Raw genomic sequence first — 72,089 nt, forward strand, 5'->3', positions numbered from 1 at the left:
CATTGTATATGTTGTTTTAATTTTTTTTATTTCACCTTTATTTAACCAGGTAAGCCAGTTGAGAACAAGTTCTCATTTACAACTGCGACCTGGCCAAGATAAAGCAAATCAGTGTGATAAAAACAACAACACAGAGTTACATATGGGGTAAAAAAACACAAAGTCAAAAAATTCAACAGAAAATATATATACAGTGTGTGCAAATGTAGCAAGTTATGGAGGTAAGGCAATAAATAGGCTATAGTGCAAAATAATTACAATTAGTATTAACACTGGAATGCTAGATGTGCAAGAGATTATGTGCAAATACTGGGGTGCAAAAGAGCAAAATAAATAACAATATAGGGATGAGGTAGTTGGGTGGGCTAATTTCCGATGGGCTGTGTACAGGTGCAGTGATCGGTAAGGTGCTCTGACAACTGATGCTTAAAGTTAGTGAGGGAGATAAGAGTCTCCAGCTTCAGAGATTTTTGCAATTCGTTCCAGTCATTGGCAGCAGAGAACTGGAAGGAATGGCGGCCAAAGGAGGTGTTGGCTTTGGGGATGACCAGTGAGATATACCTGCTGGAGCGCAGACTACGGGTGGGTGCTGCTATGGTGACCAATGAGCTAAGATAAGGCGGGGATTTGCCTAGCAGTGATTTATAGATGGCCTGGAGCCAGTGGGTTTGACGACGAACATGTAGTGAGGACCAGCCAACAAGAGCGTACAGGTCACAGAGGTGGGTAGTGTATGGGGCTTTGGAGACAAAACGGATGGCACTGTGATAGACTACATCCAATTTGCTGAGTAGAGTGTTGGAGGCTATTTTGTAAATGACATCGCCGAAGTCAAGGATCGGTAGGATAGTCCGTTTTACGAGGGCATGTTTGGCAGCATGAGTGAAGGAGGCTTTGTTGCGAAATAGGAAACCGATTCTAGATTTAACTTTGGATTGGAGATTCTTAATGTGAGTCTGGAAGGAGAGTTTACAGTCTAACCAGACACCTAGGTATTTGTAGTTGTCCACATACTCTAGGTCAGACCCGTCGAGAGTAGTGATTCTAGTCGGGTGGGCGGGTGCCAGCAGCATTCGATTGAAGAGCATGCATTTAGTTTTACTAGTGTTTAAGAGCAGTTGGAGGCTACTGAAGGAGTGTTGTATGGCATTGAAGCTCGTTTGGAGGATTGTTAACACAGTGTCCAATGAAGGGCCAGATGTATACAAAATGGTGTCGTCTGCGTAGAGGTGGATCTGAGAGTCACCAGCAGCAAGAGCGATATCATTGATATACACAGAGAAAAGAGTTGGCCCAAGAATTGAACCCTGTGGCACCCCCATAGAGACTGCCATAGGTCCAGACAACAGGCCCTCCGATTTGACACATTGAACTCTATCTGAGAAGTAGTTGGTGAACCAGGCGAGGCAGTCATTTGAGAAACCAAGGCTATTTAGTCTGCCAATAAGAATGCGGTGGTTGACAGAGTCGAAAGCCTTGGCCAGGTCGATGAAGACGGCTGCACAGTACTGTCTATTGTCGATCGCGGTTATAATATCGTTTTCCTGAGAGGAATCGCGCATACTATTTCCTGAGTACTTTATATTTTGCATTTTGGGTTCGCCCTGTGCCTTTTGTTTATGAAGATATATTTTGAACACAACAGAGTTTGGGTTTCATCCCGCTTTGATCTTTGGTGCTTCAATAAATTCAGTAGTTCTAAACCTGCGACTGCCTCCTGCCTACTCCTCTCTACACTTGTGACACATTGGTGGTTGTTTTATTTTTCAAATCAAACTTCGTCCATGATTGGGCTACGAGAAGGTCATGCTTAGATTGGATACATCTTTTGTCAAATTGAGAAGTTGAAATTGTTTATGTTAGCTAACCTAATATAAAAATAAAAAGGTGGTTGTTCCACTGGCTATCATAAGTTGAATGCACCAATTTGTAAGTCGCTCTGGATAAGAGCGTCTGCTAAATGATGTAAATGTAGTAAAAATATTTGGTCAAACTTTATTTGGACAGTCCCATATAGATCTACAGATGGTCATACTATCAATAAAATATATATGTTGATAAGCATCTGCTTACTAAGGATACGGTTAGGGTAAGGATTAAGGTTGGGGTTAGTGGATAGTTGAAATGTTGTTGACAGTTATTGAACATCTTCTGAACATCTAAAAACCATCTACTTGGGACTATCCAAATAAATTGTTACAAAAAATTCCTCTGTTTGTTCTACACAATGATTGAGTTCCTGCCCAACTACATTGCAGATAAGTCCTATCTTACAATGCCTGGATAGGTATTTAACATATCAGCTAACCACATCATTTGATATAGCAATCTGGTGCCGGACTGCACAGTCGATCATGTGGCGACGTGGTACACAACCATTGGTTGATGGAATGCAATGTAGTTAGGCAGGAAATCGACCACTATACAGTATTTCAATCTGAACGTGCTACTGAATGCAGCCCTGATTTTGTTATTTGTCCAAACTCCTTTACTGTATAATAACCCTTTCTTTTTTCTCTCTTTCTGGGCAGCCCAACAACTACAATTGGCAAGGTTGCAGATAGTGGAAGATTTGATTGAGCCTAATATCATGTCTATATCAGACATTTTACTACACAGAAACGTGATCAATACATTTGAGAAGGACTCCATAACACAAAATACGCTTGTTGAGGCATTAAAGGCACGGAAACTTGTGGACAGGGTTACTTGCAAAGGTAACATAGCATCTAGGATCATGATAGAAGCACTGAAGCAAGTTGACCCACACCTCTACAATTAGAGAAACAATAACCCTGCCCTGGCCTATCACACTGGAGTCCAGGCTGGTTCTCAGGCTGTCCCGGATGCACCACCAAGTAAGGCCAAAGGAAGTTGGAAAAACTGTGAAACTATACAAAATGGTGTCCTTGTCATCCACAGTAGCGGTTAGCTATACCTATTTCTTTAGTTTAGTCTCATAAGCATCTCTGTAGATATTAACGTGGGCACCGCCATAATTTTAACCAGCCCACTCATTTATTAAGGCCATACCCAAGAGCCAATGTGTAATTGCAAACACTATTATGACTGAAATTTGAATGCATTCCACATTTTTCTTCCTACAGATTACGATGATGTGATATGAGAATGATTGAAGAGAAGGACCCCAGTAGCCACGATTTTGTGCTTGGACTCCAGACAACCAGATGATAATGGTGTTTCAGGAACTAACAGTATCTTGTTTATGGCTGGGCTTCTGTTGGGCTGAAACGTTGGTGGTTTACCCAATAAATTACTGGGAACTTACATATATAGCGAGAGTGTGCGACTCTCTTTATATTTATTTTTATAGCCTGAGGTTTATTCAGTGACAATAAAATGAGGGTTTGGTAAGACTTTAATGTAGATGTCCTTATGTATGCATTCATAAAGCATTTATAACATCTATATAATACATTATAACACTTGTCATAAGTAGTTTTAAATAGTTATGAGTAACAACATAAGATGTTATTAAACTAGTTGTAATGGGTGTTATAGATCAGTGGTTCCCGAACTGTGGGGTGGGACCCACTTGTAGGTCGCGGCAGGGGTCCAGGTGGGGTCACGAGATCACATTTTTGGTGCATTGCAACAACAACACATTTTTTATTTTATTTTTTATAATAGCCTATGATCTTTGAGAACTTACAATCACATAAATAAAAGCTAGATCAAGGGTGAAAGTAAGCCGTTAGAGTGGGGGTACTCCATACCGGTAAAATGTGAGCCTATCACAATAATTAATAGAAAATGCCAAGAAAACTATGTGAAAAACATAGTACAGACTTTCTGTGGACTGATGTAGACAGATGAACAGTTTGACTGCTATCTTTTAGCAGTGAGAATACATCATGCAGAATCTACAATGTGGAATGTAAGACATTGGATATTGACATTGGATATTGACTGGGCAGCTTACAAGCTGTGAGGCTGTGCAGCCACTCACTGTGTTTCCCCTTTAAAGAAGCTGCTGGACTCTGGCTATCTCACACTATTACGTCAGCAAGCCAACGTCTAAGCATACAGAAACCTTCTGGCTGATACAACCAAGTGGAATAAGCTGTAGTCTGACTTCAGAAAGTGCCGTCAGAAATAAAATAGGCCTCTCTGTCAGTGTCATGTCTTCTCATCTCACACAGTGTTCTCAAATTTTAGCTCCATATACGCCCAGAGCTAACATGTGGGGTCAGCGTTTGGCTTTACATGAAGGTGTGTTTGGTTTTCACTTCCTGTATGTGCTAGTGTGTAAGTCTATGCCTTGTCCATTGCCCAATTCTTAAAGACACTTTGTGTGTTCTTCTTCTAGCACTATTTTCCCTCATATTATGCATTTTCATTGTGACTACAGTATAGGAAAATGAATATTTCGGAAGACAAGGCCCTTGCAGATAAATGGCAGATATGTGAGGGCAGAACTAATAAACGGGCTCTGCCCTCTCACTAAAATGGCCACCCCGACAAGAACTACAGATCACAAAATGTCCGACCGCCAAAAACGACAATCCCCAGAAGCAAGGGGAACACTCGCAAGGTGGGGCCGACTCACATATAAGGGGTAAAGACAAACCAGGAAGAGGGAGGGAGAGAGAGAGCAAGGGCCTGTGGATCTGTGGAAAAAGAGAAAAGTGACAATATATATCGGCTGGATTTATTGTGTATGACCTGGACTGTTTGGACTTACCTGCTGGCTGTTGGACCTGGACCTACTGAGAACCCAATTTGTGTACCGAACCCTGATATCCTCGACCACGCCTGTGTCCTGGGCAGACCAGGACGGAGAAACCAACCTACAGGTACTGTCCTGTTCGAAGAACTCTCTCTGGGGTGATTTTGGTGACGGTCTTCTGCTTAATTTGTGTACAAACTCTCCTAACCTTGAAGAGGATTGTCACACCCTCTTTGATTTTATAAGGACTGCAAGAGACCACAAATGCACATTGCCAATATTCAACCAGTTCCAGAGGAATTAAGCACTGGCAGAGTTTTTCACACAGACAAATGTTGACTATAACAGAAATGACAACGACTGCTCGTCTCTGATCGTAACTTGTTTAAAAAGTCCCACATTAGGAAAGACAAAGCATTTGTGCATTTGATATCGCAAAACCCTAAGACAGCCCTGACCTGGATATAATAATAGACGTGGGCGCTGAGGGCGTGTGTGTGGGATATCAGCTCACACACTTGTCAAGCACACACATGTGCAGTGGCTCTTCAGTTTTACAGCCATTTGCACAGTTGTGTACGGTCCAACACTAGTCACCCAGCCCAGCAGATAGATTATTCACTCCTTTGTGCTCTGTGACTCTAAGCTCCCAGTGCTTACACCCTCTCCTCTCTTCTCCTCTTATGGAGCTCTGATTGCTATCTAAAGCCTTGCCAGCTCGGCCTCTGTTCCTCTGTTTCCAGCAGTCAGCTGGGGGATCATTTTGTCCACAGAGCTTTGTGAATACGCAACCAAAGAAGCACACATGCAAAAACAACACAATGCAAAAAGTACAATCTATTCCATCTGATTGTAATTATATCAAGGTAAGACCTTTCCAGTACATTCACAGGTACCGTCTGTTCAACTGTATACCTCTGCTATTTCTACTTTAGTATTGTATTGTATCATGTGAACCATACCACTGATAAAATCCCCAGTGCATTTGCTCTGCTATGGATCAGCACATGCTGATTGGTGGTTTTGGAATGCGAAGAACTGGTCCTTTCATGAGCTTTCAGTCTAAATAAAAAAAACTTGAGCAACCCTCAGTGAGGAGATGTGATCCCTTCAAATTGGTCCCACATCGCCAAATATTTCCAAAGTGGCCAAGCCAAGCCGAGGTATCGAATAAATCTGTGTCCAGGAGGTTGGGGCTGCTGTTACCTGGGTGTTAAGGAGGAACAGATGATGGGACAGAGATATTTTGTGCCAAAAGGGTTCTGATTCACATATTTTCTCAGACAAGATGGTAAGAGGAGTGCAGATGTTTAGGCTTGTTCTGCTACCCTGAGGTCTCATATCCTTTTGTCAGGCATATTAACTGCTATTGATGTCTATTACGCAAGACAAGCCTTGCTGGACTGCTCTGACAGTCTATATCTCCAGGGATATCAAAGGTCTGGTCACTCAAGACCATGTAGAGTAGGGTTGTGGGCGGCTCAGTTAGATACTACAGCAAGAGAGACCCTGAATAACACAAGGAGGGGAAAAATGGCCTCAGAATCCCCAATCACATCCTCAGAGGCCTCTCTGGGAGCCTCTCTCTGGAGGAGACTGTGGAAAGGCATCCCTATAGATTCCTTATGAGTTGAGGAATGATTTCCATCACTTCTGCACAGTATAGAATAATATAATATAATGAAAGCAGTCAGTGAAGTCAAATGAGGGGAAAAGTTAGTCTGGCCTGTGCACAGAAACATGGTCTCATACATGCCTAGGAGCCAAACGCTACATAGCCTAGTACAGTATGAGTGAGTCTATTCCCCTGGACCCAGAAAACCTCCCTCCAACACTTAATTAGCCCACTGTGGACCAGCAGTACCAAAGTATTGTAGCAAATTGGGAATATTATTAGTGAGTTGCAGCTGTTTGCCCCCCCCCCCAAAAAAATACTTCATTGTCTAAGTCTAAATAATAGATGAGCTCCTACTGTGACAAAACAATAGAATTATGAAAGAAATCCCATTTGAGCATGTCCAGGAAATCATAAACATCCAAATAGTAGTCATTATCAACACTGTTAGATAATAATGGATGCATTATGTTTTACACTGGTTTCCCTGGTAACTGGTAGCTGTTGGCACTGATTATGATATAGTAGTAGTTGCTTGCCTGGTATCCAGAACTACGAAAAAGTGTTTATGGAAACAATCTTGGCCTGACTCTGTAAACTTGATAATCAAATAGTGATGTGTACCCATAGTGCAATGTGGGTTTCTCTGTATAATGTGGATTATCTCAATAGTAATCAACACAATTGAGCATTTTGCTATTGATTCAATACAATCAGTAGGATTTAAACACTCTGAATGGGGTTGCAAAGAAAACGGACAGACCTCTTTGGCATCACAAATAAATGATTTGATTCACATGCTGATTATGTGGATGAAGACATACTGCTGTTAGGCCTTGCTTTTCTCATAAAAAAAATAACACAACTGTGAATAGCAAAATTAGAGCTAAAAGGTGGTCAGATAATAACAACTTGTATACCATTTTCTTCAATTTGTTCAAGATTGCATCAAAGACGCACAATATATTTCTATCAGCATAGACAAACTGTTTTCTGGAGTTTGTCTATGCTTGGGGTTTAATGGTTTGGGTTATGGTTTTTAAGAAAGCCAAGGAGCAAAACAATGGTGACAGGTCATAGCCTAATTATAAACCTTATTCATGCCATTACTGACTCATGCAAATAGAGCAAGATTCCAAGGAAGATAGGAATAGCATGTCCTTATTGGTAGTGACACACTCTAGTGGCAATGACCAAAATATGCCGGGAATGAGCCCAAATCCCCAAAACAGAAACAAATAAACTATTCCTGAAACTGAGATGCAGAACTTTGCAAGGGAGTTACTTCTTCCAGCCTACATCAATACATAACCAGGAAGAGACAAGTCCCTGTCAATGTGCTCTTGAGAATCAGGTATAGACAGATACAACTATTTTAAACAGGATAGAAACACAGAGAATGGTGGCATTCATGCCACACTCTAACTGTGTGAGGAGAAGGAGGGAGGATAAAGAAGTCTAACATATCATTCTCTCTCTCAAAGACGGTTTGTTTTCCATCACATCAATAACTAGGAGCACCTGCCTAAGTATAAACAAGCCCTGATATATCTGGACTCATCTTCAGGCAATGCCTGATTTAAAATAGAACTGACAGGGATTCAATTGCGGCTCTTCAAATAAGCAGCGCTTTGCGTGATCCCGTACCTTGCACAGGAAGGGAGGAAGGAAGATGAAATGGAAAGAGACAGAGACCTGACTGTGCTCAGTAATGGAATGGGAAAACTAAACATTCAAGAATGGAATCCACTCTACAGTAAACAACAGGCATGAAAAATGTACGAACTCAGGGTTTATGATTCATTTGAGGGTTCTCTGTAAAACTTGAATATCAACTTTGTTATGTAAAAGTTCCACCAAATCAGGCCTGACCAACCACAGTCCCTCATCCTCCCTTATTGAAGACAAACAACAGCTGCCTTTTAGTTCATTAGAAACCAGTCTCGTTTCAGTCTGGCAAATAGTGTTAATCTCCAATATCATGGAGCGCTATTGAAAAACAAACTGTCACCATCTCAGACAGTGGCGCCATCCCTCCTCAACACTGTTGGTTTTATTACTCATACTTCAGACTTCCAAACCCAAGAGGAGGTCTGATAGATATAATATAACTTTAATAACTGTTGTTAAGAAACATTATAAAAGTGTCATGTGGAAGTCCTGGGACATGCATTTAAACCTCCTAAAAACAGTGCTTCTGTAAACACCTGTCCTGCTGGTAAGGCCCATTTCCTGCTGCGTTCAGTGGTGTCTTGAAGGAAACCATGTGATCTATGTGATGTACACCTCCCATGGCAACCCCAGGAAAATACTGTGATAAGTCTGTTTTCAAAGGGGACGATAAATCCCCACTCAAAAGAATGTGCTGCATTGTGCTTTTCCAACTGCATGGACCACCACGTTTGTTTGAACTAAATGCCTTTGAAACTGTTGTGATTTAAAAAAATATATATATATATATAAATTTTTATATATATATATATATATATATATATATATATATATATATATTTGATTTGCTGTCCTTCCCATATATAAGACAGTAGTACACATTTACGTTTTTATTTGTGTGCTAATAAAATTCTATTTAATTTGTTTCGCTAGTGATATTATTAAAATATACATGTACATTGTGCTTGTCTTCCTACTTTCTTCGGTGGACCATTTAAGGAAGAGGAGGAAGTGATCACATCTTCAGAGTTTACATGTGGTGGACTTGGCTGTGGCTGAGTCTCCTGTGGAATCCTGGGATATATGAAGGCTGACAAAGTCCAGCTGCTGAGTCAGTGACTCATTTTTATCTCAGAGGCCGGGGAGAAGGAGAGGGGAACTAACTCTTCCTTACACACTGAGCAGACACAGCAGCTTAACATGGACACTAGCCCAGTCAACACACATTTCTGAGTACTAAATACATTTGCAATGTTCTTTTTGCTTTTAACATCACATTTTTAGCAGATATTGCGGGTGTAGTGAAATGCTTGTGTTCCTAGCTCCAACAGTGCAGTAGTATCTACCAGGGATGTAGCTCAGTTGGTAGAGCATGGCGTTTGCAACGCCAGGGTTGTGGGTTCGATTCCCAAAAAATAAAATAATAATAATAATGTAAGTCGCTCTGGATAAGAGCGTCTGCTAAATGACTAAAATGTAAATGTAACAATACACACATCTAAAAGAATAGAAATATATCAGTATGAGCAATGTCGGAGTGGTGTTGACTAGAATACATATGGAGCATATTGAGATCCAATCAATTGTTACATTTTATAAGATTTATCCAATAATACTTTATGCAGTAAAAACTTTTGGGGGTATCATTAGTGTTAGAGAGCTTAAAAGTGTAAGTATACTGTCGTGCTGGAACTGTGTAGTGTGTGTCTTATACATTTACGTAGACGCTCGTATCCAGAGCGACTTACAGTTAGCGAGTGCATACATTTTTCATACTGGCCCCCCGTGGGAAACGAACCCACAACCCTGGGATTGCAAGCGCCATGCTCTACCAACTGAGCTACACGGGGCACAGGGGAATATAACAGCAGTTACTCAACATTAGTCTGCCTGCCTCACTGTGACCTGGTCTACAGCACAGGATCACAGGGCTGTATTTGAGTAACTGTGTGTCCTGGGCTCCTCCTAAAAATCAGCAGAAGGATGTGGATCTGTGTCACCTCGGGGCATGAGATCAAGGGGACTGCTGGGGACAGGAGCTGAACCCAACTGAACCCGAACACATGCCATGTCTGCCAATCAGATGTCTTTGACCGCACACAGACTCCCATCATGCCACAGACTGTAGGACCCCTTTGCTTTCAAAAGCAAAAATAAGTGTATTTTTTAATAATAGTGTATCTAAGCTTTTGGATCAAGGACGCATTTCACGGCTTTTGTTATTATTATTATGCGTTCCCCTGCCACTTGATTCCTTCCAGGTTTTAGATTTCATAGTCTTAATGTGTGCAACACGTCAAAATCCCTCCTGGGAGCTTGTGTCTGAGGAGAGGCCTTTGAAGACATCTCCAACAGATAACTGTCTCATGTCTCCCATGAGGCCTGTATGCTGCTGAGATCTCTCTGTGGAATAAGGCTTTCTCGTCAATGGCTATTGTTCCAAAACCTTTACTGTCACTTCTAAATCATCAAATGTAGGACTATGTTTAATTGAAGCCATTTTCATCTAAATTACAAATGTTGTTTTTCAATTATGAATATCTGTCAATGGACATTCAGGGCTCAATTTCAATAATATGTCAACACATAAGTATTCAGTGGTATTCATCCTAGGATAAATAATTTACTGTAGTGGTTCTCACATACTTTTCAACAGTGTAACAATCGGCAGTCAATCCCCCCCTCTGTCTCACACACATACCCTTACACAAACTCACACACTAACATAGAGTAGATGGGAAGGAGGAGGAGAGTGAGTCATTCTCCAGGTACATACCCTCTCTGCCCAGGGAGTGATATAGGAAAGTTAAATGAAATGCAGTGAGGATACAGTAGCCTTGCCCTTATATGGCAGCTCAGCCAGACTTCTATACTCCTGGTCCTCATCTGAGTGAGGTACCCAGAGCAGCCAGAGGCCTCAGTACAAAGTAAAGGGGGAGACATTAATAACATAACTAGCTTGGCCTGGAGAAATTTGCATGCTAAAGCTCTGGTTTGAACATTGAACCCAAGGATTTGGCAGGAGAGGCCACAGGAATGTCTGGTATGGCAAGAGTCATGTTCTCCAGACTTGTTGTGATATAGAAACAATCTGTGGACAAACAAACCACCATTGTTTTCCAAAGGGAGCTATTGTAAGCCCCACGTCAACATTCTAGACAGGGAGAGGCAGACATGGCTCACCATGGTGATGCCAGTCAGGATTTTAGATCACTTCAGAAACTATTGAAATTATTATTCTGTGTACAGAAATGTTAAGGTAAAATAACTTTCATAGCATTCAACCTCTCATGAGAACAAAGTTGGAGCTAGACAAATTGTGTTTTTCCACAAAACTCACTACCCCAGGCAGGAAAGTCTGTTTATGTCTTTGATTATCTGCTGAATAAAGTTACTGAAATAGACGTGAATCAGAGCTTATTTTAGATATATACGTTATTGCAGAAATTCTATTATTTAATAATTATTCAAGTCTTGGCAGTTGACATGGCACTCCCACTGTCAGCATCACTTCCCATTGAACAGTCAACTAATTTGTCATTTTATTGGTTCAACAACCGTACTCAAAATGAAGCAGCTTCTAAACAGTTGTCCTCTTGATAGCTGATTACAGCATGACAGCAGTCATTTATGGGGACAATCATCTGTTTATAGCTGCTTTGTATCAGTGAAAAGAATGCATGTTACAAAAGGAAAACGTTTGCTATGCCATGTGTCCAATTTGCTGACATCGTAAGTTGTGATCTGCTTGTACTAAGACGTATGCAGTAGAGAGCCCAGGACATATGTATCAGTAATATCTAGTGAGGGCTAGTTGGCCATAGGCAATCAATGTTGACGAATATGGAGATACACTGGTTGTGGCTATGTGTTGTGAGAACAACATAGGTAAAACCAATATGAGTAATAGGTAAATTCTAAATGACCTTGTAAATCCTTGTTTCTATTTTTTCTGATGTTCTTACGTAACTCGGCTGAAGGCTGTGCACGTTTGTTTTCCGGGAAACATCCCATTTGAGTATTGTTGCATGGAGCTGCTGGCTGGCTGGAATCTCCATCTAAATGATAACCTAAGGCTGATACTCATACTGCTATTTCAATACACAAAATGGTCTGCTGGGACCAAAAGCCTGTTGCCCCACAGTACTGTAATTGGGAGCCAATCCAAAGATTATATACACTGAGTGTACAAAACATTAGGAACACCTTCCTAATATTAAGTTGCCCCCCTTTTGCCCTCAGAACAGCCTCAATCCGTCGAGGCATGGACTCTACAAGGTGTCAAAAGCGTTCCACAGGGATGCTGGCCCATGTTGACTCCAATGCTTCCCACAGTTGAGTCAAGTTGGCTGGTAGTGGATCTCTAATCCGAATAGCTCGTTCTGTCTCGTCCCACAGACGCTCAATTGGATTGAGTTCTGGTGACTGGGCAGGCCACTGCAATAAGCTGAATTCACTGTCATGTTTGTGGAACCATTCCTTGACAATCCTAGCCTTGTGGCATGGGGCATTATCCTGCTGTAAAAATCAATTCGCAGATGGATACACTGCTGCCATGAAGGGATGCACCTGATTGGCAATGACGTTCAGATATCCTATGGCATTCAAACGTTGCTCCACTTTTATCAAGGGACGCAATGTGTGCCATGAAAACACACCCCATACCATCACACCACCACCACTAGCCTGCAATGTTGACACGCAGCATGATGGATGCATATACTCGTGGTTTTCTTCATACCCTAGTCCTACCATCATTGTGAAACAGCAGGAACTGGGATTCATCAGACCAGGCAATGTTTTTCCAATTTTCCAGTGTTTTTGTTCCTTAGCCCACTGCAACACCTGTTTCTTGTTTTTTTGCTGAAAGAAGTGGAACTCTGTAAGGTCGTCGGCTGCCATACCCCATTCGTGTCAAGGTACGACGAGTTGTGCATTTTTTTGTGTGTCTCAGGGCCAGGGACGGCCTGTTCAATAGGGCGATATGGGCGACGCACTGCCAAACGGGAAAAGGAAGGGATTTTTTTTCTAATCAATTATATCACGGCAACAGTAGTTATCAGTGTTCACGTCTGATCTGCCAGCCACTAAATGTCAAATCAGGCTAAAGTCGTGCTTCAAATGGCCCCGCCCGTTTTTGGGGCGATTTCAGTCAAGTTGAAAATCGCCCAGAAGTCTCTCATAGCCTGTCATGTAAAATCTATTTTTTTCAAATTTCAAAGCTTTCAATACATTCTCTATGGGTGTCTGTGGGCTTGCACTTACGCGCTTTCGTCATACGTGACGTAACCATGAACGTAACTAAGACAATAGCGGCTAGCAGCGTCTCTGTTGCGACCTGCAGTGTGGCGTTATTTTATGTTTTTAATTTGTAGACTTAGTTTACAAACATTCTGCCAACCATGGATTTCCAGTGGTTGGTTTTGGACTGATCTTGTTGATCGTGTACATACCCGCTACGAACGGACTAAATAATGAAAACGCTGCTGGCAGCGGAATCCCAATACAGCTGGGAGACTTGGCTGGATGACAGAGTCCCGGACAGAGAAGTGGAGCCGGCCGGCTTCACCCTGGTCAGAGCGGACCGCGATCCTGGTAAGAGAGCGACTCTGTACCCCGACATTGAACTGCTTTCTGTGTCATTGCGACCTTACTATCTGCCCGTGAGTTCCCCCAATTGTTTGTTACCGTTGTGTACTGTTGATAATCACAAGTTTACTGGAGAACTGAGACCAAGTAGAGACTTTGGACAGGGTGGATATGGTATAATAAAGGCAGTTTATTCAGAGGTAAAGATATCTGGAATCGCGTGCACGGACTCGTTCGTCAAACTCTTAGGGAGAAGAGAGCCCTGAAAACATTGTGTGCAGACATTTTATACAATAAATGATGTAGGTTGAATCTAGTAGTTCTGATCTTCTGATTGGTCCTGATGAGTTGGGCGAGGTCCCCTCCACTGTTGCATTGGCTCTGAGTCGGGTTCTCTGTCTTCAAATGTTCAGCCTAAAGAGAGGGGATTTTTGTGTGTGTGTGTGTGTGTGTTTAACAGTGATGATGTGTGTGTGTGTGTGTGTGTGTGTTATCAGTGATGATGTGTGTGTGTGTGTGTGTGTGTGTCCTCAGAGCAAGAACTCGTGAGTTGGAAGAACTGAGAGACCTATGGCGTGGGTGTTGTCCTTGGCCACCTGCTGACAAGGCTGACAAGATAGGACTCTTTTGTCCATTGTTATAGAATAGGAACAGCATTGATTGAAAACAAACGCCCAACACAAAATGGGTCATGCACAAGATTTTAGTCAGACCAAGCTATAACATTATATATTTACTACGACAGTACATTCAACCAAAAGCTAATATAACAAAGGCATCAGAGATTATTTATAATCTGTCACAGAAACTGGAATCCATCTCCCCAGATCAGTCAATAAATGCTTCTGGTATTGACTTATATGCTGCCCCTGTCTTCATGTTGTTGCTGGACATATCTTTTTTTAAATGTGTGTAGGTCACCTAAATCATCAGAAAAATTGCCCCTCCTGAGAATTTTTTCAGGAGCCGCCACTGCTCAGGGCACCTATGTTGTACTGGACTATCAGTTGACTAACTGTAGCCCGTCTGTTGGTCTGCACAATTTGTCAGCCTCCTTTGTCCTCTTTCATCAGTGACCCGCTTTCGACCACTGGCCTGCCGTTGGCTGGATGTCCTTTGGGTGGTGGACCATTCCTGATACACACAGGAAACTGTAGAGCGTGAAGAACCCAGCAGCATTGCAGTTCTTGACACACTCAACCAGTGCGCCTGGCACCTACTACCAAACCCTGTTCAAAGGCACTAAAATATTTTGTCTTGCCCATTCACCCTCTGAATTTCACACATACACAATCCATGTCTCAATTGTCTCAATGCTAAAAAATCCTTCTTTAACCTCTCCTCCCCTTCATCTACACTAATTTTAAGTGGATTTAACAGGTGGTATCAATAAGGGATCATAGCTTTCACCTGGATTCACCTGGTCAGTCTATGTCATGGAAAGAGCAGGTGTTCCTAATGTTTTGTACACTCAGTGTATGTCCAACTGTATGAACTAATTATGGCCGCTGACTTGTCATCTCTGATTTGTCTCTGTTTGTTTGTGTTTTTCGACCCATGGAAACCCAAGGTCGTAAAGGACAATGAACTGTGGGACTACTGTGACCTCTTCATCTATTTCATAGCCAGAGAGGAGAAATCCATTATTCTCATGTCATTCGAGAGGTGAGTTTAAAAGCATAACAGCTATGACAGCAGACACTTTTAACATTTAGGAAAGTGGACTCGTGAAAAAACAGCATCAATGGAATTTTAATAGCACTGTTACTGGAATGCTTCTACTTTGCTACCAACTCAACGCTTTGTCCGTCAACAAACTTCTCAATAATATTATTGTGTTTTTTACCTCTTGAATGTCAAGTAACAACCCCTACAAATTAATCTGAATCAAAGAACGTTTTGTTCACATGCTCCATCTGTATCAGTTATGGAAAATAGTTGTATTTTCCTGTATCCAATGACACAGCACTTTCCCAACAGTTCCAGTCTGTGAATACATGTTTAACCATTACAAGATAAGCCATTCTGATGGAATTTGTCAAGACAAGTTTGGCAATGGGGGAGAGTGCAGGGCGTCTTTTGTCATACTTTTAGTCATTACTGGAACTCCACCAGCCAGTTGCGTACAATCCTGTATGATCACTGAAGGGTCCCCATTATATTTATATGTAATACTGATACATTTTTACAGCTCTGAAGACTGAGATGTGGCCACTGTAGACATAAACATTTAAAAAATGTTCTGTTCTATTAAATATCCAAGGACAAGATAAATACATCCAACCTTTTCTTTCTTCTATCCTTTTTGGGTGGAGGAGGGCTGATACCATTACCGCAGTGTTAATGGTTTAAACTCATTCAAATTGGGAAATTGCTTAACCTTGAAATATAAATGTAACAGTGCAACAGCCAGTCAACCCAGCAGACTTAGTCTAGAAGAAAGAAGAGCATTATTCTCCTCTCCAGCTGTGTGCTGGACATGCTGGCGACACGTGTGGCCTTGAGAAGATTTGCCACAATCTGCAAAGCCTCTCCTGCAGCAGTTGAACTCTTAACAAATGACCATGATAAATAATCCCAAAATATTCCACAACTACAGTAACTTACTCCCTCAAATTGTGATATATATGAATTAATTTAGAGTATTTTCCCAGAAAAATATGTATGGTGTGGACCATCACGTCTTCAGAGATGTTGAAAAAATGAATGGTTAGAAACATAGGTTATAGCATGATGCAATCCCACAGTGTGTTACATGTCCTTACATGTCACATATTACTTTCCAGACAGAGAAACGGCAGGCTATTTTTCTGTGAATCAGCGGGGTGTTAGAGGTAATGTATACCTATTACCCAATGAAACGTGAGGGAGAATAACAGAACATTGAGACTAGTGATCCTGTAAGCGGACTGCGACAAAAATGTCTTAATATATACTAAACCTGTCTTGTTTAAAACTGAAGTGGGCTGAATTAAGTCTGAAAGATTTGTTTAGTTTGAGTCTCACTCTCTCGCTGTTCTCATAGCTGTGGATAACCACAGGGCGGCAGGTAGCTTAGTGGTTAAGAGCGTTGTGCCAGTAACCAAAAGGTCGCTGGTTCTAATCCCCGAGCCGACTAGGTGAAAAATCTGTAGATGTGCCCTTGAGCAAGGCGCTTAACCGTAATTGCTCCTGTAAGTCGCTCTGGATAAGAGCGTCTGCTAAATGACCTATTTATTCCTGATGCAATTATGTGTCCAGTTATACAGCAATGCAACAAATCCAATATCAGACAGAAAGAACAAACAGGCAATTATTCAATTTGTGCAGATGAGTTTAGCATTCAGAGACCCTAAGACAGTAGACGATGATGGTATGTTCCAGTTCATCTGAATAAAGGGAAAAAGGCCGTTCTTGAACATGAGTGAGACAATCTTACTAATTTGCTAGAGAACCAGTTCGGATTTAAGTATGACTGAAGCTTTTAGTGATAAGTCTAATGCTTTAATATTTAATAATTTCTGTCCTCCGAATTCATATTCATTATATAAATAGGCCCGTTTAAATTTGTCTGGCTTGCCATTCCAAATAAAATGGAATATTTTTGTTCTCATATTATTAAAAAAACTGTTCGCTAGGCGTAGGCAAGACCATAAGCAAATACTGTAGGTAAACTAGGATAATACTAAAGAGTTAATCAGGGTGATTTTTCCACAAATAAACAGGTATTTACCTTTCCATGGTAGCAAGATCTTATCTATTTTTGCTATCTTTCTATTAAAATGTATTGGAGTGAGATCATTTATTTAATTTGGGATATGTATTCCGAGTAAATCCACATCACCATCAGACCATTTTATTGGTAAACTACATGGTAATGTAAAAATTGTATTTTGTAATGATCCAATATGTAATATAGTACATGTATCATTATTTGGTTCTAATCCCTTGATATTATTGTTGGATCAGATTTTAATACCTAACATTTCGATGGCCATAATAAATATATATGCCGATAGTGGACAACCTTGTTTTACTCCTCTTGACAGTTTAAAACTTTCAGAGAAATAGCCATTATTTACTATTTTACACCTAGGGTTACTATACATGATTTTAACCCATTTTCTAAGAGATTGTCCAAAATTGAAATGCTCCAGGCATTTATATATATAAACTCCAGTCGTACTTTATTAAAATGCCTTTTCAAAGTCTGCTATGAATAGCAGGCCTGGTTTCCCTGATTTCCCATAGTGTTCTATTGTTTCCAGTACTTGCCTTATATTATCTCCAATGTATCGTCCATGTAAAAAACCTGTCTGATTAGAATGAATAATGTCCGACAATACCTTTTTAATTCTATGCGCTATACATTATGCTAGAATTTTTGCATCACGACACTGAAGTGTAAGGGGCCTCCAATTTTTTAAATGAACTGGATCTTTATTTTTCCCACTTGTATCCTGTTTCAGTAATAATGAAATCAGACCTTCTTCTTGAGTGTCTGATAATCTACCATGTACATAGGAGTTGTTAAAACATGCTAATAACGGTCCTCTGAGTATATCAAAAAAGGTTTGGTGTACCTCGACTGGTATGCTATCCAACCGGACTTAAAGTCTTTAATTGCATCCAGAAGTCCCTCTGTAATTTCACCTTCACATGAGTCTTTCTGTGTGGCTGTTAATTTTACATTATCAATAGAAAAAAAATCCCTACAATTAGCTTCAGTTAGAGGAGATGGAGGTGACTGAAACTAAAACATATGCTTAAAGTACTTTGCTTCCTCCTTCAAAATATAATTTGGTGAATCGTGGGTGGCTCCGTCATTTGTAACCAGTTTCAGTAAATTCTTTTTGGTAGCATTTCTATGTTGAAGATTAAAAAATAATTTGGTGCATTTTTCCCCATATTCCATCCAGTTTGCTTTATTTTTATAATATATTACACTTTATCTTTCTTGAATAGGTTTCTCCATTTCTTTTTGTTTTTCCTGTAATTTATTATGAGCCTCTGTTACAGTTTTTATTGCTATCTATTTGTTCTGTTAGACGTTCTATTTCCTTTGTTAGTATGGACTCTTTTGACCTAAATTGCTTTTGTTTTCGAGATGAGTACTGAATTACATGGCCTCTAAAGGCACATTTAAAAGTGTCCCATACAATAAGGGGATTTGCTGTACCCATGTTATGTCGGATAAAATCTGTTATAAATTCCTCTGTCCTAGTTAAAAATAAGTTTTCATCCAATAGGCTTTGATTACATTTCCAATATTATCAATTAATATGCGTAATAATGTTGGCAGTTCATGCGAAGGATTGTTACCTATGACCCGGATTGCCATTGTATTACATTACATTTTTGTCAAGCAATTATTATTTTAGCAAACAATTATTGTGGTTCATCCTATATTCTCCCTAACATCCTTACCCCCTTGCAACAGATGTGGGATACACACACACACACACGCACATACTCTAACACACTCAACCCCTTTCCTCCACAATCAACCATAAGCTCAGATGCTCAACGGTTGTTACATCCCAGAGCCCTTCTCAAGAAAGGACCTGATTTACGAATGCATATACAGTTACAGCTGTTTGAGAAAGCATGCAAGATTGAGCAAAAATTGACAAAAGTTTTAGATTTGATTAACCTATGTCAAGTCCTAGGTGATGGAGATCAGATCCACCCTCTTCCCCTGAGACACAAATTCTCTGGTCCCCCGTTGTAACCATTTTCCCCAAGCAACTCCGTGCAGTCAGACCTTTGATTATTTTGTGTCACCAGGGCCACAATAATATGCACCCTCTCTGATTGTCAGAGTGTGACCCCCTCCCCATGGATTACTGCAGCCAGTGTTGCCAGCACTGCCACTACCTGGGTGGGGGTACCCCACCAGAATCCCCACCGGCTAGGTACAAGGTTGTCAAGGTTCTCATTAGCAGCTTTGAGAATTTCCTTGTATTTTATGCTCTCCCATCAGGGGGCTCTGGCTTTGTAGGACCAACCCTGCCAGGCAGGCTCAGAATCTTGAGGGGGCAGTGCTGCTCTAGTGGTCTCTGACCGCATTTATCTTTCTGTTTTGGCTGCATTTAGGCAACTTACAGCAGGGCCATAAAACAGATGGGGACTTCTCTTTGGTGTATGGGTCGCTCAGGTGGGTGTCTAGAATATAGGGTTTGGGATGCGCAGTTGTTAGATTAGATGAGATATTTCTTTATTTTCTGATTTTCACAGATATTTGCTTTACGTACAAGAAAATACACTGTGATAGAGTGAGAGACATGGCATAGGCCAGACATAACATCAAACATACACATTCAGGAAAAACAAAACCTAAATTAAAGCTTAAGGACTCTTACCCCCCCTTCCCCATAACATAACTGTATCGATCACATTTTTACTAATACTGTAGAACTTTGTTCTAAAGCTGTATCCGTACCCATTGGATGCGGTGATCACAGTGGCTATATCCAGGGAAGCCAAAGTTCCAAAAGCTGGGCCCAAAATAGTGTATAAGAGATCATACTTATGTGGATGATGTTCAAAATATTGGTTGGTCTGATGTGATTAATAAGGAGCATCCAGACGCTGCACTTGATCAATTTATGAAATTGCTTCTTCCAATTATTGATAAACATGCACCTGTTAAGAAACTGACTGTTAGACCTGTTAAGGCTCCATGGATTGATGAGGAATTGAAAAACTGTATGGTTGAAAGAGATGGGGCAAAAGGAGTGGCTAATAAGTCTGGCTGCACATCTGACTGGCTGACTTACTGCAAATTGAGAAATTATGTGACTAAACTCAACAAAAAGAAGAAGAAACTATATTATGAAGCCAAGATCAATGATAGAAAGTGATGGGAAAATACTTTGGAGTACTTTAAATGAAATTATGGGCAGAAAGACAAATGTAATTGAATCAGATGACTTATTCATCACAAAACCATTTGATGTTGCCAATTATTTGAATGATTACCTCATTGGCAAAGTGGGCAAATGAACAGTGAGCCATCGTATTCATGCATAAAAAAAACACATTATGAAAGAAAAGCATTGTAAGTTTGAATTTTGTAAAGTTACTTTGGGAGGTGGGAAAATGATTGTTATCGATCAATAATGACAAACCTCCTGGCATTGACAACTTAGATGGAAAGCTACTGAGGATTGTAGCTGACTCTATAGCCACTCCTATCTGTCATATCTTTAATCTGAGCCTAGAGGAAAGTCTTTGTCCTCAGGCCTGGAGGGAAGCCAAAGTAATTCCACTACCCAAGAGTGCCAGCTCTTAGCAAATTGTTGGAAAGAATTGTGTTTGACCAAAAATTAACAACATACTCTCAGCATGCTTATAGAGAAGGGCACTCAACCTGTACTGCACTGACACAAATGACTGATGATTGGTTGAAATAAATTGATAATAATACAATTGTTGAAGCTGTACTGTTACATTTCAATGCAGCCTTGTTGAAAAAACGTATGTGTTATGGCTTTTCAACCTCTGCCATATCGAGGATTCAGAGGGTTTTCTTTAATGGAAGCTTCTCTAATGTCAAACATGTGGTTTACCACAGGGCAGATCTCTAGGCCTTGTACGCTTTTCTATTTTTACCAATGACCTGCCACTGGCATTAAACAAAGCATGTGTGTCCATGTATGCTGATGATTCAACCATGTAAGCATCAGCAACCACAGCTAATGAAGTCACTGAAACCCTTAACAAAGAGTTGCAGTCTGTTTTGGAATGGGTGGCCAGTAATAAACTGGTCCTGAACATCTCTAAAACTAAGAGCATTGTATTTGGTACAAATAATTCCCTAAGTTCTAGACCTCAGCTGAATCTGGTAATGAATGGTGTGGCTGTTGAACAAGTTGAGGAGACTAAATTACTTGGTGTTACCTTAGGTTGTAAATTGTCATGGTCAAAACATACAGATTCAATGATTGTAAAGATGGGGATAGGTCTGTCCGTAATAAAGAGATACTCTGCTTTTTTGACACCACACTCCAAAAAGCAAGTCCTGCAGGCTCTAGTTTTGTCTTATCTTGATTATTGTCTAGTTGTGTGGTCGAGTGTTGCAAGGAAAGACCTAGTTAAGCTGCAGCTGGCCCAGAACAGTGACATGTCTTGCTCTTCATTGTAATCAGAAGGTCTATATAAATACTATGCATGCAAGTCTCTATTGGCTAAGAGTTGAGGAGAGACTGACTGCATCACTTCTTCTTTTTATAAGAAACATTATCCCAAATTGTTTGCATGGTCAACACACACAGCTCTGACACACACACTTACCCCACTAGACATGCCACCAGGGGTCTTTTCACAGTCCCCAAACCAGAACAAATTCGAGAAAGCGTACAGTATTATATACAGTGAGGGAAAAAAGTATTTGATCCCCTGCTGATTTTGTACGTTTGCCCACTGACAAAGAAATGATCAGAGTATAATTTTAATGGTAGATGTATTTGAACAGTGAGAGACAGAATAACAACAAAGAAATCCTGAAAAACGCATGTAAAAAATGTTATAAATTGATTTGCATTTTAATGAGGGAAATAAGTATTTGACCCCCTCTAAATCAGAAAGATTTCTGGCTCCCAGGTGTCTTTTATACAGGTAACGAACAGAGATTAGGCGCACACTCTTAAAGGGAGAGCTCCTAATCTCAGTTTGTTACCTGTATAAAAGATACCTGTCCACAGAAGCAATCAATCATTCAGATTCCAAACTCTCCACCATGGCCAAGACCAAAGAGCTCTCCAAGGATGTCAGGGACAAGATTGTAGATCTACACAAGGCTGGAATGGGCTACAAGACCATTGCCAAGCAGCTTGGTGAGAAGGTGACAACAGTTGGTGCGATTATTCGCAAATGGAAGAAACACAAAAGAACTGTCAATCTCCCTCGGCCTGGGGCTCCATGCAAGATCTCACTCGTGGACTTACAATGATCATGAGAATGGTGAGGAATCAGCCCAGAACTACACGGGAGGAACTTGTCAATGATCTCAAGGCAGCTGGGACCATAGTCACCAAGAAAACAATTGGTAACACACTACGCAGTGAAGGACTGAAATCCTGCAGCGCCCGCAAGGTCCCCCTGCTCAAGAAAGCACATATACAGGCCCGTCTGAAGTTTGCCAATGAACATCTGAATGATTCAGAGGAGAACTGGGTGAAAGTGTTGTGGTCAGATGAGACCAAAATCGAGCTCTTTGGCATCAACTCAACTCGCCGTGTTTGGAGGAGGAGGAATGCTGCCTATGACCCCAAGAACACCATCCCCACCATCAAACATGGAGGTGGAAACATTATGCTTTGGGGGTGTTTTTCTGCTAAGGGGACAGGACAACTTCACCGCATCAAAGGGACGATGGAAGGGGCCATGTACCGTCAAATCTTGGGTGAGAACCTCTTTCCCTCAGCCAGGGCATTGAAAATGGGTCGTGGATGGGTATTCCAGCATGACAATGACCCAAAACACACGGCCAAGGCAACAAAGGAGTGGCTCAAGAAGAAGCACATTAAGGTCCTGGAGTGGCCTAGCCAGTCTCCAGACCTTAATCCCATAGAAAATCTATGGCGGGAGCTGAAGGTTCGAGTTGCCAAACGTCAGCCTCAAAACCTTAATGACTTGGAGAAGATCTGCAAAGAGGAGTGGAACAAATCCCTCCTGAGATGTGTGCAAACCTGGTGGCCAACTACAAGAAATGTCTGACCTCTGTGATTGCCAACAAGGGTTTTGCCACCAAGTACTAAGTCATGTTTTGCAGAGGGGTCAAATACTTATTTCCTTCATTAAAATGCAAATCAATTTATAACATTTTTGACATGCGTTTTTCTGGATTTTTTTGTTGTTATTCTGTCTCTCACTGTTCAAATAAACCTACCATTAAAATTATAGACTGATCATGTCTTTGTCAGTGGGCAAACATACAAAATCAGCATGGGATCAAATACTTTTTTCCCTCACTGTACTGCTTTGCTTTATCTAGGCCAGGTCGCAGTTGTAAATGAGAACTTTTTCTTAACTAGTTTACCTGGTTAAATAAAGGTTAAATAAAATATATAGAGACATTATTGCGTGGAACTCCCTTCCATCTCATATTGCTCAATTGAACAGGAAATCTGTTTTCAAAAAACAGATTAAGCAACACCTCACGGCACAATGCCTCTCCCCGATTTGACCTAGACAGTTTGTGTGTATGTATTTATATGTAGGCTACGTGTGCCTTTTTAAAAATTGATTTAGTTCTGTCCTTGAGCTGTTCTTGTCTGTTCATGTTCTGTATTATGTCATGTTTCATGTTTTGTGTGGACCCCAGGAAGAGTAGCTGCTGCCTTTGAAACAGCTAATGGGGATCCTAATAAAATACCAAATACCAAACCCTTTTATTTTACACAGTTAGTTACATCTCACTTTTCAATATTGCACCATCCCGAATGAGTGAGTCGATCCCCATGCCCTTAATGTCCTCCTTATTTATTCATAAGGATCGGTACATGTGGCACAAATGAGTTTTGTCCTGACCAGTTTACACTGGGGGAGTCTGTAGCATTTCCTGGACAGTAGGAGCACAAACTCTGAGTTGAGCACATGGGATGGGTCCTCTGCTGTTTTGGAGTTTGGAGTTAGAGTCATTGTCTCCCAAAATCGCAGTGCTGAATTTATGGTTCCTGTTGGCAGTGGTGTAAAGTACTTCAGTAAAAATACTTTAAAGTACTACTTAAGTAGTTTTTTGGGGTACCTGTACTTTACTTTACTATTTATATGTTTAACTACTTTTACTTTTACTTCACTACATTCCTAAAGAAAATAATGTACTTTTTACTCCATACATTTTCCTTGGCACCCAAAAGTACTTGTTACATTTTGAATGCTTAGCAGGACAGGAACATTGTAAAATTAACACACTTATCAAGAGAACATCCCTGGTCTGCCCTACTGCCTCTGATCTGGCGGACTCACTAAACACACCTTTTGTTTGTAAATTATGTCTGAGGGTTGGAGTGTGCCCCTGGCTATCCGTAAATTAATAAAAAACAAAACAATTGTGCCATCTGATTTGCTTAACATAAGACTTTTTATACTTAAGTAGCTTTTTGCATTTACATTTACTGTTGATACTTAAGTATATTTTAAACCAAATACTTTTAGACTTTTACTCAAGTAGTATTTTACTGGGTGACTTTCACTTTCACTTGAGTCATTTTCTATGAAGGTATCTTTACTTTTACTCAAGTATGACAATTGAGTACTTTTTCCACCACTGCCTGTTGGTACTCAAAGCGGTACAGGGGACACAGAGGCAAGTGAGCTAATCAAATTCACTGGCACTGCTTGGATAAAAGCCAGAGGGATGTGTAAATCAAAGCAAACTGTAGGAGAGTCTCATCATGTGAAATTAGCATCAAATTAGTAGTGTTTCTATCTTACTGATGGAACATTTGATTGTGTTGTTTTCTTCACAGTATGATCCTAATCAACAAACCATAGAACGTATGTCAGTATTGTAGAGTTAGACCTATACTCTGCAATCAACAGCAAGATAAAAAATGATTGAATGCATGTAGGCCTACTGTGGGAGGTCTACTTTAAGTATGGAGATGTGTTACCCGTGGATGCTGTGTTGTTGTTTCCTGTTTCTATGCCTGTGGATTCCATGTGTGCCTTGTTGAGAAGGAGACTGCCAGCAAAATCAAACTGCTGCAACTTCTCATGAGTTGGCCTATAACCGCGAGACTGGATTCCAGCTAGTTATAGTGTTCAATCAGTGTCTTGTGGACTGAACCAGGATCTTGGCAATTGAATTTCTAAATCGCCTTAAGTCAAATGTATGGAGAGACTATTGAAGTGTGATCATGTAAATCACTGTAATAACTTTGCTTTGGAACTCACCATGTTCAAGATAAGACTGTGAATCGTGATGGCATTGGCTGAAATCCCAGAGTTATGGCAAAGCAACCCAGAACCTCCACCAGGGATTCATCAGTAGAGAAATCAAAGCCAGTTAGCCTGAACATGTCAATTCCAGGAGAGGTGAGGTGATCTGTTTATCCCACTAGGTATTCCTGTGAATTTAAATGTCCAGACTTGTTTTATGAGAGAGTGGCACGAAAGTCATATTTTTTTCAACAGGGGGCTAAGTGTGTCTCATACATTCATTTATTACAACCTTTTTTTTTTTTTTTTTTTTTTTTTTTTTTCGGGGGGATGGATCAGCTTAATATTGCAGATAGATTGTATCTTCTATCAATGTAATTGTCTGCATCACTTCCAATCCCCCATGTTTTTTTTTTTTTTTTTATATATATATATTCCCCTTTATTACTTTTCAACCCCACCATCCTTTCCCTACTTGGAGTAAATTAGTGAACAACAACGCCCAGGCCTCTACTTCCGGTCCATACTTACTATCTACACCTTATGGACAGAGTCAATCTTACAATAATTCTATATCTATATATATATACACATACACACACATATACATATACATATATATATACATATATATATATATATATATATATATATATACATACATATATACATATATATATATATATATATATATATATATATATATATATATATATATATATATATATATATATATATACATACATATACATATCTATTTATTTTTTTGCTCCTGAACTTCTTCTACTCTCAACCTCTCCGATCATCTCCATGATGTCCATCCGGCTTGCCCCCAAATGCCATATCTTTCTAACTGTGCTCTTTCCCAAAAGCTCCCAACATACAACCTATATACTTATTATGGACACAGTATGCTTACATTATTAGCTATCTTTGTTATTATTTGTTGTTATTTGTTATTAGTCCCATCCTTCAACTCTATTCAATACCTCCCATCTATCTCTTAACACCATCCATATAGGATTTCTATTTGCCATATATATTTCAACCATACTGTGATGTTTTACAAAAGTTCTGAACCTTTCTATTCTCATTGCTTCTACAGATTGTGAATTAAAAATAAACATTTTTGCTAAAAGTATTATTATATTATTGATTGATTGACTATGACTTTTCAGATCACCCAGTAATGCTATCTGCAAGGTTAGTTCCAGGTAAATATTGCAATCCTTTAGCCATTCCTGGACCTGTGTCCAAAAACAAGCTACAAATGGACAGAACCAAAACAAATGATCTAATGATTCTATCTCTTCACAGCAAAATCTGCAGAGCTGGGAAGATTGTATCCCCCATATAAATAACATTCTATTGGTAGCAAGAATTTTATATAATAATTTAAATTGAAAGATTCTAATTTTTGAATCCGGTGTCGTTTTGCGTGTCAGTTCATAAACACTATGCCATGGGATCGGTACGTCAAAGATCTCTTCCCAACTATTTTGCAATCTATATGGGACTGCTGTCAATCCTTTGGTCCTTAAGTGAAACTGATATACTTTTTTATTTATCACAGTTTTCCTTAACCAATTATGTTCTTTAATGCAAGGCCGACAGACAAGTTCCTTACTTTCTCCCCCTTCAACTTTCCTCTTCCACTTTTGCGGTAAGGCTGCAATTATTTGGTTGTAATTTTGGGTAGAGCAGACATTTCCATATGTTTTTATTAGCTGCATGTGCGACATAACTCCACCAGTCCTACCGATGATATCATTTACGAAGATTATATCTTTTTTAAACATTCTGTCAATAAATATAGGTTTTTTGTCAATTAGTATATTTGAATTTAACCACAATATTTGTTGCATTATTTGTTCTGTCGTTTCTGGAGGATTAAATTGAAATTGCAACCAACTTTCTATGGCTTGTTTTAGAAATAGTGACATTTGGGAGATTATTTCCTTTTCAAATAACTGAAAGTGAGAGGTTGTAATCTGAATAAAGGGAAAAAGGCCTTTCTTGAACAGTGGGTGAGACAATCTTACTAATTTGCTTGAGAACCAGTTCGGATTTAAGTATAACTTTTGGATGACTGAAGATTTTAGTGATAGGTCTAATGCTTTAATATTTAATAATTTCTGTCCTCCGAATTCATATTCATTATATAAATATGCTCTTTTAATTTTGTCTGGCTTGCCGTTCCAAATAAAATTGAATATTTTTTTCTCATATAATTTAAAAAACTGTTTGCTAGGCGTAGGCAAGACCATAAGCAAATAGGTAAACTGGGATAATACTAAAGAGTTAATCAGGGTGATTTTTCCACAAATTGACAGGTATTTTCCTTTCCATGGTAGTAAGATCTTATCTATTTTTGCTAACTTTCTATTAAAATTTATTGAAGTGAGATCATTTATTTCCTTTGGGATATGTATTCCGAGTATATCCACATCACCATCAGACCATTTTATTGGTAAACTACATGGTCATGTAAAAATTGTATTTTTTAGTGATCCAATACGTAATATAGTACATTTGTCATAATTTGGTTTTAATCCAGAGAAGTTAGAAAATGTATCTAGATCCTCTATGAGGCTGTGGAGGGATTCTAGTTGTGGATCTAAAAGAAAACATGAATCATCTGCGTACAATGACACCTTTGTTTTTAAGCCCTGTATTTCTAATCCTCTGATATTATTATTGGATCTGATTTTAATAGCTAACATCTCGATGGCCACAATAAATAGATATGCCGATAGTGGACAACCTTGTTTCACTCCTCTTGACAGTTTGAAACTTTCTGAGAAATAGCCATTATTTACTATTTTACACCTAGGGTTACTATACATGATTTTGACCCATTTTATAAGAGATTCTCCAAAATTGAAATGCTCCAGGCATTTATATATGAATTCCAGTCGAACTTTATCAAATGCCTTTTCGAAGTCTGCTATGAATAGCAGGCCTGGTTTCCCATATTTTCCATAGTGTTCTATTGTTTCCAATACTTGCCTTATATTGTCTCCAATGTATCTTCCATGTAAAAAACCTGTCTGATTAGAATGAATAATATCCGACAATACCTTTTTAATTCTATGCGCTATACATTTTGCTAGGATTTTTGCATCACAACACTGAAGTGTAAGGGGCCTCCAATTTTGTAAATGGACTGGATCTTTATATTTTCCACTTGTATCCTGTTTCAGTAATAATGAGATCAGACCTTCTTCTTGAGTGTCAGATAATCTACCATTTACATAGGAGTGGTTAAAACATGCTAATAACGGTCCTCTTAGTATTTCAAAAAAGGTTTGGTATACCTCGATTGGTATGCCATCCAACCCTGGAGTTTTCCCGGACTTAAAGTCTTTAATTGCATCCAGAAGTTCCTCCTCTGTAATTTCACCTTCACATGAGTCTTTCTGTGTGGCTGTTATTTTGACATTATCAATAGGAAAAAAATCTCTACAATTAGCTTCAGTTAGAGGAGATGGAGGCGACTGAAAAGAAAACATATGCTTAAAATACTTTGTTTCTTCCTTCAAAATATCATTAGGTGAATTATGGGTGACTCCGTCAATTGTAACCAGTTTCATTAAGTTCTTTTTGGTAGCATTCCTATGTTGAAGATTAAAAAAGAATTTTGTGCATTTTTCCCCATATTCCATCCAGTTTGCTTTATTTTTATAATATATTACACTTGATCTTTCTTGAATAAGTTTTTCCATTTCTTTTTGTTTTTCCTCTAATTTATTCTGAGCCTCTATGTTACAGTTTTTATTGCCATCTATCTGTTCTGTTAGACTTTCTATTTCCTTTCTTAGTATAAACTCTTTTGACCTAAATTGCTTTTGTTTTCGAGATGAGTACTGAATTGCATGGCCTCTAAAGGCACATTTAAAGGTGTCCCATACAATAAGGGGATTCGCTGTACCTAAGTTATGTTGGAAAAAGTCAGTTATAAATTCCTTTGTTCTAATTATAAATAAATTATCATCTAATAGGCTTTGATTAAATTTCCAATATCCTCGCCCACGTGGAAATTCAGTCAGAGTAATGTATATGCCTATTATATGATGGTCCGACCGCATTCTGTCCCCTATCAACACTTTTTTTACTTTTGGTGCCAACGAGAATGAGATAAGAAAGAAGTCAAGACGACTAGCTTGATTCAGTCTCCGCCATGTATATCTCACTAGATCAGCATATTTAAGCCTCCATATATCTACTAGTTCTAATGTATCCATGACATTCACAATTTCCTTAAGAGCATGTGGGTGATTGTTTGTGGTGTGATTTCCTTTTCGGTCCATTGAGCTATTTAAAACAGTATTATAATCCCCCACCATAATAATATTGTCTTGAGTTGCTTGCAGGCTTGATAATTTATTATATATATTGTCAAAGAATTGTGGATCATCATTATTTGGTCCGTAAAGGTTAATGAGCCATATCTGTTTATTGTCCAATACCATATTTAAAATAATCCATCTACCTTGCGTATCTATTTGGACAATTTGCACATTCGGATCGAAATTACTATTAATTAATATCATCACCCCTTTTGAATTTCTTTGCCCATGGGAGAAGTATATTTCCCCCCCCCCATTCTTTTTTCCACGCTACTTCATCTCGAATTGTTGAATGAGTTTCCTGTATACAATAGATATTATATTCCTTCTCTTTGAGCCATGTAAATATTGTTCTTCTTTTGTTATTATCAGCTAAGCCATTACAATTATAACTGGCTATACTTATTTCACCATACACCATAATGAGATACAAGTTTCAAGTCTATTTATCATTATATATGTTTGTAAATTTACCAATAAAAAATGGCGTAATGATTGAGTGTCCATATAGCTGTACCGTGATATTTGCATTGCTACGGAGTAACCCTTCAATTGTTCTCCACTAATTCCCCCGCTAAAGCCCCTCCCCATCCCAAGTTGAGCCGTCATCCCAGTGATCAGCATCCCCCCCACGTCCCTCCGTATCCCTAAGGCCCTGAGAGGCCAGGACCCATCCATCGAAAACAGCACACAGTGCCACCCACAAAACAGAAGCAGTTTAACCGCCAAAAGCATTTCCAATTTTTTTATTACAACCTTATTTGGTTAGCTTTTCCTAGCTCACGACAGTCTATTAGCCTTGGCTGACAACAGTGTGAGTTCACGTATCTAATTAATAAATGGTTGCTATATTGTGGTGTTTTCAAGCCGTTGACTATTTAATAACTAACTCAGTGAGGCCTAGCCAGTCTCCAGACCTGAACCCAATAGAAAATCTTTGGAGGGAGCTGAAAGTCTGTATTGCCCAGCGACAGCCCCGAAACCTGAAGGATCTGGAGAAGGTCTGTATGGAGGAGTGGGCCAAAATCCCTGCTGCAGTGTGTGCAAACCTGGAAAAAAAGTAGTCAGCCACCAATTGTGCAAGTTCTCCCACTTAAAAAGATGAGAGAGGCCTGTAATTTTCATCATAGGTACACGTCAACTATGACAGAAAAAATGAGGGAAAAAAATCCAGAAAATCACATTGTAGGATTTTTTATGAATTTATTTGCAAATTATGGTGGAAAATAAGTATTTGGTCAATAACAAAAGTTTCTCTTTCAGCATGACAATGATCCCAAACACACCGCCCGTGCAACGAAGGAGTGGCTTCGTAAGAAGCATTTCAAGGTCCTGGAGTGGCCTAGCCAGTCTCCAGATCTCAACCCCATAGAAAATCTTTGGAGGGAGTTGAAAGTCCGTGTTGCCCAGCGACAGCCCCAAAACATCACTGCTCGAGAGGAGATCTGCATGGAGGAATGGGCCAAAATACCAGCAACAGTGTGTGAAAACCTTGTGAAGACTTACAGAAAACGTTTGACCTGTGTCATTGCCAACAAAGGGAATATAACAAAGTATTGAGAAACTTTTGTTATTGACCAAATACTTATTTTCCACCATAATTTGCAAATAAATTCATAAAAAATCCTACAATGTGATTTTCTGGAAAAAAAATGCTCATTTTGTCTGTCATAGTTGACGTGTACTTATGATGAAAATTACAGGCCACTCTCATCTTTTTAAGTGGGAGAACTTGCACAATTGGTGGCTGACTAAATACTTTTTTCCCCCACTGTACCTCACAGACATGGTTATGGGCTTAAAAAAAATAAGACATCTGTACCACGTCATACTGTATATAGAGTTTACATTTATTCAATTTTGAGTTTACCTCCCAATAATACACTTTATATACACCACAGAAGATTGAAATATAACAAAACTTTGACATAGAAACACTGGATTTTTGCCATTTTTAGGAAATTAGGAAAGATATTAATAGCATTCCACCCATGAGGCCAAAGAGTGCGCTTTTGGTCATTGACTGCAGGAAAGGGCTACAGATAATCACATAACCACCTTTTAATATGTCCATATTCATTGTGTATTTGAAATTCCCCTATTCATTGCCTAGTTGAAGGCATATCAAACAAACAATAAACCATTTCAAATATGTTGTACTTTATCCAGGGTGTGTTTATATAGAAACCACAAGATGGCAAATTGAGAAGCCAGACAGACCTGGCCTGAGCAGGGCTGATTTCCAGAGGGCTTACAAACAGCTACTATGAAATAGGCTTACCGCCTCTGACGTGACGTGTTGTGTAGAGAACCTTGCAATAGAGAAGACTTCCAATCTCCTTTAACGAGCTGCCTTAGCTGACTATAGGGAATTTGATGGATGATCATGAAGAAATGACATAATGTTATATGCTAATGTCTGTCAGGTCACAGGCCAGGAGCTCACTTTGTGAGATCAAACAAACTATTGTGGAGGTTGGACAACTTGTGGGGTTGATAGTGGAGCAGTTGTCGCTCTCACTAAGAGTTTGCTTTTGATACATATGACTGCATTTAGTTATCAACTCTGTGGCCTTGTGGTTAGAGTGTCCGCTCTGAGATTGGAAGTTTGATGTCCTGCCGAGTCATACCAAAAAATGGGACCCGATGCGTCTCTGCTTGGCACTCAAGGACATAGATTGGGGGTAAGGCCCTGCGATAGACTTTTGTCCTGTCTAGGGGGTGTACTTGTACATCAAGCTGCCTCACTCTACAGAAACAGGAGAAAGGCTCCTGCTCCTTTGAGCTTTCGGCTAGCACAAGCCAAGGCTCATGCAAGGCTACTTACTTTTCACATATGGCTGAGGAAATTGTCCAAAGTGTTTGAAATACAAACTGAGTGATCAGGCCAAGGACAAGTCACAGAGGTAGAATGCACAGGACTTGTGGTTTGCCTCCCTCCTTGTCTTGCCTCTCCAGGGCTAGCTCAACACAAAGGCCCTGAGACTATCGTTTTACTAAGTGATTTAGCAGAAGGAAGCTGGTTGTCTACAGTGCTGGTCGGACAGAGAGGTATGCCACTAAGGTTTTCGATCACATGTTTAAATCAAAGTCTCCACCACTGTCCAACCACAAAGGCCAGAATAAGTCAAATGTTTTGCTGCATCGCCATCTGTGATTGCCATTCTGTGGCTTTTTCTGGTGGGCTCACTCTTGTACTGGTCTCAGGGGAGGATGTTCAGATGGACCATCGTAGAGAAGTTGAAGAGTTCAATGGCTCCTATCATAACATAATCTAGAAAAGAGTATTGTTAAATTTTGCTTAACAGCACTCAGATCTAAAGTGTCCATTGTCCAGCCTCCTCAGTTGCTTTCCCATGCAGCAATGTGTTTGGTGCTTCCTAAGGAGGACATATGCTCTCCAGTCCTGTCCACACAGTCAGGTTAAGGTATGTGGACCTGGCTCACTGAAGCCAGGAAGACTCCTGGCTGATAGCAGAAAATGGGTGAAGTACAGTACACCTGAGTTTTATATACAGTATGTGAATTTCTAGCCACTGCTGTGTTGTGGTCCTGATGGTGAAAAACATGACATTCCTGCCAATAGAGAAAGAATGGATGTCACATCATTGTAATTTAATGGAGCATATCTTTAGCGTTTGTGTAAATCAAGATGAATTCGTGGAAACACTCAAAAAAAAGTTTTAACCATGGAAATTAATTGACATGCCTTCATTTAGTTTAGAACGGAAACACATAGATAGTCAAAGCGTGTTCATGTCATGAAGATCAAAGCAACGGAAACTGTGAGAAAACTGTACAGTGCCTGAGCATTAAGCAAATTTCAGATTACTTTCCAGAGGTGTTACAACCAGTGCTGTTGTGTAGATGTGTTGGCCGAAGCAGTTGGATCAAGGTAGTGAGGCATGGGCACCGTCTGGTTTTCCATGTGGACAACATTCCAGGCCACATCTGTTTTTGATATCTCCACACAGCCAGCTGTTTTAGGCCTTTACCACCAGTCTTTCCCCAATCAGTCTAGAGATACAGAAAATATGAATGGGTTAGCCTTCAACACTGCTATATACAGTGGGGGAAAAAAGTATTTAGTCAGCCACGAATTGTGCAAGTTCTCCCACTTAAAAAGATGAGAGAGGCCTGTAAGTTTCATCATAGGTACACATCAACTATGACAGACAAATTGAGATTTTTTTTCTCCAGAAAATCACATTGTAGGATTTTTAATGTATTTATTTGCAAATTATGTTGGAAAATAAGTATTTGGTCACCTACAAACAAGCAAGATTTCTGGCTATCACAGACCTGTAACTTCTTCTTTAAGAGGCTCCTCTGTCCTCCACTCGTTACCTGTATTAATGGCACCTGTTTGAACTTGTTATCAGTATAAAAGACACCTGTCCACAACCTCAAACAGTCACACTCCAAACTCCACTATGGCCAAGACCAAAGAGCTGTCAAAGGACACCAGAAACAAAATTGTAGACCTGCACCAGGCTGGGAAGACTGAATCTGCAATAGGTAAGCAGCTTGGTTTGAAGAAATCAACTGTGGGAGCAATTATTAGGAAATGGAAGACATACAAGACCACTGATAATCTCCCTCGATCTGGGGCTCCACGCAAGATCTCACCCCGTGGGGTCAAAATGATCACAAGAACGGTGAGCAAAAATCCCAGAACCACACGGGGGGACCAAGTGAATGACCTGCAAAGAGCTGGGACCAAAGTAACAAAGCCTACCATCAGTAACACACTACGCCACCAGGGACTCAAATCCTGCAGTGCCAGACGTGTCCCCCTGCTTAAGCCAGTACATGTGCAGGCCCGTCTGAAGTTTGCTAGAGTGCATTTGGATGATCCAGAAGAGGATTGGGAGAATGTCATATGGTCAGATGAAACCAAAATAGAACTTTTTGGTAAAAAGTCAACTCGTCGTGTTTGGAGGACAAAGAATGCTCAGTTGCATCCAAAGAACACCATACCTACTGTGAAGCATGGGGGTGGAAACATCATGCTTTGGGGCTGTTTTTCTGCAAAGGGACCAGGACAACTGATCTGTGTAAAGGAAAGAATGAATGGGGCCATGTATCGTGAGATTTTGAGTGAAAACCTCCTTCCATCAGCAAGGGCATTGAAGATGAAACGTGGCTGGGTCTTTCAGCATGACAATGATCCCAAACACACCGCCTGGGCAACGAAGGAGTGGCTTCGTAAGAAGCATTTCAAGGTCCTGGTGTGGCCTAGCCAGTTTCCAGATCTCAACCCCATAGAAAATCTTTGGAGGGAGTTGAAAGTCTGTGTTGCCCAGTGACAGCCCCAAAACATCACTGCTCTAGAGGAGATCTGCATGGAGGAATGGGCCAAAATACCAGCAACAGTGTGTGGAAACCTTGTGAAGACTTACAGAAAACGTTTGACCTGTGTCATTGCCAACAAAGGGTATATAACAAAGTATTGAGAAACTTTTGTTATTGACCAAATACTTATTTTCCACCATAATTTGCAAATAAATTCATTAAAAATCATACAATGTGATTTTCTGGATTTTTTTTCCTAATTTTGTCTGTCATAGTTGACGTGTACCTATGATGAAAATTACAGGCCTCTCTCATCTTTTTAAGTGGGAGAACTTGCACAATTGGTGGCTGACTAAATACTGTATAGATACGCACCACTGTCTGTGCAAGCAGAGACATTTGTCAAAACCAAACATGGAGAATCAAGTGTCAAAATAGTTTCAGTTTCATCCAAACCTGTTCAGTCAGCCAATTGTACACCACTTAATACTGTACAAAATACAATTACATACTATTCAGCACTCTCAGAATATTTGTATTGAATCAATGAGAATGTTGACATGATGTTGCCAGCATTGTGTATGCTGCTCTGGCTTATATTTACATTTACATCATTTAGTAGACACTCTTATCCAGAGCGACTTACAAATTATATAACCTATAATACTCAGTGATTGAAAGAGCCAGGTTGAATTTCATCTTAACTGCCATCGTGCTGATGAACACAACCATTTTAGAGAAACCTAGATAAGCTCAATTCCACAACATGGTTTCTCTAATGGGTGAAGTGTCTAATCTGTTGCATCTGTTCCGTAGTCCACTGTCCTGAATCTTCTAGTGCCTGACGGAGAATAATAAACAGCTCACATTCTACTGAAAATATGTTCATTTAATTGCCATTGTTTATTAAATTTTAAAATTTTAGTCATTTAGCAGAAGTTCTTATCCAGAGCGACTTACAGTTAGTGAGTGCATACATTTTTTTATTTTTTTTTCATACTGGCCCCCCGTCAGAATCGAACCCACAACCCTGGCGTTGCAAGTGCCATTCTCTACCAACAGAGCTACACATGCCTTGCATGGGAGCGTGACCCTCTCATGATCAGAATAGCATCCAGATTTGATAATTACTTGCAAAGGAGGCCCGTCCGTGTGTTTGCAGATGTTGGAATCATTTCACCTCACCGCATCAGTCAGAGAGGATGGCTCATGAAAAAACAGATGCCACGGAGGTCTCGAGTAGAGAAACGTGTGCGTTTAAATCAACACAGAGAAAAGCAATAACCATGTTTTTATTTTCGCTAGCCGTGCTCATATGATAGGCATCACATTTTGACATTGTGTTATTCTGCTCATGTCTGGGAGATTTAGCCCAGAGTGATACCCCCTCCCCACTGATTGCAACATGCAATCGGCATCAAACATCACCAGCTACTGCCTAGATACTGTCCCAGGTCAAACTTAATGGCGGTAAGGGAACAAAAGGCTAGAACATTGATGTGAGATCCTTTAATCGCTTCTCAAGGTAAACACGTGGAGGGATCAGATGACTTCATCCCCTGATCACTCTGCTATCTCCATTTGAGCTCACTCATTTCACCACATTTCCTTCCTCTTTGGCTAATATGTAACTTTATAAGATGTGCATTTTTACCTTTATCTTTTCAAAGTCTGCGACTGAACTATTTTCCCCCGCCAACCCCAAATAGTCCTTGGCAGTCACCTTGAGAGTTAATTTGGAGATAGGATCTGGACTCGTCTGACCCTGCTCTCATCTGGACTATGGAACTGTGTCAAGCTGTCCAGGAGGATGATGGTGCGGGGAACCGATTATTTAGTACCCATATTACCATATGACAGGGGATATTTGTGATCAACTCTGTGACTTGTATTTTTGTCTGAATAAGATGTCATAGAGAGACGTCATGTCCAGAGGCGTGTATTCATGGGTGCCAAGGGAAGCCAGGCTTCCCCAAAAAATGGACCAAAAAAATAAATAAAATAATGTATCTTTCGTCTCTCTGTGTTTCATAATTTTCCTTCAATTCGCAAGAGGCTGAATGTATCTCACTGGAGAAAGCATCCGAGAGAGTGAAACAGCGCCCGTCTGTCTCTGTATGTGTAGCCCATCTATCTGATGCTGTCAGGTCATAAAGAGTATGACATTGTTGCCACCTCAAATCAAATCAAATCAAATTTTATTGGTCACATGCGCCGAATACAACAGGTGCAGACATTACAGTGAAATGCTTACTTACAGCCCTTAACCAACAGTGCATTTATTTTAAACAAAAAAGTAAGAATAAAACAACAACAAAAAAGTGTTGAGAAAAAAAAAAGAGCAGAAGTAAAAAATAAAGTGACAGTAGGGAGGCTATATATACAATAGAATAAAGTGACAGTAGGGAGGCTATATATACAGGGGGGTACCGTTGCATAGTCAATGTGCGGGGGCACCGGCTAGTTGAGGTAATATGTACATGTGGGTAGAGTTAAAGTGACTATGCATAAATACTTAACAGAGTAGCAGCAGCGTAAAAAGGATGGGGTGGGGGGGCAGTGCAAATAGTCCGGGTAGCCATGATTAGCTGTTCAGGAGTCTTATGGCTTGGGGGTAGAAGCTGTTGAGAAGTCTTTTGGACCTAGACTTGGCACTCTGGTACCGCTTGCCGTGCGGTAGCAGAGAGAACAGTCTATGACTAGGGTGACTGGAGTCTTTGACAATTTTGAGGGCCTTCCTCTGACACCGCCTGGTATAGAGGTCCTGGATGGCAGGGAGCTTTGCCCCAGTGATGTACTGGGCCGTACGCACTACCCTCTGTAGTGCCTTGCGGTCAGAGGCCAAGCAGTTGCCATACCAGGCGGTGATGCAACCAGTCAGGATGCTCTCGATGGTGCAGCTGTAGAATTTTTTGAGGATCTGAGGACCCATGCCAAATCTTTTTAGTCTACTAGGCTTCCCTTGCAGTCACCTAGTATTGACTGCAAGGGAAGCCAGCGAGCATTTGGCCTCCCTTCATAAAAAATATATCAAATAATCAAATAATCAAAAAACAAACATCATTGACAGAAAAAAACTTGAATTGTTGCTGAACAATTACCCCCCCCCATATTGCATATTACCTCAATTACCTCGACTAACCTGTACCCTCACATATTGACTCGGTACCGGTACCCCCTGTACATAGCCTCGTTATTGATATTTTAGTAAATATTTTCTTAAAACTGCATTGTTGGTTAAGGGATTGTAAGTAAGCATGTCACTGTTGTATTCTAGCTAGCTAAAATTGGCCCTTTCCTAAATTAGCCATGGATGGAGATAGGGATTTGGACTTCTGGTTTTACTTAATTCTCTGTACTGGCCAATGATTATAACGACGATTCATACATTGTGCCCCTTGCCTGAGAGGACGGAAGTTCAATATGTAGCTAGATGTAGTAGGCTAATGTTAACTAGCTGGCTCATCGTTTCCCATGAAAGGAAGTTAGGCTAGTGAGCAAGCATTTAAGCCAGGTAGCCTAGGACATCAAAAACTAAAAGCGTGTAGGCTACTGTATGACAGAGTCATAGACCGTTTCGGCAACATGAAAGAGAGGAGGATGGCATTGGCGTTTCTCTACAGATAGGGTGAGTCAACCTGTTTTTTCTACTTGCAAGCACACACACACACACACACACACACACACACCCTGTATTAGACTAAGCGTAGGTGATTTGATGATGTTGAAGTTGAAGTGGTGCTGGAATAGTGGCGGCAGCTCCTGTTTTCTTTGCGATTTGCGGTAGCCTAACTTTCCATGGTTCTAAATCAAGAGTTGTTTAGTAGTCCAAAAATTAACTTGCTTGACCATGCTGTAGGTCATGTAACTGTTTGTAACATGCAATATGCTTTGTGGACTTCACCGGACAAAGGTAGCTCTCCGGTTTTGTGATGAAACAAAGGTGTGGTTGAATTTATTCTGTCACTATGTCTTCTTATTGTCTCAGCCTTAGGCCTATATATCACAGTGGCAAGGCATATGAACTAACAGGTTATAGAGCAAACAACGCAATTATCACAACACATAGGTTGTAATATGGCTATTTTTTCCTGTCTTGGTTTCCCCAGTGATTTTACCCATGCACCGCTACTGGTCATGTCATTTTAATCATCTGTGAACAAACGTGAAGTGAAACGTGCTCTGCTGATCATGTATAAAACATTTCAACCTCACAATGGAATCCTGAGTGCTGATTTACAGTATCAGTCTCGCTCCGCAGGTCTACAGTGTATCCAACTGGCTTAAGTCAACAGTGCCTTGATCTGCTTCCAACACTGCTTCCAAGGCTAAACTGTTTTACAGATGGGCAGGACAACACTGTTTCTTTTCTCAGTAGATACTATACAGTCGTGGTCAAAAGCTTTGAGAATGACACAAGTATTGGTCTTCACAAAGTTCGCTGCTTCAGTGTTATGAGATATTTCTGTCAGATATTACTATGGTATACTGAAGTATAATTACAAGCATTCCATAAGTGTCAAAGACTTGTATTGACAATTACATTAAGTTTATGCAAAGAGTCCATATTTGCAGTGTTGACCCTTCTTTTTCAAGACCTCTGCAATCCGCCCTGGCATGCTGTCAATTAACTTCTGGGCCACATCCTGACTGATGGCAGCCCATTCTTGCATAATCAATGCTTGGAGTTTGTCAGAATTTGTGGGTTTTTGTTTGTCCACCCAACTTGAGGATCGACCACAAGTTCTCAATGGGATTAAGGTCTGGGAAGTTTCCTGGCCATGGACCCAAAATGTCGATGTTTTGTTCCCCGAGCCACTTAGTTATCACTTTTGCCTTATGGCAAGGTGCTCCATCATGCTGGAAAAGGCATTGGTCGTCAACAAACTGTTCTTGGATGGTTGGGAGAAGTTGCTCTCGGAGGATGTGTTGGTACCATTCTTTATTCATGGCTGTGTTCTTAGGCAAAATTGTGAGTGAGCCCACTCCCTTGGCTGAGAAGCAACCCCACACATGAATGGTCTCAGGATGCTTTACTGTTGGCATGACACAGGACTGATGGTAGCGCTCACCATGTCTTCTCCGGACAAGGTGTTTCCCGGATGCCCCAAACAATCGGAAAGGGGATTCATCAGAGAAAATGACTTTACCCCAGTCCTCAGCAGTCCAATCCCTGTTCCTTTTGCAGAATATTAGTCTGTCCCTGATGTTTTTCCTGGAGAGAAGTGGCTTCTTTGCTGCCCTTCTTGACACCAGGCCATCCTCCAAAAGTCTTCGCCTCACTGTGTGTGCAGATGCACTCACACCTGCCTGCTGCCATTCCTGAGCAAGCTCTGCACTGGTGGTGCCCCGATCCCGCAGCTGAATCAACTTTAGGAGACGGTCCTGGCGCTTGCTGGACTTTCTTGGGCGCCCTGACGCCTTCTTCACAACAATTGAACCTTTCTCCTTGAGGTTCTTGATGATCCGATAAATGGTTGATTTAGGTGCAATCTTGCTAGCAGCAATATCCTTGCCTGTGAAGCCCTTTTTGAGCAAAGCAATGATGACGGCACGTGTTTCCTTGCAGGTAACCATGGTTAACAGAGGAAGAACAATGATTTCAAGCACCACCCTCCTTTTAAAGCTTCCAGTCTGTTATTCTAACTCAATCAGCATGACAGAGTGATCTCCAGCCTTGTCCTTGTCAACACTCTCACCTGTGTTAACGAGAGAATCACTGACATGATGGCAGCTGGTCCTTTTGTGGCAGGGCTGAAATGCAGTGGAAAAGTTTTTTGGGGATTAAGTTCATTTTCATGGCAAAGAGGGACTTTGCAATTAATTGCAATTCATCTGATTACTCTTCATGACATTCTGGAGTATATGCAAATTGACATCATCAAAACTGAGGCAGCAGACTTTGTGAAAATTAGTATTTGTGTCATTCTCAAATCTTTTGACCACGACTGTACATTTTGCCCCTTGGAGAAGTGTCAGAATGTTCAATTTATAGCCGATCCTCAGGTCAAGTTATTTTGTGTATTTCAACGTTCCCCTCCAGCCGAATGGGTCAAAGCCCCTATAGACCGTCAGGCCAACAGCGTGATGCAGCTGGATGATCAGTGTGCAGATGGTTTGTAGTACAGCCATGGCATTTCCCTTGTCTCACTCAATTGTCTTACTTTATGATATACATAATGCATGCACATTTAAAACTACTTAGAGCTTGATAATAAAAACTCTATGGATAAAGCAACACCGGTTAGGTCGGCACGGCATTAAGAACCAGACAATCCTCTGTAAACCTGGCAGAATCCATTCCCAGCACAACAAATCAATTGTTAAAATGCCACCAAGTTAAACAACTGCACTGCCAACACTGGAACACTTTCACATTTAGCTGTTTCATCTCTATTTTTGGATTTAAGCCTCAGTTTTGGATTTGTTCACATTTTTGACAGAGTGCGGGTCTCCATCTTTCTTAGTAGTCATGAAGAAGTACAAAATAGATCAAGCAATTATAGAGACAACACAAGAATTTCATGGTGGAAAATGAAAAGATTATATTCCCTGCCATGCCCTTTTGTTGGGAAAATGTTATTATCCTATCAAATCAAGACTGTTTCGCTCTTGAAGTCTGTTTTCAATAACTAACCTTTCAACAGTGAGACCATTCTGTCTGCTTAGATTTAAAATGGCGTACTGGAATGATTTGGCTCTTGATCCTTGCTGGTCTGAGACTCCACACTGTGTTCAGGTACCACTTCACTGCATCTGTAGTCCAGCCAGGTATGTCACAGCCATGGAAACATGATCCAAATCACTCTTATGTAATGAAGCAGGAAGTAGAGAAATATGAAAAAGCTATTTATCCTGTGAGCAGGGCAATTAATTTCCCTCAGTGTTTAAAAAAATTCAGCAGACTTCCTCGTCATAGTGTATTGCTTGGCTCTAGCCATATTAAATGATGGAGTGTGGTTCAGTTTTCTCTCTGTACAATGACCAAAATGTACACTAAATCACACATATTCAAACATCACATCATTTAAATTCATTTCCCAAAATTGCAATCCAGCAGTTAAATAGGCACTATTGGGACTCTGATCCAGCAGAGATAATTAAATGCTGTTGCATAACCTCAATATAATGAATATTATGTGGATAAAACAACATTGAGAGAAACACAGGTAGGTAGTTATGTCATTTGGGTCCATAGCAGGCAGTATCAGGTTTCCCTTCTGCATACCTCAGATAAAAGCCTCCAGGTAATGAAAGTTAACGTGATCTTTGACCCGCAGCGCTCACACACCCCTGCAGCATGACAGGAAGGGTGAGGACTGGAGATAGAGGTAGCTACCATACCATATACAGTGAGGGAAAAAAGTATTTGATCCCCTGCTGATTTTGGACATTTGCCCACTGACAAAGAAATGATAAGTCTATAATTTTAATGGCAGGTTTATTTGAACAGTGAGAGACAGAATAACAACAAAAAAATCCAGAAAAACGCATTTCAAAAACGTTATAAATTGATTTGCATTTTAATGGGGAAATAAGTATTTGACCCCCTCTCAATCAGAAAGATTTCTGGCTCCCAGGTGTCTTTTATACAGGTAACGAGCTGAGATTAGGAGCACACTCTTAAAGGGAGTGCTTCTAATCTCAGCTTGTTACCTGTATAAAAGACACCTGTCCACAGAAGCAATCAATCAATCAGATTCCAAACTCTCCGCAATGGCCAAGACCAAAGAGCTCTCCAAGGATGTCAGGGACAAGATTGTAGACCTACACAAGGCTGGAATGGGCTACAAGACCATCGCCAAGCAGCTTGGTGAGAAGGTGGCAACAGTTGGTGTGATTATTCGCAAATGGAAGAAACACAAAAGAACTGTCAATCTCCCTCGGCCTGGGGCTCCATGCAAGATCTCACCTTGTGGAGTTGCAATGATCATGAGAACGGTGAGGAATCAGGCCAGAACTACACAGGAGGATCTTGTCAATGATCTCAAGGCAGATGGGACCATAGTCACCAAGAAAACAATTGGTAACACACTACGCCGTGAAGGACTGAAATCCTGCAGCGCCCGCAAGGTCCCCCTGCTCAAGAAAGCACATATACAGGGCCGTCTGATGTTTGCCAATGAACATCTGAATGATTCAGAGGAGAACTGGGTGAAAGTGTTGTGGTCAGATGAGACCAAAATCAAACTCTTTGGCATCAACTCAACTCGCTGTGTTTGGAGGAGGAGGAATGCTGCCAATGACCCCAAGAACACCATCCCCACCGTCAAACATGGAGGTGGAAACATTATGCTTTGGGGGTGTTTTTCTGCTAAGGGGACAGGACAACTTCACCGCATCAAAGGGACGATGGACGGGGCCATGTACCGTCAAATCTTGGGTGAGAACCGCCTTCCCTCAGCCAGGGTATTGAAAATGGGTCGTGGATGGGTATTCCAGCATGACAAGGACACAAAACACACAGCCAAGGAAACAAAGGAGTGGCTCAAGAAGAAGCACATTAAGGTCCTGGAGTGGCCTAGCCAGTCTCCAGACCTTAATCTCATAGAAAATCTGTGGAGGGAGCTGAAGGTTCGAGTTGCCCAACGTCAGCCTCGAAACCTTAATGACTTGGAGAAGATCTGCAAAGAGGAGTGGGACAAAATCCCTCCTGAGATGTGTGCAAACCTGGTGGCAAACTACAAGAAACGTCTGACCTCTGTGATTGCCAACAAGGGTTTTGCCACCAAGTACTAAGTTATGTTTTGCAGAGGGGTCAAATACTTATTTCCCTCATTAAAATGCAAATCAATTTATAACATTTCTGACATGCATTTTTCTGGATTTTGTTGTTGTTATTCTGTCTCTCACTGTTCAAATAAACCTACCATTAAAATTATAGACTGATCATGTCTTTGTCAGTGGGCAAACGTACAAAATCAGCAGGGGATCAAATACTTTTTTCCCTCACTGTATATGGGGTTCATATCACCTCTCTGAGACAATACAGACTGGTACACTGTTATACAGTGGCTTGCGAAAGTATTCACCCCCCTTGGCATTTTTCTTATTTTGTTGCCTTACAACCTGGAATTAAAATTGTTTTTTGGGAGGTTTGTATCATTTGATTTACACAACATGCCTACCACTTTAAAGATGCAAAACATTTTTTATTGTGAAACAAACAAGAAATAAGACAATAAAACAGAAAACTTGAGCGTGCATAACTATTCATCCCCCATTCATCCCCCGCAATTACAGCTGCAAGTCTCTTGGGGTATGTCTCTATAAGCTTGGCACATCTAGCCACTGGGATTTTTGCCCATTCTTCAAGGCAAAACTGCTCCAGCTCCTTCAAGTTGGATGGGTTCCGCTGGTGTACAGCAATCTTTAAGTCATACCACAGATTCTCAATTGGATTGAGGTCTGGGCTTTGACTAGGCCATTCCAAGACATTTAAATGTTTCCCCTTAAACCACTCAAGTGTTGCTTTAGCAGTATGTTTAGGGTCATTGTCCTGCTGGAAGGTGAACCTCCTTCCCAGTCTCAAATCTCTGGAAGACTGAAACAGGTTTCCCTCAAGAATTTCCCTGTATTTAGCGCCATCTATCATTCCTTCAATTCTGACCAGTTCCCAGTCCCTGCCGATGAAAAACATCCCCGCAGCATGATGCTGCCACCACCATGCTTCACTGTGGGAATAGTGTTCTCAGTGTGATGAGAGGTGTTGGGTTTGCACCAGACATTTTCCTTGATGGCCAAAAAGCTCAATTTTAGTCTCATCTGACCAGAGTACCTTCTTCCATATGTTTGGGGAGTTTCCCACATGCCTTTTGGCGAACACCAAACGTATTTGCTTATTTTTTTCTTTAAGCAATGGCTTTTTTTCTGGCAACTCTTCCGTAAAGCCCAGCTCTGTGGAGAGTTCGGCTTAAAGTGGTCCTATGGACAGATACTCCAATCTCCGCTGTGGAGCTTTGCAGCTCCTTTCAGGGTTATCTTTGGTCTCTTTGTTGCCTCTCTGATTAATGCCCTCCTTGCCTGGTCTGTGAGTTTTGGTGGGCGGCCCTCTCTTGGCAGGTTTGTTGTGCCATATTCTTTACATTTTTTAATAATGGATTTAATGGTGCTCTGTGGGATGTTAAAAGTTTTAGATATTTTTTATAACCCAACCCTGATCTGTACTTCTCCACAACTTTGTCCCTGATCTGTTTGGAGAGCTCCTTGGTCTTCAGGGTGTCGCTTGCTTGGTGGTGCCCCTTGCTTAGTGGTGTTGCAGACTCTGGTGCCTTTCAGAACAGGTGTATATATACTGAGATCACGTGACAGATCATGTGACACTTAGATTGCACACAGGTGGACTTAAATTAACTAATTATGTGATTTTTGAAGGTAATTGGTTGCACCAGATCTTATTTAGGGGCTTCAAAGCAAAGGGGGTGAATACATACAGTGGGGCAAAAAAGTATTTAGTCAGCCACCAATTGTGCAAGTTCTCCCACTTAAAAAGATGAGAGAGGCCTGTAAATTTAATCATAGGTACACGTCAACTATGACAGACAAAATGAGAAAAAAAAATCCAGAAAATCACATTGTAGGATTTTTTATGAATTTATTTGCAAATTATGGTGGAAAATAAGTATTTGGTCAATAACAAAAGTTTCTCAATACTTTGTTATATACCCTTTGTTGGCAATGACACAGGTCAAATGTTTTCTGTATGTCTTCACAAGGTTTTCATACACTGTTGCTGGTATTTTGGCCCATTCCTCCATGCAGATCTCCTCTAGAGCAGTGATGTTTTGGGGCTGTCGCTGGGCAACACAGACTTTCAACTCCCTCCAAAGATTTTCTATGGGGTTGAGATCTGGAGACTGGCTAGGCCACTCCAGGACCTTGAAATGCTTCTTACGAAGCCACTCCTTCGTTACCCGGGCGGTTTGTTTGGGATCATTGTCATGCTGAAAGACCCAGCCACGTTTCATCTTCAATGCCCTTGCTGATGGAAGGAGGTTTTCACTCAAAATCTCACGATACATGGCCCCATTCATTCTTTCCTTTACACGAATCAGTCGTCCTGGTCCATTTGCAGAAAAACAGCCCCAAAGCATGATGTTTCCACCCCCATGCTTCACAGTAGGTATGGTGTTCTTTGGATGCAACTCAGCATTCTTTGTCCTCCAAACACGACGAGTTGAGTTTTTACCAAAAAGTTCTATTTTGGTTTCATATGACATTCTCCCAATCCTCTTCTGGATCATCCAAATGCACTCTAGCAAACTTCAGACGGGCCTGGACATGTACTGGCTTAAGCAGGGGGACACGTCTGGCACTGCATGATTTGAGTCCCTGGCGGCGTAGTGTGTTACTGATGGTAGGCTTTGTTACTTTGGTCCCAGCTCTCTGCAGGTCATTCACTAGGTCCCCCCGTGTGGTTCTGGGATTTTTGCTCACCGTTCTTGTGATCATTTTGACCCCACGGGGTGAGATCTTGCGTGGAGCCCCAGATCGAGGGAGATTATCAGTGGTCTTGTATGTCTTCCATTTCCTAATATTTGCTCCCACAGTTGATTTCTTCAAACCAAGCTGCTTACCTATTGCAGATTCAGTCTTCCCAGCCTGGTGCAGGTCTACAATTTTGTTTCTGGTGTCCTTTGACAGCTCTTTGGTCTTGGCCATAGTGGAGTTTGGAGTGTGACTGTTTGAGGTTGTGGACAGGTGTCTTTTATACTGATAACAAGTTCAAACAGGTGCCATTAATACAGGTAACAAGTGGAGGACAGAAGAGCCTCTTAAAGAAAAAGTTACAGGTCTATGAGAGCCAGAAATCTTGCTTGTTTGTAGGTGACCAAATACTTATTTTCCACCATAATTTGCAAATAAATTCATTAAAAATCCTACAATGTGATTTTCTGGAATTTGTTTTCTCAATTTGTCTGTCATAGTTGACGTGTACCTATGATGAAAATTACAGGCCTCTCTCATCTTTTTAAGTGGGAGAACTTGCACAATTGGTGGCTGACTAAATACTTTTTTTCCCCACTGTATGCGCGCACCACTTTTCCGTTATTTATTTTTTAAATTACAGGTTGTAATGCAACAAAATAGGAAAATTGCCAAAGGGGATGAATACTTTTGCAAGGCACTGTAGATATCTGTTAACATCTTAATCTGAATATACTGTAATTAAGTCTAGACGTCTCCATGTCTGGATGTGGATGGATGTGTTTCCAAGAGACTAAATCCATTTTCTGACAAGCGTTCTATCCCTTCAGCAGACCTTCACATGCAGTGTCGATGTTAGAAAGAGAGGGGGATATATGATCCTGAGTGATTTTACAGGGCAGATGATTTTGTTACAGGTCACTGTTTATTCTCTTCAGTACTTATTTTGACTCTGTCCCAGTGATTGGCATTTCGACAGGAGCTGGTTCGGCTGTCTTAGCTGTCATCCCAAAGTCTGGAATGTCCAGCACGCAGGAAATTCCAGCTTTGGAAAATTCTGCCCTTATAAGTATCTAAAAGCCCAAACCATGACCATGACAAGGAGAAGAAAAAAAATGCTTTAGACTTCAGATAAATCCATAAACTATGACAGTGGTCAGTGAGAGGATAGATCAAAATATTAGAGTAAAGCAAAAGCAGGTGTTGTGTGAGGGGTCATTCTAGCAGCTGAGCAGATGTTGAAGCCATTCAAATAACAGAAGGGCATTCATTAGTCTGCTGTGGCTGGTCTGGATGCTGCTCCACTACAGGCCTTCTGTCTCCCCTGGATAGCTGAGATTCCTGTCTGTCTGACCTGGGATCAATCAATCAATCAATTTTATTTTATATAGCCCTTCTTACATCAGCTAATATCTCGAAGTGCTGTACAGAAACCCAGCCTAAAACCCCAAACAGCTAGTAATGCAGGTGTAGAAGCACGGTGGCTAGGAAAAACTCCCTAGAAAGGCGAAAACCTAGGAAGAAACCTAGAGAGGAACCAGGCTATGAGGGGTGGCCAGTCCTCTTCTGGCTGTGCCGGGTGGAGATTATAACAGAACCATGCCAAGATGTTCAAAAATGTTCATAAGTGACAAGCATGGTCAAATAATAATCAGGAATAAATCTCAGTTGGCTTTTCATAGCCGATCATTAAGAGTTTGAAAACAGCAGGTCTGGGACAGGTAGGGGTTCCATAACCGCAGGCAGAACAGTTTAAACTGGAATAGCAGCAAGGCCAGGCGGACTGGGGACAGCAAGGAGTCACCACGGCCGGTAGTCCCGACGTATGGTCCTAGGGCTCAGGTCTCTCAGTTGGCTTTTCATAGCCGATCATTAAGAGTTGAAAACAGCAGGTCTGGGACAGGTAGGGGTTTCGTAGCCGCAGGCAGAACAGTTGAAACTGGAATAGCAGCAAGGCCAGGCGGACTGGGGACAGCAAGGTGTCATCATGCCCGGTAGTCCTGACGTATGGTCCTAGGGCTCAGGTTCTCGGAGAGAAAGAGAGAACGAGAGAATTAGAGAGAGCATACTTAAATTCACACAGGACACTGGATAAGACAGGAGAAGTACTCCAGGTATAACCAACTAACCCCAGCCCCCCGACACATAAACTACTGCAGCATAAATACTGGAGGCTGAGACAGGAGCGGTCCGGAGACACTGTGGCCCCATCCGAAGAAACCCCCGGACAGGGCCAAACAGGAAGGATATAACCCCACCCACTCCGCCAAAGCACAGCCCCCGCACCACTAGAGGGATATCCCCAACCACCAACTTACAATCCTGAGACAAGGCCGAGTATAGCCCACAGAGGTCTCCACCACAGCACAAACCAAGGGGGGGGGGGCGCGATCAGGTCACTCTCAGTCTCTCTTTGGATCAAGCAACTGTCTTTTATTGGTTACTTCACATCTATTTTCTGGACAGCTACTGTAAACTGGTCAAAGGAAGGATCTTCCTCCCAGGATGGCCTTACTGTACAAAATGCTCTTTGTGCGCAGCCTTGTTTTTGGCAGGAGACTGTGGTTCTGATTTGGAAAACACTAGAGAATAGAAATAAGCTACTGGAGTACAGCCAGAGTGCCACCGTTCAATTCAGAGGGATCTTCTTGTGTATGTTTAATAATAATAATAATAAATAATAATTAATTATACAGAATAATCTCAAATTGCATTAAATAAATAAAAATATATTAAAATAATTAAAATAATTGACTAGAATGGGCAACTGACACAAAGAACACGGCTGACGCTACAGGTGTTATCAAATCAAATTGTATTTGTCACACGCTTCGTAAACAACAGGTGTAGACTAACAGTGAAATTCTCACTTACGGGCCCTTCCCAACAATGCAGAGAGAAAGAAAATAGAGAAATAAGATGCTCCCAATGGTGCAGCTGTATAACTTTTTGAGGATCTGAGGGACCATGGCAAATCTTTTCAGCCTCCGGAGGGGGAAGATATGTTTTTGTGCCCTCTTCACAGCTGTGTTGGTGTGTGTGGACCTTGATAGATCCTTAGTGATGTGAATAACTTGAAGCTCTCAACCCGCTCCACAACAGCACCGTCGATGTGAATGGGAGCATGCTCGGCCCTCCGTTTCCTGTAGTCCATGATCAGCTCCTTTGTCTTGCTGACGTTGAGGGAGAGGTTGTTGTTCTGGCACCATCCTGCCAGGTCTCTGACCTCCTCCCTATAGGCTGTCTCATTGTCGTCGGTGATCAGGCATACCACCGTTGTGTCGTCGGCAAACATAATGATGGTGTTGGAGTCGTGCGCGGCCAAGCAGTTGTGGGTGAACAGGGAGTACAGGAGGGGACTAAGCATGCACCCCTGAGGGGCCCCGTGTTGAGGGTCAGCATGGTGGAAATGTTGTTGCCTACCCTCACCACCTGGGGGCGGCCCATCAGGAAGTCCAGGATCCAGTTGCAAAGGGAGGTGTTCAGTCCCAGGGTCCTTAGCTTAGTGGTAAGCTTGGAGGGCACTATGGTGTTGAACGCTGAGCTGTAGTCAATGAACAGCATTCTCATGTAGGTGTACCTTTTGTCCAGGTGGGAAAGGGCAGTGTGGACTGCAATAGAGATTTCATCATCTGTGGATCTGTTGGGGCGTTATGCAAATTAGAGTGGGTCTAGCGTTTCTGGGATGATGCTGTTTGTGTGAGCCATGACCAGCCTTTCAAAGTATTTCACGGCTACAGGTGTGAGTGTTACGGGGCGATAGTCATTTAGACAGGTTACCTTGGCGTTCTTGGGCACAGGGACTATGATGGTCTGCTTGAAACATGTAGGTATTACAGACTGGGTCAGGGAGAGGTTGAAAATGTCAGTGAAGACACTTGCCAACTGATCAGCGCATGCTCTGAGTGTGCGTCCTGGTAATCCGCCTGGCCCTGCGGCCTTGTGAATGTTAATCTGTTTAAAGGTCTTACTCACATCAGGTTTCCCTTTGTAATCCATGATAGTTTGCAAGCCCTGCCACATCCGACGAGCTTCAGAGCCAGTGTAGTATGATTCGATCTTAGTCCTGTAATGACGCTTTGCCTGTTTGATGGTTCGTCGGAGGGCGTAGTGGGATTTCTTATAAGCATCTGGATTAGTGGCCCGCTCCTTGAAAATGGCAGCTCTAGCCTTTAGCTCAGTATGGATGTTTCCTGTCAATCCATAGATGCACTTATTAATGAAGCCAGTGACTGATGTGGTAAACTCCTTAATGCTAAATATAGTAAATATAGTAAATAGTATAGTTTTATCATGAGGTATTCTAACTCAGGCGAGCAGAACCTTGATACTTCCTTAATATTAGAGATCGCGCACCAGCTGTTGTTAACAAAGAGACACACACCTCCCCCCTTAGCTTACCCAATGCTGCCGTTCTGACCTGCCAATGCATAGAAAAACCAGCTAGATGTACTGTATATTATCCATGTCCTTGTTCAGCCACCACTCCTTGAAACATAGGATAATGCAGTTGTTCAAGTTCCATTGATAGGATAGTCTCGAACGGAGATCGTCCAGTTTGTTCTCCAATGATTGTATGTTTGCCAATAGAAAGGAGGGTAAAGGCGGTTTATGTACTCGCCGACGTGGTTTTGACAGGGTGCCTGTACGTCGGCTTCTCTTATGCCGCCCTTTTTCTTTTCCGACTCTTGGGGACTAGGGCCTGGTCCAGGGAGAGCAGTATGTCTTGCGCCTCTGACTCGTTGAATTAGAAATGCCAAGAGTGTGCAAAGCTGTCATCAAGACAAAGGGTGGCTATTTGAAGAATCTCAAATGTAAAATATATTTTGATTTGTTTAACACTTTTTTTGGTTACTACATGATTCCATATGTGTTATTTCATAGTTTTGATGTCTTCACTATTATTCTACCATGTAGAAAATAGTTAAAATAAAAAAAAACCCTGGAATGAGTAGGTGTGTCCAACCTTTTGATTGGTACTGTATGTATATTTATTTAATTAACCATGTTAAATTATAATTGTAATTGCGCACACATTGATGTCAGACATCCACCTATCCCAGTGTTCTGTTGCTGATGACTGGGATGAATGCAGGAGCAGATTTCAGGAGCAGGACAAGACATCCTCTTTTTGACTGATGACTGATATAAGGGCATGTACGTGATAGGCCTATCTGGCTTATATGATTATGATGGTTATAATGCTTCTTGACAGTGTCATAAAGTGTATTTTCTTAGTCCAAGTAAAGTGACACAGTATGGTCATAATACTTCATGACAGTGTCATAAAGTGTATTTTCTACAAGTTATTTAAAATATGATGAAAAAAACATGACTAAAGAATTCATTACAACAAAAACAAAGGATTTAAGAGAAACTTTTAAACAAAAGAAAACGTATTTGCAGGGATTAAACTGATTTTAATAAATGTGTATTTTTACTCTCTTATGTAGGTGTCATAACCAGCCATAAAATAACGCAATATATGTCACAACAGGTGTAAATATATGGGTCATGACAGTGTTATGACCATGTTATGACACTGGGTGTCAAGTACAGTGTTACCTTAATATACTGTACCTAGAAAAAGTATTTGACCAAATCTCTGGTGTCCCAGGTGATTAAGAAATTAAGTTAAACAGCTGGCAAGTAAATATGGGTCTCTACCCATTGTAATGACGTCACTACTCTTGCATTTGATTTGTATTTCTCATTCTCAAGATTACAGGCAATGTCTTGACAGGGAACAAGACTGGATGACACAGTTCTCACAATCTATTTACTCATCCCTTTGAAATCTGTAATGGTTCTGCCCACTAATGGCAGGCTGATGGTAAAAATTGGGGAATTTACCGCGAACACCAATAGAATCAAGTGTTTGAAAAATGGGGACCACATTTCTGTTTTACGGACACCAAATTTAGTTAGCCATCTTGTTTGGATAAACGGGACATCCTCTGTCTATTCATCTTCTCTACTTGACATCCGAGGGTAGTAGATTGTAAGCAGACCACCACTTCCATTAATGGAGTCCACTAGGTTTGTATGTCAAATCATTGAGTCTGCTATACAGAGGATACCATACTCTTGAAGAAAAACTTCTGAGACTCATCATGTACAATATTTGATAACTTGAGTTGAAACATCATCAGTGAACTGTGTAATGACATATTTCAGATAAACCTCTGAACATCTGGAAATGAGCTTGGAAGATTTTATAGCCATGCCGTGCCATCAATTCTAATGAGAGGTCGCTGAGCTAATGAGAACCCTGTCTGGAAGGTGAAAATGAATGTCACTTGAACTAATATTTTGTTGCTGATTTAGGAACACACTGCATATTGAAACCAACTTAACCCTCCCGTTGTCCTAGGGTCAAAATGACCCGCCACTGTGTTGAACCAACTTTATTTAATTTTTTAATTTTTTGGATCATTTGTGAGAAGGAGGCAGTGATACTTTCTTTAAAGTCTCACTGCCTCCTTCTCACAAATGATCCAAAAAAGATAAAAATTAAATAAAGTTGGTTCAACACAGTGGCGGGTCATTTTGACCCTAGGACAACGGAAGGGTTAACATGGACAAAATAACTCATCCATCATTTCTATCTCCTTATACACATGCATTTCACAGACTGTTGCTCATCTGTCGGGATAGACCAGATTCCTTTGAGATTAGTAAAACATAAAAATGTTCCGTAATGAACAGAACATAAACTATTTCTTTAGATGTTTTTATACCACTTTCATTGAAACAATGTGTGTTAATGTTAATAGTCCCCATACACGACTCAGTGGTCTGAACTTATGTCCAATTTCCTGCAGGTCCCCTTAACCCTTTTCACAGGTTCTCTTGGCTATCCATGTCTCTGGGCTCTGGTAGAGTCTGGATAATAGATATCCCAGCGAGGGGTTCCAGTAGATGTTGTTGTTCATTGCTGTGGCTCAGCAGGTTACACACCCCTGTATTATGCCTCCCAATGGGAACACCACCGGAAAGTGTCAGTCACGAGACTCAGCCATCAGCAGCAACCTAGAAGACCAAAACAATCTGTGTCTGTTTCTCCACTTTCACTCACACAGCACATCTCAGAGGGCACATATCCACTGCATGGGACCTCCAGTGTAGATGCAGTACATTCTGTGAGTGTGCGTGAAGCAGTAGCTAACCCTGTGGGACGAGGAAACTAATGGTAGGTCATTATGTGACTGGGTCTCTCAGTGGAAATGTTGTGTTGTCATGTCATATTGAATGGCTCATCCATCAGTAAAGCTGGCGTTCAACACTTCCCCTTTCAGCAGATGACAAAATAGCCTTCCAAGGACAAGACTTACAGGTCCAGCTATCTGTAAACAAACCATGAGCACCAGTCACTGTACAACACTGTCAGTTACATCGCCTTTCTGATCACAGGGTTGGTTAAATCCCCACACTGGAGCCTGTAACGTTGAACCTCACGTAACCTCCTGAGCAGTGTAATGGGAAATGCATTGTGTTATCAGTTTTGGGGAAATCTCATGAATAACTTATTTGGCCGTTTCAGATATTCCATGGCACATTCTGAGTGCAATCATTGTATACATGCAGAATGTTGTCTGCATAAATTACTATGGAAAAAAGAGAAGGAGAGTAACCGTGCACAGAGACACAGTATCATTGACTGATTCACCAGTTTGTCTTCATCAGGAATGTTCATGAAACTTCATGAAAGAGGTTTCAAACTTGCACACAGCTGATTTCAAACATTAGTCATCCTGATTTCTCTACAGCCACTAATCATCCCATCTAAGACCCTTTGTGATATATTGGTCCAAGAGGATGTACCACTGACCTGAATTACGGAATCAAGCTTCCTGAATAAATTAATCCCCATCGAAAGACAGTTAGTGGCCACATCACTGAGTAGGAAAATGTAATGTTGGCCCATCTGATGATCGCATGATCTAGGTCATGTAACTAAAAGAAACTGGATGGAAGTTGTTAAGAGAAATGTTCTTTACATAGTTCTTTCTTCAGCGTACGGTTGAAATACTTTTGTTGAAGGAGCAAGAGGTGTGTATTGTAGCACTATGAGCAAGTTGGCCTATAAGAGCAAGTTAAGTTGTAGAAACACTACAGTTGAGGATTACAACCAGTCATTATGCCCAACATGAAAACACGAGGCAGATGCAACTGATCTAAAAACCCTAACAGATGTTTGTGTTTCTCCGCACTGTGACATTTTACTTTGTTTTTGGACGAATGAAAAGAGACTAGGATCAAATGAATTCATTACCACCCCATGGTCCTGATTTAATGTTTAAAAAACTTCAAAGCAGATTTGAAGTAAATAAATAATCATGATCGAAGTCTCTAATGAGTGATACATGTAGTGTTTGAGTTTGAGTACACATGATTCATGTCCATATTGTACACAGCTGCCCCAGCTACCAACTGGAAAAATTGCATGAATCTGTCTGGTGACTGACTGTGTGCCATAAAAGTCACAGACATCGATTGGACTGTTATCATTTTGCTCTTGGCTCGTTATCGAGCAACACAATGGAGCATTGCCTCCCATTTGAATGTTTAGCAATATATCTATTTTTCTTGGATATATTGCTAATCTACTTTGGTAAACATGTACAACTTTAGTACAAACTCACGTGTCTCTGTAAGTACCCCCAAACAGCAGTATGAAGATACAGGAAATCTCCCTGAGCAACGTATGATGTACTATCGCTACGGAACTGACTACCCAAAATCTACTTTTACACCATATTCGCAAAGTCTAGGGTCTCTAGGCTTGCCTAGTTGTCCGGTAACCTGACTACGTGTGTGCATTGACGTGAAAGTATGAATGTGAGGTCAGTGTTGGATGTGGGTGTACCTGGGGACAGCGAGTTCGCTTACCGGGGATTCAGGTGGACAGCTCCGGCGTGACTCCGTGGTCGGGCCAGCGCAAGGTAGTCGTTGATGTTAAGTTGGTGACAAACAATAAATAATCATATGAAAAACTCCAAAAAGATACAAACTCTAAATCCCAGCAGGTCGGGAGATCACACTGATTAGCTCGGTAATCCCACCCAGCTGTGCACACCACCGACTTCTTATACAGACCGGAGCTTCCTTACCTGGCCCCCCAGCTGCCACTGGCCCCTAGGGGTAGGATGTGTATCATGATAGTGTATTGAATAACTGTAGCCTACCCTTTTTACCTACCTACTACATAACACTATGCAAACACTGTGTGTGATAGGGCACTGCGGTAGCACTATGGAGAGACCCCCCTGTTCTCTGCCCCTCATCTGGGTTATGGTTAGACCGCCCAGACTGCCTCCCACCACCGCTCTCCCTCCAAAACATCTGGAGAAAGACACAGTGAGTCAAAACACTGGGGTGCTCAGATGGTCCCATGAGAGCCAGCTGTTGCATACTTCAGCTTTACCGTAAATGCGGTGACTTGGAAACATGAGTTATACAGTTTCAGATGGAGGGAGCTGCTCTCTGTGGGGACAGACAGGGGCAGGCCTCAGACAGGAACAAGAAAAGGATTCCCGGTAATCAGGGTGACAAAATCAACCAATATTTCACTCAATTTTCGGAGAAAGACCATTTTTTGTCAGGTATGAAGAGAGGCGCCAAATGGAGCATTCCTTCGACTCCTGCTTGTTCCAGTAAATCTAGTGGGTAAGCATATGTCGTCGACTGCAGGTTTGAGTTTCATCTGTTATCCTTGGGATCCTCGTTGGGATGCTGCTTACTTTTTACAACATGCTGGAACCATCTCTGTTTGTTTCCTTCACAATCTGTGCGGCAAAATCTGCTGAAATGATTGGTTAAAATAGTGGCCATAAAATATATAATACTTGTAACATGTGCGGAACACATGATTTGTGTCTTGTTTCCAGCCCTAGCTTATGAGTCTTTAGACTTAGTCACTGCTAAATACACTGTGTACAAAACATTAAGAACACCTTACTGATATTGAGTTGTGCACCGCTCTTTTGCCCTCAAAACATCCTCAATTCGTCAGAGCATGGACTATACAAGGTGTCTAAAGCATTCCACAGGGATGCTGGCCCAAGTTGACTCCAATGCTTCCCACAGTTGTCAAGTTGGCTGGATGTGCTTTGGGTGGTGGACCATTCTTGATGCACACAGGAAACTGTTGAGCATGAAAAACCCAGCAGGGTTGCAGTTTTTGACACAAACCGGTGCACCTGGCACTTTTCTTTCTTTTTTTTTCTTCTTACCAGGTAAGTTGACTGAGAACACATTCTCATTTACAGCAACAACCTGGGGAATAGTTACAGGGAGAGGATTGAGCCAACTGGAAGCTGGGGGTGATTAAGTGGCCATGATGGTATGAGGGCCAGATTGGGAACTTAACCAGGACACCGGGGTTAACACCCCTACTCTTACAATAAGTGCAATGCGATCTTTAGTGGCCACAGAGCGTCAGGACACCCATTTTAACATCCCAGCGAAAGACAGCATCGTACACAGGGCAATGTCCCCAATCACTGCACTGGGGCATTGGGATATGTTTTGGGGGACCAGAGGAAAAAGTGCCTCCTACTTGCCCTCCAACACTACTTCCAGCAGCATCTGGTCTCCCATCCAAGGACAAACCAGGACCAACTCTGCTTAGCTTCAGAGGCAAGCCAGCAGTGGTATGCTGCTGGCACCTACAACCATACCCAGTTCAAAGGCACATAAATATTTTGTCTTCACCCTCTGAATGGCACACATACACAATCCATGTCTCAATTGTCTCAAGGTTTAAAAATCCTAATTCAAGTGGATTTAACAATTGACAACAGTAAGGGATCATAGCTTTCACATGGATTCACCTGGTCAGTCTATGTCATGGAAAGAGCAGGTGTTCATAATGTGTTGAACACTCAATGTATGTACAAATACCTAATACCTAGACAGATTATTTACGCAGACCAAATATGTATTTAATCGCACACAAAAAAGTGAATAATAGTTGTGATTCTTTTTTAATGGTGACTAACAACACATACTGTAATCTAACAGCCAAATTGGGAGAGACAAGGGAGTTTGCACAGACATGAACACATAGCAGGCACATGTGTCACTATATCTTGTAGATAACCTTCTCTGTTAACTGTCTCTTAATTAGTCTCGAAGGGGGGAAATATGTAGTATCTAAACAGTTTATGACTTTGCTGACGTTTGCAAATGGTGTGTTAGAGGACGTTGTGTCACGATCGTCGTAGAGAGTAGACCAATGCGCAGCGTTGGTTGCGAACACACTTAACTTTATTATCTTAAGTGATAATATAACAACAAAACAATAAACGAAACGTGCAGTCCTACGGTTAACACAGAAACAAACCAAACGGAAAAAAGATCCCACAAACACTAAGGGAAACAGACTGTTTAAATATGGCTCCTAATCAGAGACAACCAGCAACAGATGACACTCGTTGCCTCTGATTGGGAGCCACTCTGGCCAACATAGAAAATCAACAACTAGAACTCCCACACAGAACATAAACACGTAGAATCCACACACCCTGGCTCAACATATAGAGTCCCCAGAGCCAGGGTGTGACACGTTGACTCAGCATGCGGAAGCATCTGGAAAGCATTACTATAGGGGCCCCCTAAAACAGAGGAAGTCTGTTAGGTGAAGGCCAGGGATTGGTCTGTAGGAGAACCACCCATCTTATGTTACATATTATAAATACCATGGTTGAAACAAAGGACAGGGAGAATATAACATATTAGAGATTGGGTCAGTTGTTCTCCAGATGTCTGCAGGAGTCTGTAAATTGATGCTGAAATCTTTGATGTAATAAACCATTATAATCAAGGACAGTGTCAGCGGATTTCTTGTCATCACAGCATAATTAGCATCGTTATTTCGATACCACAGAATGGTGACGAGGACCTTTGGGACGTGTTGCGTCTCTCCAGCGTTCCATTCATGAGCTACGAAGTGACTCCCGCTCAAGACGCCAACACATAAAGTGAGATTTCTCACAATTTTGGGCGCTGGGCGGTTTGTGTGCTTGTGTGGGTGTGTGCGCTGAGGAGATGTACCGTTTAAAGACTTATGTGTGCACTTTGCTGTTATTTGCTGTGGGATAAGAATCCGTTCTAAATTTCTAAATTTGTTTGCGTTGAAAACAACGCAAACAGGGGGGAGTGTCTATAGAAATTGATAACACTGGGCACAGGGATATTTGGCTTGAATAAAATTGAAAAATAATAGAATGAAGGAATAAGGCCAGGAACTAAGGAAAAAGTTATACTAATTAGGACGTCGTTGATCTACGGAAGTCCTCAAACGAGGCGATCATTAGGATGGTCCGAAAATCCTGAAAACTCACTAGGTTGATTTTTAAGGTCAGTTCTGGGAACTGGAGTTTGTGGTAGATACATTAATTTGCATGTTACCCCTCGACATGTAGTTGACGAGGTATATGTTCGAAGTAACCTCTCATTGAATATCTGCAAACTCAAGGTAGCAGAAATTTAGGAAGGAACTATGAGAAATAAGGAACGACGGTAGCATGCTTTAGAGGACCGTAGGAATGGATGCATTCCTCTTGAATTGTGTGTGTGTGCGAAAAATAAAAAATAAAAATAAAGACGTCTCTGTTGTGTTTCAGCTGTGTGTCGACTCATGTTATGATAAGATTTATGTTAGAGATATATTGTCACGGTTTCGGCCGAGGCTGCTTCTCTCCCTTGTTCGGGCAGGCTTCGGCGTTCGTTGTCTCCGGAATACTAGCTGCCACCGTTGTATGTTTCATGTTCGTTTGCTTTTGTCTGATTGTTGTCACACCTGTTTTCATTTAGTGTCATTAGTGTCCTATTTAGTTCTCGTTGTGTTTGTCAGGGGTTGTGTGTTATTGATCTTTGTCTGTCGTGTGTAGGGCTGATGTTCGCTATTTCGCTCGGTTGAGCTTCCCTCCACTGCGTGGAGTGTTTACGCACCTGTGTAGTGTGCATTTGTTTTGTTCGCCTTCGTGCGTTATTTCGCCTACGGGCAAGTGTTCTCGTAATTTCCTTGTTGGAGAGTTACTAAAGTCTGTTGGACTATACTTCGGTGTCCTGCGTTTGATTCCACCACTACACCCACCTACAGCACGCGTGACAGAATAACACACCTTAAGATGGCCTCCTAGGGGAGAGGACGACAGGTCCCGCACTGGGGATTCCTTCCAGGTGAGTAGGCGCCCCACTCACCCAGAGCTCTCTATTGCACATTTCTGTTTGCCTGTGAGTTTTCCACAGGTAGCACCTCATTCCCAGCATAAGGCGCTGGTAGATTCAGGCGCGGCTGGGAATTTTACTGATAAGAAATGTTGTTTAGCTTTAGGGATTCCCCTTCTTCCTGTTGATGTCCCTTTCCCCGTTCATGCCCTAGATAGCCGTCCGTTGGGTGCGGGCTTGATCAGGGAGGTCACTGCGCCACTTAGGATGTGTGCGCAGGGGGGTCATCAGGAGATGATTCAGCTATTTCTGATTGACTCTCCTGCGTATCCGGTGGTGCTGGGCATGCCCTGGTTGAGTACCCATAACCCATCTATTTCGTGGCAGGAGAGGGCTCTGATGGAGTGGTCTGCCCAGTGTGTGGGTAGATGTTTAGGCGTTTCCGTAGGGGCTACCTCGGTGGAGAGTCCAAACCAGGTGCCCGCATTGCACGTTCCCCCTGAGTATGGGGATTTGGCTATTGCGTTTAGTAAGTCGAGGGCAACGCAGTTGCCGCCCCATAGGCAGGGAGATTGTGCGATAGACCTCCAGGCAGGAGCTGCGCTCCCACGGAGCCATGTGTATCCTCTGTCTCAGGAGGAGAGGAAAGCTATGGAGACTTACATAGAAGAATCTCTGAGACAAGGATACATACGGACTTCCACTTCCCCTGCATCCTCGAGTTTCTTTTTTGTGAAGAAGAAGGATGGTGGTTTGCGCCCATGCATCGATTACCGTGGTCTCAATCAGATCACGGTGAAGTACAGTTATCCACTCCCGCTGATTGCGACCATGACTGAGTCCTTGCATGGGGCGCGTTTCTTCACTAAATCAGATCTCAGGAGCGCGTACAACTTGGTGCGCATCAGGGAGGGCGATGAATGGAAGACAGCCTTTAGTACCACCTCGGGCCATTACGAGTATCTTGTCATGCCATACGGGTTGATGAACGCTCCGTCAGTTTTCCAATCATTCGTGGATGAGATCTTCAGGGACATGCAGGGGCAGGGGGTCGTGGTGTACATAGATGACATTCTCGTGTACTCGCCTACCCGTGTCGAGCATGTGGCCCTGGTGCGCAGAGTGTTGCGGAGGCTGGTGGAGCACGACCTGTATGTTAAGGCAGAGAAGTGTCTGTTTTTCCAGGAGTCGGTCTCCTTTTTGGGGTATCAGTTGTCTGCGTCAGGGGTGAAGATGGAGGTAGACCGGGTGTCAGCCGTGCGTAATTGGCAAACACCAACCACTGTGAAGGAGGTGCAGCAGTTTTTGGGGTTTGCGAATTACTACCGGAGGTTTATCCGGGGTTTTGGACAGGTGGCAGCTCCCATCACGTCTCTCTTGAAGGGGGGCCCGGTGCGTCTGCAGTGGTCTGCCGAGGCGGACAGGGCATTTGGGAGGCTGAAGGACCTGTTTACCTCGGCTCCAGTGCTGGCGCATCCGGATCCCTCTTTACCATTTCAGGTAGAGGTGGACGCGTCTGAGGCCGGTATAGGAGCCGTGCTTTCACAAAGATCAGGCGCGCCACCTAAACTCCGCCCCTGTGCTTTTTATTCCAAGAAGCTCAGTCCGGCGGAGCGAAACTATGACGTAGGGGACAGGGAGCTGTTAGCCGTGGTACAGGCCCTAAAGGTGTGGAGGCACTGGCTTGAGGGGGCTCAACACCCTTTCCTCATTTTGACGGACCACCGTAACCTGGAGTACATCCGGGCAGCGAGGAGGCTAAACCCTCGGCAGGCTAGATGGAATATGTTTTTGACCCGGTTTACGTTTAAGATCACGTACATCCCTGGGTCCCAGAACGGTAAGGCAGATGCGCTGTCTCGGCGGTATGACACGGAGGAGAGGTCCGTGGAGCCCACTCCCATACTGCCGGAGTCGTGTCTGGTGGCAACGGTAGTGTGGGAGGTCGATGCTGAGCTCGAGCGGGCGTTACGCACCGACCCTAGTCCACCACAGTGCCCGGAGGGTCGGAAGTACGTTCCGCTCGAGGTTCGGGATCGATTGATCTATTGGGCTCACACGTCACCCTCCTCTGGACATCCGGGTATCGGCCGGACAGTGCACTGTCTTAGTGCCAAGTACTGGTGGCCCACGTTGGCAAGGGATGTGAGGGTTTATGTTTCCTCCTGCTCGGTGTGCGCCCAGTGTAAGGCGCCTAGACATCTGCCTAGGGGTAAGTTACTACCCCTGCCCATGCCACAACGACCATGGTCCCACCTCTCGGTGGATTTCCTGACTGACCTTCCTCCTTCACAGGGGAATACCGCTATACTGGTCGTTGTGGACCGGTTTTCTAAGGCCTGTCGTTTGCTCCCCATGCCGGGCCTTCCTACCGCCCTGCAAACTGCCGAAGCCCTATTCACCCATGTGTTCCGGCACTACGGGGTACCCGAGGATATTGTGTCTGATCGAGGTCCCCAATTTACCTCCAGAGTCTGGAGGGCCTTTATGGAGCGGTTGGGGGTCTCGGTGAGCCTCACCTCGGGTTACCACCCGGAGAGTAATGGGCAGGTGGAACGTGTAAACCAGGATGTGGGCAGGTTTCTTAGAACATACTGCCAGGACCGGCCGGAGGAGTGGGCAAGGTACGTTCCCTGGGCCGAAATGGCCCAGAATTCCCTACGCCATTCCTCCACTAACCTAACCCCTTTCCAATGTGTGTTAGGTTACCAGCCGGTTCTGGCACCCTGGCAGCAGAGCCAGATCGAGGCTCCTGCGGTGGATGAGTGGGCGAGGCGCTCGGAGGAGACATGGAACGCTGCACACGTCCACCTGCAGCGGGCCCTCCGACGTCATAAGGCGAGCGCCGATCTCCACCGCAGTGAGGGACCGGTGTACGCACCTGGTGATCGAGTCTGGCTCTCTACCAGGAACCTGCCCCTCCGCCTGCCCTGTCGGAAACTGGGTCGGCGGTTTGTAGGGCCATTTAAAGTCCTGGGAAGGTTGAACGAGGTGTGTTATAAATTACAGCTACCTGTTGAATATAAAAGTATTAACCCCTCGTTCCATGTGTCCCTTCTCAGGCCGGTGGTAGCTGGCCCACTCCAAGAAAGTGAGATCAGGGAGACTCCTCCGCCCCCATTGGACATCGAGGGGGCACCGGCGTACTCCGTGAGGTCCATCTTGGATTCGAGACGTCGGATGGGGGGTCTCCAGTATCTTGTGGAGTGGGAGGGGTACAGTCCGGAGGAGCGGTGCTGGGTGCCGAGGAGAGACATTTTGGACCCGTCTCTCCTGACGGAATTCCATCGTGGGCACCCGACGCACCCTGCTCCGCGTCCTCCGGGTCGTCCCCGAGGCCGGAGTCGGCGCACGTCTGGAGCCGCGCGTCAAGGGGGGGGTACTGTCACAGTTTCGGCTGAGGCTGCCTCTCTCCCTTGTTCGGGCAGGCTTCGGCGTTCGTTGTCTCCGGAATACTAGCTGCCACCGTTGTATGTTTCATGTTCGTTTGCTTTTGTCTGATTGTTGTCACACCTGTTTTCATTTAGTGTCATTAGTGTCCTATTTAGTTCTCGTTGTGTTTGTCAGGGGTTGTGTGTTATTGATCTTTGTCTGTCGTGTGTAGGGCTGATGTTCGCTATTTCGCTCGGTTGAGCTTCCCTCCACTGCGTGGAGTGTTTACGCACCTGTGTAGTGCGCATTTGTTTTGTTCGCCTTCGTGCGTTATTTCGCCTACGGGCAAGTGTTCTCGTAATTTCCTTGTTGGAGAGTTACTAAAGTCTGTTGGACTATACTTCGGTGTCCTGCGTTTGATTCCACCACTACACCCACCTACAGCACGCCTGACATATATACATATATATGTTTTGGTTGAGAACAGGGGTTTTAGTTTTTTGTAAGGAAATATGTTAGTTAAGGTTAAAATCTTATGAGTCTCCATTAGCGAGAACGTTAATAATTGTTAAAAAACTATGAGCCCCCTGGGAGGAAGTTAAGGTTAAAATCTTATGTGTCTCTATAAAAAGAGAACATTTAATAACTGTTAAAAGACTACGAGCCTACAGGGAGGATTTTAAGAGTGTATAGAGATGTTTTGTAATGGATAAGAAAATAACTATAAATCTGCAGATTAGGATAAGTGAAGTTAAGAAACTTCAAAGTAGGATTTGTGTTCTATGTTCTGTGTTGGATTGGAAGTTTTGTTAAGTGTTACTGTTTGTCTGTGTTGGAAATAACGGAGGGACAGCTGGTCTGTCTACTTTCTGTTGTTTAGCTTGGAGAGAGCTGCTTGGGAGCTCTTCTCACTCTGAAATCGCACTGGTGAATGAACTGCGCATGCGTGGGATTTTATGAGTTTAGAGTTACGTAGAGCAAATATGCCACTCCCCTGCCTGCACTGAGCTGCTGTGACATGCAGAAAGAGAAGGAGGGGGAGACTTACACACAAATAAAGTATTCTGTTTGTTAAATCGGCTGTTGCTTAACGATGAAACTATTTGATTGAGATCTATTGAATTTATAAATGAGAGATATGTTGACGGATTAAAAATAAAAATAAATAAATAAAATAAAATGTTATTGCGCTATTTATAATATTCCTGAGTTAAGCTGTTTGCTTATTTCTTAGCGCGAGTGTGAACATAGGTATGTCTAAAAGGGTATTGTATGGTTGAAATAACCCAGTGAGTGCATAAAAGATTAAATTATTGTCTGTTCCTTTGTTCTTCTGTCATGTGAGAGACGAGAAGGAGGAGACAGAGAGAGAGAGAAGGTGCTGACCAGTGTGTCACGCGACAGTGTGTGCTGTCCCGAATCCAGTCCAATCAAGGCCAGTACTGTTCTGTTCACAAAACTTACCTTCCCATACAGGATATTGTGTGTGCCTAGCATATTTCATGTTGTGACAATTTGACAGGGACTTGGCAACAGACTGATCAATTGATGTAATTAAGAATTGCACATTGGAGTTTTTTGTGCATGACTTGGTTTGATTAGAGTTGTGTTGGAAATCCAGCACTGACATTATTCTGTAAAATTAAGGTAATTGGGTGCTTATTAAGCAATTGGTTTGTGAGTGCTGTAGTGTCTTTCTTTTTTGGATTGCTCTGAAGTTGACTACTTTCCTTTACTTTTCCTGATCGGATGTGGTAAGATTGCCACTAATCAATAATTTGGTAAAATAAAATGAAATAAAAATAAATTAATAAATTAATAAATTAATAAATTAATAAAAAATAAAAAATAAAAATAAAAAGGGAGAGAAACATAAGCTACATAGTCTAAAGTATTTTTTGGTTTACAAATTAATTTGTTTAAAATAATAATAATAATAAAATAATTCACAATAAAGGAATATAAAAGAGTTGTTACAATGGGGAAAAAGGACATCAAAACTATGAAAGTAATTACTCCTGTTGATGTAGTAGAAAATAGTAATCCTCTAGTTAATGGTATTGCAAGGTTATCTGGAAAATGGAATAAACGTTGTCCTGACATTGAACAACCATGGCCAGTGGAAGGGACTCTTAACCCTGACATCATCAACATAATGAAAGTGCTTGTGTCGATGTATAAGGCAGATCAAAAGAAGGGAAAAAAAAGGGAACAACGTAAAGAAAAGAGACAAAGAGAGCTGGGTGTTCTTAAGCTGTTTGAAAATGAAGGACAAAAACTGATAAAAGATACCAAAGATAAAAGAAACAGAGGTATAGAGAAAATGGCAAAAGAGATGAAGGTGACAGAAAAACTAATGGCAGAAGTCAATACAACTTTCTCACATACGGATTCAGCAAAAAAGACCCCCACCTTACGAGGAAGAAGTAGAGTTTAAGGACGTCTATCCTCAGCTTCCAGTGATCATTCAGGAGGGTGATTATTGCATCAGAGATGAAGATGAATGAATAATAGAGAGAGGACAAGCAGAAACGACCATAAAGATGAATCCAAACTCCAAAAGTAAGAAGAAAACGAGATGTCTGGAAACTAAGCGTGGAGTGAGGTTCAGGAGGATGGAACTTGAAGATGATGATGATGATGATCAGAGTGATTCAGAAGAGATCATGGGTGGATATGACCCTGTGATCAGACGGAGGTTGGCCAGAGCGGAAAGAAGGGGTGATGGAAGTTGAAAGAAGAAGGATACAAGAGATCTGATCTCTGATGAAAGTGAAGATGGAGACAGCGATGAAGATTTGGAGATTAAAGGTGCTTCATATTCAAGAGGATTTTATCCTACAATGATTAGCACAGAAGAAATAGAAAGAGATGTAGACCGATGCGTATCATGCCTGGATAAGGCGAATAATTTAGAAGAAGTAAGAGAACTGGAAGAACAACTCAAGAAGCTGAAGATACAGAAGAAAAAACTGCTGAGAAAAGGATCCCAAGAATTGGAGAAGAGGTATACATTGAGGCCAAGGAAAGAGAGCACAAGTAAGAAGATGATGCCAGTGATAATTCGAGGACAGAACCTGGAGTATAAGCCTTTGCAGAATACCGATATGTCAGATATACTTGAGAAGCTGCCTACTCTTCAAGATGGAGCATATCCTTGGATTTCAAAATTGGAAGAAATTACGGTGGGAACACAGTCTGCCATAGGAGACATTAAGAGACTTTTGGCTAGTCTCCTTGGGATTCCAGATATGGAAGACATTTTTCAGAGAGCTGGACTTCATCGATATGTGGGGACTGCGGTGAATTATCCTGAATTGTTGGCTGCAAGTAGAAATCGGCTGTGGAGAGCACTGAAAGATAAGTTTCCAACAAATGTGCATCCTGACAACATTCTGATTGACCCACTAGGACAACAAGAAAATCCGAGAGCCTATGAGTCAAGAGTTCATCAAGTGTGGAGAAACATTACTGGAAATGATCCAGATGTGAGTCAAATTGAGCAGTCAATTGTGAGAGCTAAACTGCAGATGGGACTGCCCTCACCAGTAAGGAGCAAACTGGCAGAGGTGGTTGGACTTGGAAGCATGACAAAAGGTGTCTATACAGATCATATAGCCCATCAAGTGGATCTGTACAGGAAAAAGGAACACAACCAGAAAGAACAGGACCAAGAAACTCTCAGAAAACTCAATCAAATACAACTGGTGGAGAATAAGAAGGAGAAGAAACAAGCTTTGGTTATGCAGAATCAGTGTGCATCAAGTCAACAATCACTGCCACAGCTTCAACCGGACCAGTTCCAACCGCAATTTTACCAGCCACCAATAGCGGTACCAGTTGTTCATCATTCATTGGAGAGGAAGAGAACGAGAAGGCTTATGAAGAGGAAGAGGAGGAAGATTTAAGCCATATGTCCAGCAATCTTCAGAAGTGTGTTATAATTGTGGACAGGTTGGTCACTTTGCCCGTGAGTGTAATGGGCCAGGAAGAAACACCAGAGGGAATTTCAGAGGAAGATACAGGGGCCAGTCAAGATCATCTGGAGGACCGGTGAACCCTTATAGGGGCCCGGAGCAAGGATTCTAGGGGTGCCCAGAAGATCCGAAAGTGGGGTGTCAGCTGGTAGCATCAGGACCGGAAAAAGATCCAACAATTGAGGTGAAAGTAAACAACCGACCATTGGAAGTGATGGCGGATAGCGGAGCTGCTTTTACCTGTGTTCGGCCTGAAGATGCTACACATCTCCCTATGTCCAATCAACTAATTAGGACAATCGGATTTGAGGGAGTGAAACAGCTGATTCCTCTTACGGAACCAATTGAGCTCTGCTATAAAAATCAGAAAATTACAATACCCATACTGGTATCAGAACATACACCTATTGCATTGTTGGGAAGAGATGCATTGTGTAAGTTGAACTGTACAATAAAATGTACACCAGACGGCTGTCTGGTAGAAGTGCCAAAGGAAAAGGTTTACCAATTGTTGATGATGACAGAGATGGATTCTTCTTCAGTATTCTGGATTGGAAATCTCAGTGAAGATTTTTTGAAGCAGGCTAAGATATGGGAGAAATTCATTGGGAAAAATATGCCAGATGCGAGGCTTCCGGAATATCCATTTCATTGTAAGCTCAAGTATTTCAAGAATGCTGCCCAATCGAACTCAGAGGAATGGTTGAGTCATCAACCAAAGAAAGTTCAACTCAGCTCATGTTGCATAATTTTAGGACCACAAGGAGCAGCTATGAAGATAAACGCAGACGATTATTTGGATGAAGAATTTTAGATTGAGAAGTGTGTGCCACATGTGACCTTGTTGGTTTCTGAAGGCTATGAGCAGAAGCAAATAGGAGAAATTATGACAGAAGCAGAGAAAGCTGTTTTTGTACCGATGAAAGAGAATCTGGGGATTTGGAGGATTGAAGATCAACAATTTCTCAAAATCATGATTTCGGCTCAAGGACAAGGAGCTGTACGGATGACACATGAATCTATTTGCAGTGTGAAGATGGATTCAGACCCTATGAAAGAGGAGATGTTGCAACAAGTTCCAGAATGTTTGTGGTCTCAACACAGTACCGATATTAGACTTGTGAAATCAGCCCAATTAAGGTGAAAGTTGAACTTCGACCAGGAGCCAGACCTCCTTGGAAGAATCAGTATCCATTGAAAGATGAAGCAATCCAAGGGATTGAACCACAAATTGAGTAACAATCCTTTGTTGTCTTTGGAGAAACTATGAGGGGTTGATAGTAGCGCCTCTAGACCTATTAGGTCTGATGATTCAGGAAGCACATGGGTTAGCTCATGTTGCTAGGGGGGAGGTTGACTATGTCATAGGCAGGTGCACAATCTGTCTGAAAAATAATGTTCACAGGGGTGTGACTGTTTTTCTTGGTTACATTCCTACACCAAGAGGTCATAATATGTCCAACTAAGCGAAAAGATGCTCAATCGGTTGCCAAGTTCTTGTGTAAAGAAGTCATAAGCAGGTGGGGACTTCCCGATCTAAATATCCTCAAATTAGTGGGAAAGAGTTTTGTGGATAAATCAGTGAAATGGTTTTTGAAAAAATTGGGGTAAAAAGTCAGACAAAAAAGTTATGGAAACTAGGGTTGAAATAACTCTAGGAAATGTTGAATATCTGATTGAGAGATTGTTTTTCACGTCTTTACATATTATTGTGATATTTTTGTCTTTTCTTATGAATCAAAGGGGGAAATGGAATGTGATTCATTTTATATATCATTTTTATATTATTGTTGATATTAATGTTTTAATTTGCATGTGTTGTTTTGCAAAAGATACTGGTTGGTGTTTTCTTTTCTTCCAGAAGCACATGGGTGTCACGCCCTGGCTCTGGGGACTCTTATATGTTGAGCCAGGGTGTGGATTTTCTATGTTTTGTTTTCTATGTTTTTGTTTCTAGATCGTGTTGATCTATGTTGGCCAGGGTGGTTCCCAATCAGACACAGCTGTAGCTCGTTGTCTCTGATTGGGGACCATACTTAGGCAGCCTGTTGGCACCAGTTTATTTGTGGGATCTTGTTCCGTTTGGTTTGTTGTGTATAACCTAGGACTTCACGTATCGTTTGTTTGTTGTTTTGTTCGTGTAAGTACAATTAAAGTATGTACGCTTATCACGCTGCGCCTTGGTCCGTGTCTTCAGTCGACGATCGTGACAATGGGGGAATGTGTAGAGGGGATTCAAATACTCAAACATGGACAATATGAATGGACTGGAGGAAGTGGAACAAGGAAGGTGTGGAAATGTTCAGATTCCATCATCGACTTTGCATTGAAAGTCGACACTGCTGAGGAGATGCAGTGTAGTGGGCTACATTCCAGTGTCTGCAATGATATATAGACATATTTGCATGTGTAATACATAATTTGTGTCATATTCTTTCTGTATTAATTTTTGAAGAATTATGTTTTCTGTTGTTGGGTACATGTGGGGACCTCAGATGTTTTTGTTTTTTCGTGGATGCTTAGGGATATTGGGTCTAGGCAGGGACAGAGAGAATCCACAGGAGGGTCCGATGGGTCGACCAGCCTGAATGTGGACATTTTTGATTGTATTTTGTTTTCTGAGGCTTTCATGTGTATTCAATTGCATCATAGTTTAAAATGCATTGATAAAGATTTATGAATTGATCTGGAGTACTTAGGTGGTCGCCTGGGGCAGAGGGGTTGTGAGAGAATTTTACTGTCTTGATTGATTGATGGATATTTGGAAAGAAAGTTGCCAGACAGGTTTTTCGCTCTCACACTCCATAAAGATTTGTTCATATTTCATAGAAATGTATTTACACACCATAGAAAAATGTGTTTACTCTCCATAAGTTTTGGTTTATTGCTAAAGTTACTCAATAAGAAAAAAATGTATTTGTCATAATCCTATTCTTTTTGTTTTCCAGACTTAATTAGTCTCGAAGGGGGGAAATATGTAGTATCTAAACAGTTTATGACTTTGCTGATGTTTGCAAATGGTGTGTTAGAGGAAGTTGACTCAGCTTGCGGAAGCATCTGGAAAGCATTACAATAGGGGCCCCCTAAAACAGAGGAAGTCTGTTATGTGAAGGCCAGGGATTGGTCTGTAGGAGAACCACCCATCTTATGTTACATATTAGAAATACCATGGTTGAAACAAAGGACGGGGAGAATATAACATATTAGAGATTGGGTCAGTTGTTCTCCAGATGTCTGCAGGAGTCTGTAAATTGACGCTGAAATCTTTGATGTAATAAACCATTATAACCAAGGACAGTGTCAGCGGATTGCTTGTCATCACAGCAAAATTAGCATCGTTATTTCGATACCACACTACCATTTTAAATACCTGTGTATTTACTGTAAATGGTAGGTTAGAGAGAAAATGGCTTACCTTGACCTTGTTAGTCTGTGTCTGTGGATAGTTTTCTGCTCCCGATCATCCAACCTGGTCTCAGAGCATTTCATATTATTCTGTACATAAATCACTTATTTAGTGTGATATGTTAGGTTTCATATGGCATGTATTCATTTGTGGATGTACATCACCCATTTCGTATGATATGTTACAATTTACAATTAATATTCTATGTCCCAAATTTGCTAATACGTATGATAAGTTACGAATTCTAGCTAGGTGGCTAGCTGGCTAAAGTTAGCTAGGCTAGGGGTTAGGGTTAGGGGTTAGGGTTATGGTTAAGTTTAGGAGTTAGGTTAAAGGGTTAAGTTAGGGGCAGTGTTAGCTAAAAGGGGAAGGGGAAGGCTTAGTTAAAAGGGTTAAGGTTAGGGTTAGGGTTAGCTAACATGCTAAGTAGTTGCAAAGTAGCTAAAAAGTAGTAAGTAGTTGAAAACTTGCTAAAATGCTAAAGTTGTCCATGATGAGACTTGAACTTGCAACCTTTGGGATGCTAGACATTTGTATTATCCAACCCAACCAACCATCCTACTTTCATTTTTGCCTTAAGTAACCATCTCTCTTATGTTGCCATACCAACATAGGATATCATACTACACTGAAAGAATATATAAAAACAACATGTAAAGTGTTTGTCCCATGTTTCATGAGATGAAATAAAAGATCCCAGACATTTTCCACACACACAAAAAGCTTACAGTGGCTTGCGAAAGCATTCACCCCCCCTTGGCATTTTTCCTATTTTGTTGCCTTACAACCTGGAATTAAAATGAATTTGTGGGGGGTTGGTATCATTTGATTTACACAACATGCCTACCACTTTGTAGATGCAAAATATTTTGTATTGTGCAACAAACAGGAAATAATACAATAAAACAGAAAACTAAAGCGTGCATAACTATTCACCCCACCCAAAGTCAGTACTTTGTAGAGCCACTTTCTTTCAATTCAGCCGCAAGTCTCTTGGGGTATGTCTCTATAAGCTTGGCACATCTAGCCACTGGGATTTTTGCCCATTCTTCAAGGCAAAACTGCTCCCGCTCCTTCAAGTTGGATGGGTTCCGCTGGTGTACAGCAATCTTTAAGTCATACCACAGATTCTCAATTGGATTGAGGTCTGGGCTTTGACTAGGCCATTCCAAGACATTTAAATGTTTCCCCTTAAACCACTCAAGTGTTGTTTTAGCAGTATGCTTAGGGTCATTGTCCTGCTGGAAGGTGAACCTCCGTCCCAGTCTCAAATCTCTGGAAGACTGAAATAGGTTTCCATCAAGAATTTCCCTGTATTTAGCGCCATCCATCATTCCTTCAATTCTGACCAGTTTCCCAGTCCCTGCCGGCGAAAAACATCCCCACAGATTGATGCTGCCACCACCATGCTGGACGGTGTTCTCGGGGTGATGAGAGGTGTTGGGTTTGCGCCAGACATAGCGTTTTCCTTGATGGCCAAAAAGCTCAATTTTGACCAGAGTACCTTCTTCCATATGTTTGGGGAGTCTCCCACATGCCTTTTTTTCTTTAAGCAATGGCTTTTTTCTGGCCACTCCATAAAGCCCAGCTCTGTGGAGTGTACAGCTTAAAGTGGTCCTATGGACAGATACTCCAATCTCCACTGTGGAGCTTTGCA

Source organism: Coregonus lavaretus (genome assembly GCF_964263955.1).
Source record: "Coregonus lavaretus genome assembly, chromosome: 18".
In the NCBI taxonomy this organism is placed as follows: Eukaryota; Metazoa; Chordata; class Actinopteri; order Salmoniformes; family Salmonidae; genus Coregonus; species Coregonus lavaretus.